Source organism: Zingiber officinale, chromosome 4B, assembly GCF_018446385.1.
Source record: "Zingiber officinale cultivar Zhangliang chromosome 4B, Zo_v1.1, whole genome shotgun sequence".
Classification (NCBI taxonomy): Eukaryota; Viridiplantae; Streptophyta; class Magnoliopsida; order Zingiberales; family Zingiberaceae; genus Zingiber; species Zingiber officinale.
The window spans coordinates 82,548,836-82,620,610 of NC_055993.1; the positions used below are offsets into that span (position 1 = coordinate 82,548,836).

The window sequence follows — 71,775 nt, forward strand, 5'->3', positions numbered from 1 at the left end:
TGCTACTCGAAATACCGTCCTAGTTCTCCTGTACAAAAATTTATACAAGCATAGAACTATCCTAGCTACCTATGTACTCTACTAAAGTTAAATTTGGATTGCAAACGATGCTTAACATTATTAATCCAAATTGTCCTTCAGAAGTTAAACTTGGATTGGAAACGATGCTTAACATTTTTACTCCAAGTCTAACCGATGTGATCTTCCTAAGTTAAACCATATTACAAAAGTTATCAAATATCTATTTCAAAGATCGGCTTCCAGGTTAAACATGGCGAGGCACTAGGCCTTCTTGGGTATGGGATCATCCACCACTTCCTAGACAAAGTCTTTCAAAGAAATCGGATATTTAACTTCTTACAGTAAATTAGGTTTAACTACAGAGACCTCAATAAAAACACATTATCGAAACATGAAATCGAAAAATAAAATCGATAACAAAAACGATAACTTAAAACCGATAACTTCTTGTGTTTGGTTTTTCAAGATCTATACAAAAGATGAACTAGTTATGATGTGGAAACTAATAATTAGTTATATCTTTTGTAGCTTATAAACCTCTTGATATTCTGTTGTATTCCTCTCCTTCTCTTGGACGTTGCGTGGGCGACGATCTTCCAAGATGAAATCCACCCAAGCTTCTTCCTTTGCTACCAAGATCCAGCCACCAACTAACCTCCAAGGGATGCTAGGCAAGAGAGCTTCCTTCTCTTTTTCTTCTCCTTCAATCAACCGGCCACCAAGAGATCACCAAACCTTGATGCCGCCGGCCTCCAAGGAAGAAAACAAAAGGAGAAGAGAGAAGGAATAGGGTCGGCCACCAAGGGATTGGAAGAGAGGAATAAAAGATGTGTTCTAATGAGGCACCCCTCTATCTCTTTTATAATCCTTGATCTTGACAAAAAAGGAAAGTTTTAAACATAATTAAAACTTCCTTATATTTCTTGCCAATTACTAAAAAGGAAAGTTTTAAAATAAAAAATTAAAACTTCCTTTAATGCTTGTCATGGCCGGCCACATACTTATGCTCCAAACAAGGAAAGTTTTAAACATAAAATTAAAACTTCCTTATTTATTTTCGGTAAGAAATTTTTTAAAAAAATTCTCTTTTAAAACCCTTGTTGGTTATAAAAGGAAAATTTTATAAATTAAAATCTCTCTTTTAAAACATGTGGATGGTTACAAAAAAGAAAAGTTTTATCAAAAATTAAAAATTTCCTTTTAACTACAAATAAGGAAAGATATCAAACCTCTCTCTTAATCCTTTGTAGAAAGCTATAAAATGAAATATTTTTAAAATTTAAAAACTCTCTTTTAAAACCATGGCTCCCACAAAAAAGGAAAGATTTTAAAATTTAAAATACCTTTTTATTTTAATGTGGCCGGCCACCTAGCTTAGGCTCCAAGCTTGGCCGGCCATAAACTTGGCTCCAATCTTTGGCTTGGTCGGCCCTAGCTTGGGCTCCAAGCTTGGCTTGGCCGACCACAACAAGATGGGTAAGAAGCTTGGCTTTAAGTGGATATAATGCTTTATAAATAAGAGGCTACAACAGGGACCGAGAGGAGGAGTTAGTTTTGGTCTCCCGATGAGCTTGAGCTTCCCGTGTTCGCCCTAAACACCCAACTCAAGTTCATTAATAATAACTCATACCACTATAGAGTTATTATTGCACTACTGCACCAATCTCATATTACAATATGGGCTCCTTCTTATCATGAGTGCGTTAGTCTCCCTGTATTTAAGATATCGAATGCCCACTAATTAAATGAGTTACTGACAACTCACTTAATTAATATCTAGCTCCAAGAGTAGTACCACTCAACCTTATTGTCATGTTGGACTAAGTCCACCTGCAGGGTTTTCATGACAATCCTTATGAGCTCCTCAAGGGGACATCATCAACCTAGATTACTAGGACACAGTTTCATTCTATAATCAACAACACACCATATAAATAATATCTTTTCCCAACTTATCGAGTCTATTGATTTAACGAACTATATCTCACCCTTTGATAAATTAAAGAAATAAATATTAAGTATACGTGCTTGTTATTATATCATGATTAAGAGTACGCACTTCCATAATAACAGAGGTTTTGTTATTTTATGTAGTCAGTATAAAAAGAAACTACCTCAAATGGTCCTGCTCAATACACTCATAGTGTACTAGTGTAATTTTATAGTCAAGATAAACTAATACCAAATTACACTACAACCACTCCAATGGTTTGTCTCATTCCATCTTGGTTGCGAGCTACTATTTATAATTTATAAGGAACTGATAATATGATCTTCTATGTGTCTCCTCACAGCATGTTATCTATAATATAAATTAAATGGGCAACTACACTTAGCATAAATATAGACATTTGACCAATATGATTCTTATTTCAAAATAAATATTAATACAAAAAGTTAGACTTTTAGTATACATCCTAACAATCTCCCACTTATACTAAAAGACTATGCTGCCATAAATGTTGTTATACATCTGATTCTCATCCCCTCAACATGTCAATCAAAAGCTTTCGCTGGAAGGGCCTTAGTAAAAGGATCTGCCAAGTTATTTGCTGATGCAATCTTGGCGACAACAACTTATCCTCGTTTTACGATGTCTCGTATCAGGTGGTACTTGCGCTCAATGTATTACTTGTCTTATGGGCTCGTGGTTCCTTCGAGTTTACTACTGCACAACTATTATCATAATAAATTGTGATGATTTGGGGCAAACCAGGAATCACATCTAAGTCCATCAAAAAGTTCCTGAGTCATATGGCTTCTTTGGCTGCCTCAGAGGTTGTCACATACTCAGCTTCCATGGTTGAGTCTGAAACGCATTTCTGCTTAACACTCCTTCATGCTATGGCTCCACCTCCTAAAGTAAACGCATAACCTGAGGTAGACTTACTATTGTCCCTATCTGATTGGAAGTCAGAATCCGTGTAACTCACAGGGAGTAAATCATCTGCTTGGTAAACCAGCATATAATCTATAGTCCTTCTCAGGTACTTTAATATATGCTTTATGGCAGTCCAATGTCCCTGTCCTGGATTACTTTGATATCTGCTAACCATGCCCACGGTAAAACAGATATCCATTCTCGTGCATAACATTGCATACATTAGACTTCTTACAGCTGAAGCATAAGGAACTGCCTTTATTTCCTCTATCTCTTTTGATGCCTTAGGAGACATCTCTTTAGATAAAGATACTCTATGCCGGAAAGGTAGAAAACCTTTCTTGGAGTCTTGCATGCTAAAACGAGCTAGGATAGTATCGATATATGAAGCTTGGAATAAGCACAACATTCTTTTCTTGCGATCCCTTATTACTTTGATCCCAAGAATATGCCCGCATTCTCCTAAGTCCTTCATATCGAATTACTTGGACAACCATACCCTTAGTTCTGACAACACTTTGATATTGTTGCCAACTAACAAAATGTCATCTACGTATAGTACAAGAAATATCACCACGTTTCCATCACACTTCTTGTATACATAAGACTCATCCGCACACTGAATAAATCCATAAGAATGAATTACTTCATTAAACCGGATGTTCCAAGATCTTGAAGATTGCTTTAGTCCATAAATAGACCGATTGAGCTTACATACGAGATGTTCTTTGCCCTTTGCAATAAACCCCTCTGGTTCCTTCATATGGATGTTTTCTTCAAGACTTCCGTTAAGGAAAGTTATCTTGACATTCATTTGCCAAACCTCATAATCCATATAAGCAACAATAGATAAGAATATCCGGATATACTTAAGTATAGTTATTGGCGAAAAAGTTTCCTTATAATCGATTCTCTCTTTCTGAGTATACCCCTTCGGAAAAAGCCTTGCTTTGAAGTGTTAGAGTGTATACTAAAAGCCTAGCTTTTGGTATAAACATTTATCTAGAAATAAGAATCACATTGGTCAAATGTCTACATTTATGATAAATGTAGTTGTTCAATTAATTTATATTGTAGATAACATGGTGTGTGGTGTCACACACAGAGGATCATGTTATCAGTACCTTATAAATTATAAACAGTAACTCACGACCATAATGGAAAGGAACAAACCATTGGAAGGTCGTAGTGTAATTAGGTATTAGTTTATCTTAACTATATAATTACACTAGTACACTTAGAGTGTATTGAGTAGGACCATTAGAGGTCGTTTCTTTTATACTGACTTTATAAAGAAACAAAGACCTCAGTTATTATGGAAGTGTGTGTTCTTAATCCTAATATAATAACAAGCACATATATTTGATATTTATTTCTTTAATTTATCAATGGGTGAGATTTAGTTCGATGAATCAATAAGCCCGATAAGTTGGGAAATGATATCACTTATAGTGTGTATTGTTGATTATAGAAGGAAGCGTGTCCTAGTGATCTAGGTTGAGAATGTCCTCAAGAGGAGCTCATAAGGATTGTCATGTTAAACCCTGCGGTGGACTTAGTCCGACATGACGATAAGGTTGAGTGGTACTACTCTTGGACTAAGATATTAATTAAATGAGTTGTCGATAACTCGCTTAATTAGTGGACATTTGACATCTTAAACACAGGAGACTAACACACTCATAATAAGAAGGAGCCCAAAATGTAATTTGGGATTGGTGCGATAGTTCAATAATAGTTCTTTAGTGGAATGAATTATTATTGATGGAATTAAGTTGTGTGTTCGGAACACGGGAAGCTTAATTTCATCGGGAGACCAAAACCAATTCCTCCTCTCGGTCCCTATCGTAGCCTCTTGTATATAGAGATTTATACCCACCACATACCCACCTTCTTACCCAACCAATAGGGGCCGGCCAAGCTAAGCTTGAAGCTCAAGCTTAGGGCCGGCCAAGCCTAAAGGTGGCCGGCCAATAGCTTGGAGCCCAAATTTAGGTGGCCGACCACATCATATTAAAAAGAATTTTTTATTAAAATTATTTCTTATGTGGATATCATAGTTTTAAAAGAGAGTTTAAAAATTAAATCTTTCCTTTTAAAGCTTTCTACAAAAGATTAAGAAAAAGATTTGAAATCTTTCCTTATTTGTAGATTGAAAGAAGATTTTATTTTTAAGAAAAACTTTCCTTTTTGACCATGATAATAATTTAAAAGAGAAGTTTAAAAATTAAATATTCTCTTTTATTAGTTTCTACAAAAGATTAAGAAAAGATTTGATATCTTTCCTTATTTGTAGATTGAAAAGAGATTTTAATTTTTAGAGATAACTTTCCTTTTGGAAATTATCCACATGTTTAGAAGAAGAATTTTAATTTATAAAATTTTCTTTTATTAACCAATCATGAAGGGATAAAAATTATTGGAGAAATTTTTATAAATTTCTAGAAACAAATTAGGAAGTTTTAATTCTTGTGTGAATTAAATTTTCCTTGTTTTGGGGAATTAGAAGTGGCCGGCCATTATTATTAAAAGAAGAAAATTGTTTTTTAATTAAAATAATTTTTCTTTTTTATGACAAAAGAATTAAGGAATTTTTTATTAAAATTTCCTTATTTGTCAAGACCAAGGATTATAAAAGAGGGGGTAGAGGTGCCTTCACGGGTGATCAACTCTATTATTCTTCTCCTCTCTTTTCCTCCTTGGTGGCCGGCCCTAGCTTCTTCCTCTTCTCTTCTTCTTATGGCCGGCGGCAACCTCTCTTGGAGCTCTTGATGGTGGCCGGTTCTAGCTAGGAGAAGAAGGAGAGAAAGGTGATTTTGTTTCTTGCATCTCTTGGAGCTTGGTGGTGGTGGTCGGACCTCTACTTCTCTTGGAGAATTGTGGTGGCCGAAACTTGCAAGGAAGAAGAAGGTGCTTGGTGGTTCTCATCTCGTAAGATCGTTGCCCACACAACGTCCGAGGTTAGAGGAGGAATACGGTAGAAGATCAAGAGGTCTTTTTAGAAGGTATAACTAGTAATTTTTCCTTTCCGCATCATGCTAGTTATTTATGGAAATAATACCAAATACAAGAGGCTTACGATTCTAGTATTTCGAATATGTTTTTCGAAGTTGTGTTCTTTTATTTTTCTTTTCCTTGTGATTTGATTGTTCTTTTTGGTTGACCTAAAGTTATTTTAGGAAATTAAATATTAGCTTTCCATAAAAGGTTTTGTCTAGTCGGTGGTGGTTGTTCCCATATCCAAGAAGGCCATGTGCCTCGCCACGTCAGTACTGGGAACCAATTATGGAAATTAATATTTAATGGAATTAATAACTTAGGTGATTTGGATCAAACGCGTTAAGTTCTGCAGGAGATCCAAGTCTAAACCTTAAAGAACAAATAGATTAAGTTTTGGATCAAACGTGTTAAGTTCCGCAGGCGATCCAAAATTTAATTTAAAAGAACACATGGTAGCTAGGAAAAGGTTCAGACCTTTGTACAAAATTTTTGTACAGTGGAACCTCTAGGTTTTCCGAGTAGCAACCAACAAGGCAGAACGACCAAGATTAATAACATGTATATTTTCTGAGCCATATATTGAAGGATGTTGAATCTCGCTACAATAGTCTTGAAAAACTAGCATACACCTTGATCCTAGCCGCTCGGAGACTTCGCCCATACTTCCTGGTGCACTCAATAATTGTGATGAGTAACAATGCTTTGGGAAGAGTCCTCAATCCGGAGGCGTCCAGACGGCTGATTAAGTGGATGACAGAGCTTAGTGAGTTCGACATTCAGTATCAACCCCGAACGGTGATCAAGGCTCAAGCCTTGGTAGATTTCATCATAGAAGTTCAGAGTGACGAGTCGACGACAACATGGAGGATATATATGAATGGCTCATCTACTCAGTAGGGTAGCGGAATCGGCATATTGCTTATCTCACCACGGGAGGACCGGATGCAGCTGTCCGTTCAATTGGACTATCGAGCCACTAATAACGAAGCAGAGTATGAGGCGCTAATAGTCGTCCTACAGGCAGCTCGGCACGTGGGAGCAGTTAAAGTCCTCATCCACTCAAATTCCCAGCTCGTCGCCCAGCAGCTATCCGGGACATTCGAGATAAGTAACGCATGCCTAAGACTCTATGCAGAGGCTTTCGAGAAGATGAAGACCAACTTTCATGAGGTTATTATACAGAAGATCCCCCGATTAGAGAATCAGGCGACAGATAAGTTAGCAAAATTGGCTAGTTCCCTAACGCCGATCGTCATTGGTCAGCCGATCGAACAAGTCTCACTTGTGGCGCATGTCAACTGAATGGAAGGAATAATCTTCCCGAACGACTGGAGGACAACGCTCACGGAGTTTCTACGTTCGATAGCTACACCTTTTGATCTGGAGGAAGCCCGTTTATTGAAGAAGAGGGTCAGGCGGTTCACCTTGATCGAGGATCAACTTTGCAAGAGAGTCTTCTCCATGCCCCTCTTCAAGTGCGTCGGAGCGGAAGATATCGAGTACATCCTAAAGGAGGTGCGCCAAGGCTCTTGCGGAGGTCATCCGGGCAGTCATGCATTAGCCAGAAAGATACTCCTGGCCAGATATTTTTGGATGACCCTCCAAGAAGACGCCGCTCGGATGGTGGCCACTTTCTTATCCTGTCAAAAGTATCACAACATGCCGCACCGACCGACCGAGGAAATGAAAATGTCCATAGTATCATGCCCGTTCAATCAATGGGGCATGGACATAGTCGGGTCTTTCCCCATGGCGGCCGATCAGTGGAAGTTTCTACTCGTGGCGGTTGTCTACTTCTTGAAGTGGGTAGAAGTCGAGCCGCTAGCAAGAATCACCAAGCAGATGGGCATCAAGTTCGTGTGGCAGAACATCATTTGTCGGTTCGACATCCCACACCGACTCGTATCAGACAACGGAAGGTAGTTCGCCAGTCAGAGACTCGGAGAATGGTATGAGGACTATGACATCCAACAAGCCTCCACCTCGGTAGCCTACCCTCAGGGGCAACGAGCAAGCCAAAGTTACCAATCGGGAGATCCTCAGAGTCTTACACGCTCGACTCGACCACATGGGAGGTTGCTGGTCGACGAGCTCCCCAGTGTACTGTGGGCTCTCCGCGTGACTCCGAATGAGGCGACCAGCGTAACCCCTTTCCAATTGGTGTACGGCAACGAAGCAGTTGTTCCCATGGAGGTCAGAGTAGAATCTGATCGGGTGCAGCTCTACGACGAAGGAAACGCCGAATGGAAGTTGATAGAGCTTGACTTAGTGGAAAAAACGTGGGCCAAAGCAGTAGTTCGACTAACGGCGTACCGACAACGAATAAAGCAGACTACAATCGGCGAGTGCTCCCGAGGTCCTTCCAAGTCGGCGACCTTGTCTGAAAGAAAGTGAAACCGGTCAGCAACATCGCCAAGCTCGAGGCACCGTGGGCAGGACAGTTCAAGGTCGTGCAGAAGCTCCGTTCAAGCGCCTACTATTTGGAGGACAAAGAGGGAAGACAGCTCAAGAGGCCATGGAGCGCGGACCATCTTCAACCTTACAAGGCTGGATGAGAGGTGCGCGAGTGAATACTATGTATTGTATTTCTTATATCTCTCGAGCGCAGGGCAAAATTCGAATAAAAAAGCAAAGGCCCCGTAAAGTGCATCTTCCTCAACAGTCGAGCGATGACCTTAAACCCAAGGTCACGTCAAACGGTCGAGCGGCGACGTTAAACGCGAGTCTTCGTCAAATCGTCGAGCGACGACGTTAAACTGTTGTCTCCACCAGCCGTCGAGCAGCGATGTTAAACGCGGGCTTACCATAAATCATCGAGCGACGACGTTAAACGTGGGTCTACCTCAAATCGTCGAGCAGCGACGTTAAACGCGGGTCTACTTCAAATCGTCGAGCGGTGACGTCAAATGTGGGTCTACCCCAAATCATCGAGTGACGACGTTAAACTCTTGTCTCCACTAGCGGTCGAGCGACGACTTTAAACCCTCGTCTCCATCAACCATCGAACAGCGACCTTAAACACGTGTTTACAATAGTTGAGGTCTACATCAAATCGTCGAGTGGCGATGTTAAATGCAGGTCTACATCAAATTGTCGAGCGGCGATGTTAAACTCTTATCTCCACCAACGGTCGAGAGGCGACCTTAAACTCGAGTCTTCGTATATTTTTCATCGACGGTCGAGCGGTGACCTAAAACCCGGGTCTTCATCAACAGTCGAGCGGTGACTATAAACCCTTGAGTCAAAGACCCCCGTGCCGATCGGCCGGGTTTGAATTGTATTTAAGTCACGGGCTCAATGCCAGAAACTCTCTTATCTACCCCATTTAGGGTCAAACGGTTTTCATTAGTCTCAGACCAACTTATCGAATTCCTTATCCCCCCCCCCCCGATCAGGATCGAGCAACCTTCAAAAGCTCAATGAGCGGGCAAGAGTCGATAAATAGCCGATCATGAACCTGGGCTACTCAAAAGCTCATGTTTTCATAATATGACGACCGTTCGGTGCTATTCTCTAAAATACTCACAGGCCGAGTGGAAGACCGCGTAAGCATGGACTCTGAATACAAGAGGGGTCGATTAGCTAATGGAATAATTATGAACGAGGCCACGAGCTTTTACAAATAATCGAAAGGAGTCGAAAAACATGTAAGGAGGTGAACCTCGTCCGAATGGATGAGTATGCATTTAAACTTCAAAAATTTTGAATTTTACAGGAACGTTCAACCTCACTCAGGAATGCTCGGCCTCACTCAAGATAGTCCAGGCCATCATCAAGCAGAGCGGCCGTGAGCTTGTCCCGGTTGATGACGTTGCTGGTCAGGACAGCTGATAAATGGCCTCCTTCTTGGAGCTAGCTGATCATCCCATCGATCGCCAGATCGAACGGTCGGAGTGCCCGGTTGACGACTTGGTCGCAGTATGCGTCCGAGCGAATGTAGGCTTGCTTCATGACATCAAACCTACTCACCTCAGCATCCTGGTATCCTCAAGGCCGCTCGGGAGCCCTCCAGCTCATCCTTGGCAGCGGCCAACGCAACATCCTTGGAGGTAATTTGGTCGCGAAGGGTCGTTTCTTCAGGTGAGCGGCTGTTCCACTCGGCAATCAAGAAGTCTTCGGCCTCCTTAAGCTTTTGGGTGAGGCCCCGGGCCTCTTTATTTTTCTCGTCGAGGTCGGCGATGGCTCGGTTCTTCCGTACATTCACCAACTCGATCTTATTGACAAAAGTGATGACTTGTTTGTTAAGCCGCTCCAACATCCTAGCTTGGCCGACACTTTTGGATCGTTCAGTCTCAAGCAATTTGTCACTCTTCTCCAGAGCGGCTCACAGCTTGGTCACCTCGGCATCTGTTTTCTCCTGAACGACGAAGGATTGGTCGCTCGACGCCTTCAGCTGCTTTACTTCCTCCTCCAAAAAGGTGAGCCTTTGGCACATAGTCAGACTCTCCACCCAGTATTGCGGACAACAAGCAAACACAAGCACCGATCAGGAGTGAATTATGCAAATATTAGGTGAAACTTATTCCAGTGGACATCTGAGTGTGTTGTCCGCGAGCTCCCCTGGGGGCATCATCGTCGCGCGGTCACAAACATCCTCCTAAATCTTTGCGAGCGTCCCTTGGATGTGAATTTAGTGCTCAGGGGCTCGAGACTTAGCGCTCGACTCGTGATACTCTTCGGTCGACAGATGGAGGATCGCCGTGATATGTCGGTACCCACTCGGGGCCGATTGCGCTAAGGCTGCCCGACCAGATGGACGAGACGCTGACGCTGGTTAGATGGTGGACTTTTTAACCTTCGAAGGCTTCGAAGGCGGCAGCATGAAGGCCACCGGAGGCGGGACAACGGTTCCCTGCGGAATCTCAACTAACGAGGGAGTCTGGTCGGATGATGTAGCGGTCGCAGTTTCTGGAATAGGGGTCGAAGTCTCGACCTGCTTGGCGGTCCTCACAGCTGAGGAAGCGGAACGCGACAAGGGCTCCGTGCGCACCTTTTTCGATGGATCAGCGGCTCTCTTGAGGAAGCTGAGCCGGACGCTCCCTCAGCTTGGGCGGACTTCAGCCGCTCGGGGGGTTGTTGAGAACCCTCAGCAACAGTAGGAGTCCGGCTGGTCATCCCTTTGTCCACCACAGCGAGCGTCCCCTTGCTCTCACCGAGCAGATCTTCATGGGAGCCGACCGACTGCAAGACGCGGCTCGCCAGTTCTTCAACGGCCACCGCATTGATCGCGGCATCCTCGAGCTTTGCCTTGCCGGTCATACATGCTCGCATCATGACTTCAGCTGCAAAAGAGGATGCGAAATTAGTTAGCATCAAAGGAAGAATTAAAGAAGCTTCATACCTAGGCTGGTCGACAGCCGGGTACGGATCGGACTCAGGCCGAAGATATATAGGACACCCTTCAGCAGCAGCTTATGGATGTCATATTTCTAGCCCGCCCACATTGAGGTGGCATTCAAGTAGTCCGATTGGCTCTTGTAGCTCTTCAGGGGGGGCTGAGGCGCCATTTTGAGTTGCCAGCTGGTCGGGAAGTTTGACCGCTCGAGAAGGGGCATGAAGAAAAAAATACTCTTTCCAGCGCTTATTGGAGGTCAGCATCTTGTTGAAGAAAACTAAGCCAACTCGAGACTGGAAGAGAAAAGTCCTCGGATCGAACAGTCTGGGATAGTAAAAATAGTGGAAGACCCGGGGGATAAGAGGAATGTCGTGCAAACGGAATAGGATAATGACTCCGCACAACAACTGAAAGGAGTTCGACACGAGTTGAGGAAGGAAAATACGAAAATATTTACAAACTGCGGAAATGAAGGGATGTATAGGGAATCATAGACCGGCGATAAACTGGTCTCCAAAGAAACAAAGGCAGCCGGTCGGCGGAGAATTAGGCCGATTGAAAGGAGAAGGCAGAATGATCTGATGATCAGGAGGAATTTCAAAAACATCTCTCAAGCTCTCAGCGTCGCCCCCATCAAACCTAGACTCCATGGATGTGTACCAGAATCTAGGGACAGGAGCAAGTGGCTGCGAACTTGCCATCGCGAAAACAAAAGACGAAAAGGAGGTTGAGGGAAAGAAATACGATCAAAAAGGAAGAAAAGCTACTGGAGTATCGCCGAAATACAAGGACAAAAAGCTTTAGGATGAAATACGATAGGGAGAAAGCTTACTAGGGAGAAGGTCGCCGGGGAGCGAAGGAGGCACCGAAATAGAGGATCACCGGAGAATGAAGGAAATGGGGAGAGATGGCTGTCGGAAACTCGAACGCGAAGAAGTGTGAGAAGGAAGCAACGCAGTGGGCTTATAAGGATCGGGCTCAACCGACCAAAGCCGTCCGATCTAGGTTGCGGAAACTCAGGCTAAGATCTCACATTTGAATTCAAACTGCTAAACGTTACATCACGCCTGTCACGTCAAGCGTGCAGCGACATTGAGTGTGACACATGGTGCCCCGCTACAAGTCGACAATTAATGGAGGCGTGGCCGCATGGGAGCGTGCTCAGCCTTAATGAGCGGGGATTTGCATGATTACCAAGAAATTTGTGTGATGTCAGCTTGGCTCGCGCTCGCCCGAGACAGCCCAAGAAAAATTTTTACAAGTACAAACTTTCGTCTTGCCAATCGGATCGAGGGAATATGCTTATGACCGAGAGACAAGCTTCAACAGGCCGATCGATGAGGATCGGTCTTCACGGCTTCATCACTTTTTGCCTCTTCCCTCTTCATCGATGCAGCACTGTGTCTTATAGAAAAGTGGAAATTATTTCAAGATGTCTTCCCTCGTTGGCATAGTCAATGGTAGATTATTACGAGTAGGAATTGAATTCTTGGGACGCTCCTCGGTAATCGTAATTTACTAATTCACTTCTCTTCTAAATACCTTGAGATAGAAGTAGAGTGGCATTTGGAGTGTGGATATCACCTTTTGCCACAAGGTGTCATCCTGCCCATGCAATAGATATTAATTGCCTACAACAAAGTTTCCTACGGTGAGGAGGTTGAGATCATAAGTACAAGAAAAATGATAGGTAAAGAACAAAATTTTAGGAAAATATTTAGGGATGAATATATAAAATAATGGGACTCATACAAGTAAAAATGATCAACCATTAATTTATATGTTTATCTTTAAAAATTTTCTAAGATTTTTTTCTTTATGTATCATTACTCTAAGGGTACGTTTGGTTCAAGTTATCATATATAACCTTGGTTATATGATTACCAGGTAATCACATAACCTAGGTTATGGAGAATAAAACATAACCAAATGTTGTTTGGTTCAATCTAGTTAATGCAACAAAAACTTGTTTGTTTGAAGGTTTTAATGAATACCTTAGTTTAATATTTTATCGTATTACCCTCAGTTACAAAATCAACTATACATAATATTATTATTATTATTTATTTATTATGTTTTTTTTACTTTTCTTTTTCTTGTATATTTTTTTTTACTTTTTATGTGTTTTTTTAATTTTTTTAATGTTTTTATATTTTTTATATTTATATTTTTTATTTTTTTACATTTGTTTAAATTTTAATTTTTATTTATTTATTTTATTTTTTTTAATTTTTAAATTTTTATAAATTTTTTATTTTTAAAATTTTTAAAAATTTTTAAATTTTTTAAAAATTTTTTATTTTTATTTTTAAAATTTATATTTTTAAAAAAAATTTATTTTTAAAAATTTTAAATTTTTAAAATTTTTTAAACATTTTTTTATTTTTTATTTTTTTTAATATTTTTTTTACATTTTTTCTCTTTTTTCTATATTTTTTCTTATCGGAGGGTATTTTTGGTAAAAAAAATTCATTAACCCCGGAATCAAGAAAAATCTTAGTTTTCTGAGATTTTCCGATTCCAGGCTGCATGACCCTTTTGCTGACGTGTCGGGCATGAAACATTACTCGGGAATCATCGAATACCTAAACCAAACAAGATTTTTTTGATAACCTTGGATGAATAATCAAGATTATCAAAAATAACCCCGAACCAAACGCACCCTAAATACAATTACCAAGAACGATTCTTTCACAATCGGATCAATCATACAAGGTTTTCTTACTCGAGTTCGAGGATCACAATACTAGTACCCTTTTTACGTCGATTTCATGCATGCTCTTGATTGCGATCTTTTTGTCAGTAGCTTCAGCATCAACTATTAAGTCCGCCAGGTTGATTCATAAAATGATAAATCATATATTTTATAAATCAACACATTTCTAACAATATAATACAATAGTTGTTCATCCAAATTTTCACAGTATGGATATCTAAAGTACATCAATCATTTTATATATATATACTTTTGGATACGATGGTCAATTATAAATTGATTATAAATTGATTTCATGATTTATTTTTTTTTACATAATTTAAGAACAGATTGTGAACGTAATCATTTTGTTTTTTTTATTACAAAAGATTTAACAAACTCTCAAATGCCTACTATTCAAATAGTAAGATTATAAGATATTTTCTTTGGGTGGATGAAAAGTTACAGAAGTTGAGCGAACCATTCTGAAAGTCGTTTGAGTTCAATAAATAAATAAACAAATTCGAATAGAATTAATCTCAATTTATAAACAATTTTAAAATATTATTATAATATAAATAATTGTCTTCCTTTTTCCACCAAAGACAGTTTGGCCGAGTGGTCTAAGGCGCCGGATTTAGGCTCTGGTCCGAAAGGGCGTGGGTTCAAATCCCACAGCTGTCAATTAAAATTTTATTCATTTTAAACCTTTTCTTGGACTCGGCCCAAGAAAAGCCCATCTATATAAAGAAGAGCAGGAATCCTCTGATTCAATAGTCCGCTATCGTAGGGATTTAATGGTCCCACTTAATAGATGAGGACCATTAAATATCTACTATCAGGGGCAGACTGATATATATGAACTCATCTGCGAGCTAATCTTGTAGAAGAACTATAAATAGGGCGAATCGATTAGGTTTTATTCATCCACCAGTCGAAGCTCGATCCGCCTCTCGTCGTCGCCGTCTTCGTCTTCGTTGCTACTGCTCCCTCGTCTCACTACCACAATGGTGAGCTATTCGTCAGCTTGCATAGAATATGGTGTTGCGACCTCGAATAATTTCCCTTTTAGTCGAAATCTGTTAACTGCGGATTCACGAGGTTGCAGATTTGCGCCTGCATGAACTTACTTGATATGTTCTTCTCCTATGTAACTTCAGATTTAGTGTGTAGTCAATTTTTTTTTCCTTCTCTTTTTGCTTATTGCCTGTTGGTTTTGTAGTCGGGAAGAAAGAAGACTAGGGAGCCCAAGGAGGAGAATGTGACGCTTGGGCCAACTGTACGGGAGGGGGAGCAAGTGTTCGGTGTTGCCCACATCTTTGCTTCTTTTAATGATACTTTCATTGTGAGTCAAATAAGTCCACTTTCTGATCTATTGGTTTAGAAAAGAAATTAAAGCTTTGATTTTTCTCACCTGTTTTGGACTTGCAGCATGTTACAGATTTGTCTGGGAGGGAAACACTTGTTCGTATTACAGGTATTAACTTAATCTATATTTCTTTTTTCTCACTTTGCATATGATTGTGAATTCTTAGCTTCAGTTGACACTAGCAAGCTATCTAAGCAGCATGAACTTGTTTGATGGTCATAAAATGGGCTTTTTAGTAGTTGTGCTTAATGCTATTAGACATGATTTTGGTTGGAACAAGTTGCCTCTTTATGTATTATATTGTTATTACTCTATTTGTGCATGGTTGAGCTCAACAATTTGGTCAATGATTATTGCTCTTGTTCTCCAGTTTCTGAAGCACGGCCCTTAAGATCGCCTTCCTTGTACAGTTGTACCTTGTGGAAGTGTTTCGAGTCATAGCCATGCAATATGAATATTTTGGTTTCAGAGAGTTTTCCTTTGAGAGCTTTCCTTGTTTCATCGAATCTTAGGCCCTTCTGATGTGGCATTGGATTATCCATAAATATGTGCATTATAGATGTGCTACATCTTTTATGTTGTTCATCTATTTTTTGTTCAATGGATACCTCTTGCCAACTTTCTTGTGAAGGTGTTTAGTTTATGGATGAGGAGCACATTCATATTCATTCCTTTTTTATACTATTGAAACTAAAACCTAAACTCATATGAAAAAGTTTTGTTGATTTATCTTCAAAATTATCAATCTGATGGTGCTTGGAATTTGATGTTCATTTTCTCAAGTGGTTCATTTTATGAAATCCAACTGTCCAAGAATATTTATGCACATCTTTTTTGAGTTTTCTATGAAGCTTGAGGAGTACTTAAAAGCTAAGCCTACTCCCTTAGGTAAGTTTTTAGTATACTTTTGATAACCACTCTCTTCTAGAAGAATTACTGAATCATGAAATAACAAGGTTGAGATAGATTCCTCTCTTTTTTGTTTCCAGAACAGAGTAGAAGCAATTAATTTGAAGGACTATTAATGCAACATTTTTCTGAGTATTGAATAATTGTGGTGCATGCTTGAATGAATAAATCATCATCTCATGCAATCTTGGGAGCTTCATTTTATCTACATGAGATGTAAAATTTGTCCTTTATTTGGTCTCTTTTCTTACTTTTGTTTTCATTCACACAAGCTTACTTTTGACTCGTGTCTGTTCTATTATCTTATTTGATAAATGAGTTTGGACTTAAAAAGTTTTTGCTGTTTTAGGTGGTATGAAAGTCAAGGCTGACAGGGATGAATCATCTCCATACGCAGCTATTGCTTGCAGCCCAAGATGTTGGACAGCGATGCAAAGTCTGTCCTTCAACTTGTTTTTTTTTCCTCGATATCTGTGCTTTGTTTTAAACTGATTCTCATAACTTTCTTCTCCTGCATTTCTCTGTAGGAACTTGGTATTACTGCTTTGCATATTAAGCTAAGAGCCACTGGCGGGAATAAAACAAAAACACCTGGTCCTGGTGCTCAATCTGCTCTAGGGCACTTGCTCGAGCTGGCATGAAAATTGGGCGTATCGGCAAGTTCTTTTCCTATGATTATTCAAACTTTTCCCCCTTGTCTTGTGCATAACTGCTAGTGTTCTTGTTTGGTCAAAATCACTCCTTGATTCACTTCATGTCGGCATCTTCAAAATCAATTCAGTAAAATCTATTTATTCACTTTACATCATGCTCGGGATTTTAAAAACTTAAAAAAGTTATTTGTTTTTGTGGCACGAAATATAGCCTCTTTTAATTCTGTTTTTCCTGGTACTACAGAGGATGTAACTCCCATACCCACAGACAGCACTCGCAGAAAGAAAGGGTGGAAGGAGAGGAAGGAGGCTCTAATTCTTCAAGTTCTCTTCAATTTCTTTTTCTCAGTATCGAAATGTTTCAACCCAACTGTGTTACTTGTAAATTTTGAACAGTCGAGTGACTTTTCACTCGTTCGATTCGATTATCTATAAGGTGCTATGGCCTGGTTGTGATACGATGATGGATGTTACATCAAATTCCTTTGGTTCAGTATAATTGTTACTGCTGTGATAGTTTATCCTTAGAATTTATTATGCATTTTGCAAACCATGAATCTATTGAGTATCCTTTGCAATTGCGAAGTCGGTGTGAAGGGCCTCCACACTCTTTAATCTTTATGCTTTGCGAATAAGTGTGTAAGCGAGTCGAACTATCAATGTTCATATTCGTGAAATTTATAGTATTTTTTAATCCTTAATATATTATAAATAGTTTAAAATCCTAAAGTGTATAAATTACTATACTTTTCATATATTTAAATAAAAATTAATAAAATAAATTTATAATTTATTTTTTTATAAAATTATAATAGATTTATTTATAAATTATTTGTGAATGTAAAACTAAATTATTTATGTAGTATGATTATCTATAAATATTATAAGACTCCTTAATTTAAGAAGAGTTTAAAACTACAATTTATAAGAAGGAACTAAAAACAAATTTATTACCGTTATGGAATTAAGACTGAAATTGCCCATTTCCGATCGCTTCTATAAATAGCGCCGTCACCCGCACTCGCTCTACATTCTCGCTTTTCCTCCGTCCGAAACGGCGAGGGTTCAAGAAGAGCTTTTGCTTCGCAAATTCCGTTTCTGTTTCGCCATGGCCGGTAGACTCCTCCGATGCACGCTGCCAGCTGCCTCCTGGGGGATAAAGCGCCGGCGAACGAAGGGCCGTCGCCCTTCCCCTCCGCCCTCGGTTTTCGTCAGTCAAGATGAGGAGGACTGCATCCTCGGGCTCCTCATGCTGTCGGGTGCCCTGCTCGATCTTCGCCGCGGGGTTCCGCCGCTGCAAGCCCCAAAGCAGCTGCTGTTTCTTCCTCCCCGATCGCCGACGCCTCCGCCGGCGGAGGCGCAGGAGCAAGAATCGCCGCACCTGATCTCATTCCCTGGGCTAATGCCGCTTCTGCCTCCGCCGGAGAAAAAGCAGCCTCTGCTTCCGTCCACAGCGCTGAAACAACAACGGCAGCAGAAGAATGAGAGGCTTTCCCCTGCGACGCCTTCGACGGCCGATCTGCGTCGCTACGAGTGCTCGGAATGCGGAAAAGCATTCTCTTCGTACCAGGCCCTCGGCGGCCACAAAAGCATTCACCGGAAGCGTCGGGCGGCCAACGACCGGACAGAAGAGCAGAGGATACATGTCAAGGCGAGAAGAGCAATGGCGATGTCATCGGCCTCACTGACGGAGTGCTCGCCAAAGAAGGGACTGAGCATCGACCTCAACCAGCCGGCGATAGGAATGGATTAGGGTTATGGAAGAGGAGGCGGCGGTGGGAGTTGGCCGCCGATCAATTTCCTCCTCTCCTCGCTGCTTTGTAGTTTCTGTTAATATTTCTGTACTTAATCATTTAAAATGTTATAAAAGTGATTAAACTACAAAATTATCTTTTTGTTTTGTTTTTTTGACTGTTTGTCCACAATTTCATTGCAATTCAACTGCAATTGTCAAGAAACATTGACTGATTGATATTTCTATCTGCAATTATCTACAAATGTGTTGGTTTTGATTTCTTATAATAAGAGATGATTTATAAGGTATAATTTCGTTTTTTTTGGCCTTTTGGGAAATAAAACACTTCGCATATCAAATTTTAGACTTATTAACAAAATAAATAAATATTCATTCTTAATTTTTAATTAAAGTCTTATTTACAATTTAAATAGATTATTCCATTAATATATATAATATTATTCATTTTTTCATCTATTAGTGTCATTAATATTATTATTAAAAGATATTTTAATCAAATTTATTCTTCATTAGTTAATTTAATTATCTATCAAATACTAAATTAAATTTTAAATATTGTTTTATAGCATCCTACCGTTTTTTATCTATAATATATTATGAATAGTCTAAATTATAAAAGTTTATAAATTACTATACTTTTTATAAATTTAAATAAAAATAAATAGATTTATAATTACTTTTTAAAATATATTTATTTATAAATTATTTATGAATGTGAAACTAAATTATTTATGCAGTATAATTATTTATGAATGTAAACTAAATCTATTCGTGTCATTCGTAGGGTTAGTAAAATATCAATCAAAGTGTATTAATCGAACGAAATGTACGATTAATTTAGAAATTTGATTCGACTATTCATCAGTCAATAAAAAATTAATTATTTTATTTTTTTGATGGAATTAATTAATTTTTAATGGATTTGATTTATTCCGTTTTAGTATGAAAGTTTGATCTGTTTAATATTATTACTTTTTATTTATTTGATTTCTATTTTTTTAATTAATATTAAGTACGATTAATTTTTAAACTTATTAATTTTATATACCATCAAAATAAATTTGAAAGTACTAATCAATCCAACTTTCTTAATCAATCTATGTTAAAAATCATCGGTTATTTTTTTTTATTTATTTAGCCACCATTACCCGGACACGTTTGGTTTCTATTTTGTTCTCTACTGTAAAAGAACATTTTATTATTCATTTTGAAAGAGAAAAATACATTATTATTATTATTTATGATTACTATATTTTATTACGAAGAAGTCTCACTCAACAAGTGAGATTACTGCCGGGGTCAACCCCCAACTGCCTGCAGTAGTCCGTGTAGTAGCCCACCCGAGCGTTGACCGTCGCCGGGTTGTTGCCGTCGCATTCGAGTGCGCCATTGATAGCGCGGATGGTGGCGCCGAATCCTTGCCCGGAGACGATGAGGGAGTGACAGTGGTTCATCCAGTACCACAGGCCGGTCCTGAAGGAGATGACGACGTCGTTGGCCACCGTCTCCGGCGCACCCAGGCCGTCGAAGCCGATGTCCCGCCCGGCGGGGCCGTAGTTGAAGTTCCACGACAGTTGGATGGGGCCACGGCCGTAGTAGTTCCTCCCGGCGACGCACGGCCACTCGGTGTTGGTCTCGTCGCAGTAGTCATTCGATGCACCGTTGATCTCCTCGATGTAGCAGAAATCTGCAAAGAATTTAGGAAATTAATTAAAGACGTCGATCGAGATTTTAATTAGACTTCCGAACGGCCGGTGAAGAAAGCAAAGCGATTCAAACTCACGTCCGGTCTCGTGCGTGACGTGGGCGAAGAAGGCGGCCATCTCGCGGCGGGAGTCGTCGGCGGAGCCGGTGCGGCCGAAGTTGGGGTAGTAGCCGGCGGCAGCCAGGAAAGCGTCGCGCGTGTAGAATCCCCTGCCGACGCAGCCGCTGTTTGCCTGGCTGATGATACCGTCGAAGAAGCTCTGCGTCACCACGTCGGCCACCGAGACATCGTTGGTCGGAGAGGAGTAACAGGGGCCCTCCCGGCACCCGACGCCGCAGTAGGCGTCACCGGTGCCACAGTAGCCGTAGCGGCTGCAGCAGAGGTCGGCGGAACAGCCGCAGTTCTGGGCAACCACGGCTGTGATTCCGACGAGAAGGAGGGCCACCAAAAGTGCCATGGGGTTAGATCGGGGGAGAGCCATGAATTCACTTCCGGTGAGAGGTGGAAGAAGAGACGATGGAAATGAGTGGAGAAGAGTGGAATTTATAGAGCAGAGAGGAGGGTGGTGGATTGTGAGCCGTGTTGCCGTTGATTATTAAAAACGTTTGACTTGGAAAGGTTGCGTATAAGCGCGCAGGTTTTCTAGAATTTGGATGGAAAAGTCAAAGAATGAATGAGTTACAAAGATGTCAAAGGTTTTTTTTTGTCAAAAAAAAAAAATAATAATAAATTTATGATATGTTAATTCAATCTATATTTTGAAAATTAGACTGAAAAGAACTAAAGATAAGTTGTTTATCTCGTCAATTTTTTATCAACATACAACACGTCTTGAATGACTATTAGGTTGAAGATTATAGATAGAGCTCAATATGGCGACCTGAATCTTGGTCTGTTTTTACTCTTGACATACCCTTTTATTGATTGAGGAACCCTTTTGAATCATAGCCGTACTCCTTTTCAATATTATCGTCATCGATCGATTGTTAAATTATGTTTTTGGACTTTGACACCTCCTTTCCGATAAATTTGTCTCTTCAGATCAAGAAACTAAGAGAGAACTATAAGTCACAACTTTCCCGAGACTGCGAGAGAACGAATGAGAACGCAGCAGCGTGAATGCAATCTAAATGTCAAAGGAGAACCAACGTTCTAGATGTGAAACATATTAAATTCCCTCAAATTTGAGAGAAAAAACACACAAATTCTGTTCATAATAGATGTTTTCCCCTCCGTGAAGTGTGTTAATTTTCTTCTGAAATTAATTAAATGTTCAAATTGATAAGACCATCGAGAATCCTTGATTAGTCAACAACTACTAGCAATAAGCCATGTTGGTGGCCATCTTTTTGGAAAAATCAAACCATAAATGAAGAAGAGAGCATGGATGATTTCCTCCTGCTATTTGACATTGGAATTGGTCAAATGGCTCCTTAATTGGTTGACATTACTCAAGAGGCATCACCATTGTTCATATATGTTTCTCAGAATTTTTAGAAAAAACTACTTGATGCAATAATTGTTAGCTATTCAACAGAAGATGAGAGAATCACTAAATTTTTGTGAATTATGAGAAATGATTTTGAAGAAGAAAAGAAAAGTTTGGATTGGTGTATGTTGGGAATTTTCTCGTTCTGAGACTGATAGAATATTGTTCTAGTAAATCCCTACTAAATAATTTATTAAGATGAACTCTTAAAACAGGTATGAACAACTATTCATCTGACTTTCCAAGTGCCATGTCCCATAGCAACCTTTCCAGATTGTAGTTGAATTATGATCCAAAAACTTATCAAGTGGAGGAAAATTAATGGATGTGGGAATTTTTCCTCATTGCATTAGTCCGACCCTACCTAGTGGGATAAGGTTGTTGTTGTTACTGCATTAATCAAACATCCTTTGGAAACATCACATGCCGTTTCGAATATATGGAAGACAAAGAAGACAGAGACAGTCACAATATCTACCATTCTTTGGTAGGAAAATTTCTACCATTCTTGAGAGCTTTGAATTCAATGAGCAATTCTTTGATTTGAGTGACCAAAATATATTATATGGTTAAGATAAGTACTTAATTCACTTCCAAAAGTTCATTTACTTGAGCTGCAATTTTCTGCCATCAGAATTCAATATCTCATTCAAATAATAAAATTCATAGGAAAAAGGATTTTTCTTTTTCTTCACGTGATAGAGAAAACAAGTATCGACACAAAATGAGTTAACATTATCTTGAAAAGTGTAGATTTCATCCTGCATGAATAGCTACATAGAATGACAGAGAAAGGGAAAATCTATGGAGCTGGAGACCGTACCGAGATGAATGAAGAAGTAACATGAACTGATGAATGATGAAAATCACTTTAATCAGAACCCACATCCACCCCTCTTCGTCCCAAGAACTCCTTGGCTTCTACAATATCCTGGATTGAAAGAATAAACATTCAGTTTCTGGCATCCAAATACAATGCTACAAGTGATGCAAACAAAAGTCCCAATATTAACCATAAACTAAAAGCACCTACAAGTAAACATAGAATTGTGTTTGCAAAGAAACAATGCAAATTATTTTCTACTGAATTACAAGCACTAAATATGATGTTATAAAGATATTGATTCTTCAATGGATTAGTCGAGCTAGTGGATGAAGAGGAATCAATGCCACAGACCAAGAAGCCTTGTGTTGATCACACTGTTACAATTTCATCCTCAAACATTTTGACATTTGCCTCTGAGTTTTTCTAGATCAACTATGCAGGTTTAGCATCTAATGGTAAAACATCAGAAAAAAGGAACCGAGCAAGAATTGAACCTATAATAGCATTCACCAAAATTTTAGACAATGCCAAAGCCTCTTGCAGATCAGAGCATAGCAATTTCGTTCTCAAACACTTTAACAACTTCTAGAACAATTTGTGGAGTATTAGCATCTAAAAATACAGTTAAAGTAATTGGCGGTTGAAGTTGGTAAAATATCAGACAAGAAACCTTATGCAAAAGTACATATTGGAAACAGAAGACTGGGTGGAAATTAATAAAAAGAACATGAATATTGGGAGGGAAATTAATAAGAAACAGAAGATATGGCCTTAAACAACCTTCTGCAAAAGTACAGCTTCCTGGGGACATGTTGGAAACAGCATCAAACCAACTCCTACCATAAGAAGGCCATAACAGCCTAATGAGACGACTAGATAAACTGGAAGCTGGAAAGGAGAAAACAAAATTGTTAATACTTAGTAAAAAACTAGACCATTTTAAAGAGGAAGTACATATAACAAAAACCTGACCAGCCAAGTGTAGTGATGAGGAACTACTGATGTTTCAAGTAAGGTGATCCAAGTGGCAGCAACAACAACCAGTAAAGCCAAGATCTTTAGAATGTGCTTCATATTCAACTCAAAACAATGTAAGGAAAGAAAAGTATTGCAAACATTTTAGTCATGTCAATTTGTACCCCTTTTATTTAATTGGCTTGATAGTGTACACACTTTGACACATTTGTTTCCTAGCATTCTAGAATTTGATATGAATGTGCCATTCAATAATGTAATGGAACAGAAGTAAACTAAATATTCTATTCCATATCAATAACAGTCAGACAAAGGTATTTGGTTTCCATTTTATTTTCCCTATGTTGGAAAGCGAGAAATAGGCAGGACTTAGCTTACAGATCAATTTGCTTAACCAGATACACTATCGGCATACAATCATCATCATAGATCAAGGTAGGTAAATTGGAACGAAGCTTCTATTGCTGCTACTGCACAGAGAAAATCTTATACTTGCTTAGGAAGAAAATAAACCTCTCCAGAAGCTTCTCCAGCGCCAACCAAATCTATGGCTAAATAAGTTCCAGAAAAGAATGTAACAGCCACCTGATATAGTGCTGTTAAAAAAATCATGCCAATCGCGATTCAACCAACAATTTGAAACTAGGTTTAACGCGGTTTTCATTTCAGTTTAAATCAATATAACCATCAAATCTAACACTTGTAGCCTAATCTTCACTCCTACCAATTCATCCTCTCCTCTATCTCCTCTTAACTCTCGCATCTATTTCAATCTTTTCATCTTTCCTATTGAATGGGCACTACATACAAGCAGAAATAGTTCGGTCATTTCTAGTAGATTGTTATGCCACATCCTGAGAGGAATAAGAAGCATCACCAGCAATTCAACTTTCCCATGTCAGGAAATAAAAAGAGAAATTGGCTTCCATCTAGCTCAGTAGGGGAGACAAGGGATCGGAATAAGCAGCACAAAGGAGAAAGATTCACCAACAAGGAAGGAAGAGAAGAAGAGAACCTTAGAATCCGCATGATCAGGCGCTAGGAGAAGATCGTGAAGAGGAGGCGATCGCCGTCGATGATCTTCTGTCCGGGGAGAGAAGAGGGGGGAGTTGAGCGGAGGTTAGAGAGAGAAATTCTGAACGTAGCGGGCTAGGTTTTGACTACACTGATGGGTCGGGTTCGGACCGATACGACCCATTTGGTGCTTAGTGGCCCGACAACGACGTCGGCCCATTTGGTTTACTCTCGATAACAGCTGATTGAGTCTTGACGACTTCGTCACTTTTCCTAGCTTCCTTCTTCCTTCACACACACAAACTCTCTCTCTCTCTCTCTCCCTCTCTCTCTCTCTCTGATATACTTTTCTTCCTTTCTGTCCGTGCTAAACCCTGAGACCATCATGTCATAGTTGGGCCCGTATTCACCGTGATTTACTCCCTCTCCTACTTGTAGGGCCAGGTTGAGGGGGCCGCTGGGTTGACGGTTCCAACCTTTTGCAGCATGATCTACTTTTCTTCCATTTCCTTCTCTATCTCACATTCGATTCTGCTATGATTTACTCTGTGTGAGACTATTTCAAGGGGTTGCGCCTTTTTCGTTCACAAAGTTAGCGCAGAGTGGTTAACTGTTCGGGTCGGTTGGATGGAGGGCAACAGTGGCAGGCCGGATCAGAGGAAGCCATCAGCCGTGCCAGATGGGAGCTCCGCTGATTGGAGGATCCAGCTCCAGCCCGATGCGCGGCGGAGAATCGCCAATAAGATGTGAGTGGGATGCCCAAATTCCACCATTAGCCCCTAAATTTCGACCCTTTTGGTAATTGGATCATCGGCATGGATAATCGCTTTGATTTGATCGTTGAATTATTTGATATTTGACATGGAAATTTTATTCAGGGTCGGATTAGAGTGTGTGCATAGGGTTTTCCGTCAATTTCAGAACTTTTGTCGACAACTATTATCATTTCTGTATCAACTATTTTTTTTATCCAATCTGTATTTTTCTTATTGTTCTTCTACTTATAAGAATCAATTTGTCATTTTGTTCGGAAAGAATAAAGCCTGGTTCTAAAAAAATACTAGTCTCCTGCTTCCCTCTAAACTTTATCTTCATGCTTCTCTCGCTATCAAGATGCTGATCAGATAAACTTGTCTCAAGGGTTTCTTTCTCAAGGGAGAGTGATGACTTAAGTTATGATTCTAGGAGAGTTTTTGATTGATGGCATGATCCGTTTGTTCTCTGCATAAACAGGCCTTTCTTTTGCAGTGATACTTTCTTTGACATTGGATTTACTGAAAATATTCAAAAAATAAGGCAAAATGGAATTTCAATAGGATGATGGTTTTGAAAAACTGCACATATGTCTGGTGTCTTATTACTTAATTACTTATTAGACCACATAAGAAGGAAAGGCATTAGATGGTCGAGAGCAACAGGGCTAGGGAAAGCCATGCTTTTGCTTTTCTTTAGCACAAGGTCATGAACTAGAGACGTAAGTCCATAAGGTCCCATCCACAACCCGCTGCATCTTGTATCATACAGTGGAATATTGCTTCTCTTGAAGATATGGAGAGCATTCCTTAGAATAATCATCTAGAAGATGCCTTTTAAACCTATAATCCATTAAGATTGAATACAACATTTGTTATTGAGCTCAAACCTCATCCATTGGATCTTAAAGCTTGTAGAAAATTAAGATTGTATCCATATATTTCTCTAATTAAATTCAAATTGAAATTTCAATTAGCCTTTTAATTAATTTTTCCATTTGATCTATCTGTCCAATTGTGCGAATTAATCTTTAATTTTGGCAATGGTACTTTTTAGTATAATTTGGACAAATAAATATTTAAACTGCCCCAATTAAATCTCCATTAATAAACATAATTAAGATATTAATTATCTAATTAATTAATTGAAAATATTAATGGTTAATTATCCTGAGACCTCCCTCAAGGTTGCATGAGTCATATGTCGAGCTCTTGAGCCTTGTGTCTGATTTTATAGGCTCCCAAACACTATGATGTCGCATGAAGATCTTCTTCATCGACCCAGGTACACCTTGTAGCACAGTTCTGTGCTATGCTGTCCTTTTAACAACTCATGTCACAATATACCCCAAGCACTTGTCAACCTATTTCAGACATAAGTAAATTTGATCCAAGTAATCACCAATTCGTATATTCTCCATTTATCATAAGTGACAATTCTTTTGTTGATTACTCCATCAAAATAAGACTAGGAACATAGACAACCAAAAGTGTATTGCACCTTTCAAGGGAGTAAACTTGTTAAAGTATATAGATTCTTTTATGAGAAGAATATTAATTTCAAGTCTAAGGATCAGTTGCACCTACCTGCCTGAGATCCTGTAAACACTGGATAAACTACTAATGAGTTCTCATTACGAGTCATGGTCAATAGATCGTTCTCCTATACCTCTGGTGTAGACTCTCTATAGATTGTATTGCTGAATTTGATCATTATGTATATACATCAAACCTGGGAGTTGGGATTGATAATTTGTGAAATTGTGCTATCTAAAATAAATGAATCAGAAAAAAGATATACACTATATTAACCTCATTTGCCTATTCTTGTAACTATATCCATTCTACTTGAGCTCAGATGTTGACATTGTAATAAGAGGAATGCACTTTCATCCTGTTGCTTTGACCTAGTAGATGCATCCTTAATGCTTCTTGTTCTCATATTTACATATATTATATGCCTCTTTTTACCCTTTTTCCTGCTCAAACTAATGCATTTATATGCCTCTTAAGTGATGTAACTGTCTTCATTAATTTTTAGTGCAATTGTATTTTATTAACTAAAAATCAAACTGCTCCTGTCTTTCAATAAATTAAACCTACTCTGCAGTAGTGTTTTTTTTTATAATTTTTTTTCCTTCTCCAATCATTTTATCTTTTAACTTTCAATTTATAAACATGTTTTGTTCATTGTCTGTGCAGATTTGGACTATATCTTTGCTCTTATGTAATGCTCATATGATCATCATCAATCATTTTTCAATTATCTACTATTCTATTTGATCTCAAATCTTTGTGCTCATAATTTTTGTAGTGTAATACTCGAATAATTTATATTTTAGAATGGATGTTTTAAAGAGGCATCTGCCAATCCATTCGCCCGAAGGCCTAATTGAACTTCAGAAAATTGCTATTCGGTTTGAGGAGAAGATATATGCTGAAGCTGCCAATCAGGTAGATCCTCTTATCTTGTTCATATACTTTATGTATCTTGGTCTGGTGGAAACAATGCTTTTACTTGCTTAGATATATATGTGCATTTTAAACTGTTGTTTTGATGTTCTTTCACGACTGATAAAAACAAACACTTTTATAGTCTTTTGAAAATTCTTCTGTGTCAATATATGAAACATAACAGCATAGCTTTCTCTAGGGTCCGCCATTATGGTAGCAATAATAGAATATATATTTTTTTCTTTCATCTGTGCCCTCAAATTACTAAATATGCTCCTTGGTAGAAATTTATCCTTCATAAAGAACTCCATGGCGCTCACAAGCTGTAGGTCGGATGATCAAACTGCACTCATGTTAATTTACTGCTGATCCATTACCTAAGCTTTTTTTGGGTGATGACATAGACTCCTGATCAATGAACTATTAATTATCTTTAAATATGCAATTTAAGAGCCCAAAGGGAGATTCTTTTCTTTATGCTTTCTTTTTCTTGCCTTTTTTGTTTTTTGTATTCCCTGATGTATTCCTCTAACACTACAATATTCCAGTCTGATTATTTGAGAAAAATTTCTATAAAAATGCTGTCAATGGAGCGTAAGCCTCAACATCAGCATCTCGGAGGACCTGGACAAATGATTCCATCTAGGTCCAACAATCTGTATGGTAACCATCCTGTAGACCCAGGTATGTAACAAGAAATTTTCACTTTCATCTAAGTTAATTAGGGATTCTTAATACAGATGTGAATAGCTTTTGTTGGAAATCATAAATTGTATATCTTTCTACTTTTACTGCAAAGGTACATCAAAACCAAAAACCAGAAGAAAATTCTTGATTTTGCATTATTCGCTAGACATCTTGATGGTTAAATTCATTGCTTCTAAACTGACTTTTTCTTTTCGATACTTAAAGAGATGGCTTCTGATTCTGACAACGAGCACGATGAGTTCTCCGAGGAGCACGACTCAAGCGATGATACATCACATGATAGTCTGCAAAGCGAATCCTGGAATTCTGGTTTGACTGGGGACATGATTGCTAGAAAGCGCGATGCGTCTGAATTTGCATCAGGGTCCAGTCACAGGAAGAAAGATAAAAAGATCGCTCATTTGTCATCCTCCGTGCAGCTACTTGCAGAAACAATCTCTCTCAGGACTTCAGCAAAGCAAGAGCTGCAGGATGCCCAAAAACATTCTCAGGAGAATGCTCAAAATGAGGCGGACGCGTATTCGATTGCCTCATGCATGGACATTCTTAATATCATACCGGACGTTTCTATCGAAGCCTACATAGCTGCGTGTGATCGGTTCCGAGATCCAGCATGGAGAAACATGTTTGTCAAGATGCCGGATCATAGGAGACTGCAGTGGCTGGAGTGGTTGGCTCACCATCAGACCCCATAGCTCATGTTGGACCTGTAATGAAGAACTATGTTTCATTTCATGTTGGACCTGTAATGAAGAACTATGTTTCATTTTGCAGTTTGTCATAGACTCGAGTTAACTAAATAATATGTTTACTTTATAAATAGTTTTCTCAAATTATGGATGAGTATAAATTTAGGTTTTGGGTCAAGGAATTTATTACACAATTCGAATTATATTAGTAAAGAATGAAATGGTAAAAATTTAAGGGTAAAAGGTTGCAAGTTTTAAATTAGGGATTTGTGGAAAATAATAAAATAAACATAAAATGGGTATAAAATCTTTTAAAGAATGAAGAAATTTTGCTGACTTGGCAATATATTGAGATGTTTTAGCATTTTTCTTATATATATAAATTAATGTAGATTTATAATAAAAAAAATTTGATTAACATATGTATATATAATTTTTAAAAATTGTATTTCTTGTAGTTATTGTGAATTATGCATTAAAATGCTCAAAAATTATATTTTAATTCAAAAATAATAAATATTTTCACACCACTAAATATGTTTTATTTTTTTTTTTTTACACTGATCCGAGCTATGTGTTTATGTTATTTTTACTTTAGGATATGAATGAAGTAAAAAATTTTAAAAATAAAACCAGATGATTTTATTATTACTAAATGGTGTTCCTTATGGTCGGCCTCCTAATAAAATGAAGGAAGGTAAATCAAAATACGGGATATATATGAAGTTGATAAAAAGTGACTGTACTCGCCTCTAATACCCTGTCAATCTATCTACGAGTAGCTACTAACCCTTAAAATAATAACTAGCGCATTACCTCGCTTAACTCCAAATCTCAAGTTAACAGTACATCATCCTTAACCAGTAGACCTTTCCGAGTGAATCACATATCAAAAAAAAAAAAAAAAATGATAATCCCAATTAACCTCATTGATTATCTCTGAAGTAATCGGCTCAACCTCACACAAGTTTCTCAAGATTACACACCAGGTGATTTTGATGGATGTATTCAATTTGATTCTCCAACTCGATCTAATTTTCGATGAATTGGTGAATATCCATGAAGTCGAAGAATATTACTCCCTTACCTTTACAAGACGAACAAAAACTCATTTCCACTCTATATATTTTTCGTATGTTGTTTCTTATATTCACTCAAATATAGCTCGATCTTTAGATCTTAAAGTTAGTTAAGTTCGAGTCGAAAAAATATTCCAAAAGAGAGGACCACTCCATGTATGTAGGTGACCACCATGCTACTGCCTAGAAAGTTTGAACTGGTCCTTTTACTTGATTGAATGAATAATGGAGGTACATGATGAATTGCTTTGGATAAAAAGATATTTCCAGGCACCAAAACTCCTATCAATATGGGATTCCAAAAAAGAATTGAATCACATTGAATCTATTATACGCAGTTTTATCCTGCATAAGTTAAAAGTATTTTCACCGCATTTTCTACTTCTGTCGTGTAGAGATGCACTAGCAATGAAACCGCAAGATACGCCATGGCACAATGCTCACTAGGAGCTCCAACGAAAAGCGAAAGGAGGAAAGACGAAAGAAAGAGGCATGAGCGAGTGAATTGCAAGGGCGAAGAAGTCCGACGAGGGAAGAAGCCGATGATGATCGATGACATTCATGCCTTATCCTATCCTCCAAATGAGTGATTCCAATCACACAATAAAACACACAAAATTTGAAGCTTCAGAGAATAAAATCTGAAGCTTTATCATCTTTGTCCCCTTTGAGCACAGACCACTTCATGTACATCACCAACTAGTTGGCTGCAAGATAAGAAACAGACAAAATTACGAGGACTAGTTGCATTTATCAGCGAAAAGACAATTCAGTGCACGAAACGAAACTTGTTATCCTGTATAATTATACTAATTGATATTAATTTAACTCAAAATTCCTTTCTCTACTAGAATTCAAAGTGGTGTGAATTATATGATCTTCTTGGGTTGGCACATCATATCATGTGAGAGGACATATACCTTCAAAATCCCTGTGGTCTCAAATGCCTGATAATGCCTTCAAGTTTGGACAGAGATAGCAGCAGTGAGTAAATTGGAAGACCAGCCAAAACAGGTGGAAGTAATAAATTCCTCCTGGGCCTCACTCTTCCTCTCATTAATGCAGGAGGAAATGGCTGAAAAGGCAGCACTTGAACATACACTTGATTTCCTAAACAAAATCAGCTTGGTTTTCTCTTGTTGGTGCCAAATCTATGCAAAACCTGACTCGGAATTAATGTATTTATTAGTTCAAGTGATAAACTGAATGTTTGTGAATAAATTTGATATTTAGTTTGATAAAAATTTATTTATATTCATTTAGTATATATATAAGATCAGTTAAATAAATAAGTTTGATGTTCAACTAGTTCAATATTAATAAATAACGTTCGTGAACAATATTTCATCGTAAAATTCTTATCAATATAATAAATAAAAAAATTTTAAAATAAATATATAAATTTGAATTATCAAGATCAATAATTAATTATTTATTTGTATAATCAAACAGAATTGAAAATTTGATAATATTAAAATGTCAAGTTAGGTATGAACCAAACTCGTAAAAAATAATCTAACTTGGTTGTGAGGATCAAAGCATGTGCATTGAAAGTTACTGTTCATCACCTCAAACAGAGGCCTCCTCATCAACCTCCATAAATGGGATGAGAGCTTGAGCTCCCACCTCAGACTCAGGCACAAGAGAGAGAGAGAGAGAGAGAGATGGGGAAGAAGAAGCATGTCTTGAGTTCGCTCTTCTTCAAGCTCAGGGATTCCTCGCCGGAGAGTTTTCCTCCCTCTCCTCCTCCTCCTTCTTCTTCCTGGTCCTGGCATTTTTGCAAACACCCCAAGGCCGACTCGTTCCGGTTCTACCTCAACGACGACTCCGGTATCACCTGCTCCTCCTCCTCCGACACCGCGGAGGAGGAGGAGGACCCCGCGGTGGTGCGGCGGCGGCGCTCGGACCGGCTCTTCTTCGACCCGGGCGGCGACACGAGCTCGATCATGGAGGAGGTGAAGGACTCGGCGGCGGCGGTGGTGGTCGAACAAGAAAAGGAGTCGCCTTTCGAGGACAGCGTGGCAGTAGCGGTGGAGTCGCGGAACCCGTACGGCGACTTCCGGCGGTCGATGGAGGAAGTGGTGGCGGCGCAGGGGCTCGGCGCCGGTGACTGGGAGAGGCTGGAGGAGCTGCTGGCCTGGTACCTGAGCGTGAACGGCAGGAAGACGCACGGCTTCATAGTCGGCGCCTTCCTGGATTTGCTCGCGGCCATGGCTTCTTCCGCTTCCTCTGCTTCTGCTTCTTCTCCATTCTCTTCTTCTTCCTCCTCCTCCTCCGCTTCCAATTCCTTCAAGATCGAAGAACTAAGAGAGGAGGAAGCCAGTGATCAGCTGCCACGAGAACTACCAACACCCTCCAAATCTCTGAGCAGCTAATCGCTGCATCTGTGAATATTGCTAGATTTTATTGTATTTTATTGTATTTTATTTCATTTATTTCGATCGCACTGAGATTTCAGACGTCCTTGGCTTGCAGTTTCTCTCTTCTAGTTATTATTATTATTATTATATATATATAAATCTTAATTTTGCAAACTAATCGAATCCAAAATGATAATTTTATCGGGTCTATAGATTCTCCGTAATTGTTTAAGTTTGGATAAGGACAAATTGGACAATATCTAAAGTTTAGTAGATTCTTTGTCTGCGGTTTCAAAATGAGAAGCTTCCACTTGACAATTAAATCATGTGTCCTTCCATTTAATATCAATTTGTTTGAATTGAGTTTTCAATGTTTAATGCCTTTGCCTCCTCCTCCGTTTCCATTAATTGTGTAGGTTGTACCCTCAAGGATTTTTCTTTAGATGAAAAATACTAGTATATATATATATATATACTAGTCAAAAAATTTTGAATCATTTAGAAACTTAAAAGAAGAATAATAAATCAACTTAAAAGAAGAATAATATATCATGTACTTTAGTTTTAAAATTATTAAAATCATGTACCTAATTCTATTTTGGTTGGTTTTTTTTCCAATGATCTATTTATATTAAAAAAATGATTACTTTTAATATAGTAGATAAATTAATATTTTAGAGTATAAATATAATCATGAGAACTAAATAAATATATAAAAATTAATTTCATGTCATTCTGAACTCTCTAGGTTCATCAGTTAGTTTTGGTTGAAACCAGTTGATAGATTCAAATTTGACCCACTATATTGAGTGCAGTGATTTTTTGAACATGATATGTCCAAAAAAATCTAATTCATGTTAAAAAAAATCAATACATTTAATATATTAGGTCAAATTGATATTTGAAAGTATTAATATAATTATAAAAACTAAACAAATTCATAGGACCTGATTTCAGGTCATTATAAGCTCTCTGAGTCCATCAACTTATTTTGGCCGGATGAATTTAAAGAGTTTTTACTGAAACTGACTAATGGATCTAGAGAGCTCAGAATAACATGAAATAAGTTTCTATGTGTTTGTCTAGTTCACCTACTAATCATGTCCGAAATTTGAGGAGGTGGATGCTGGGGACGTGGCGCTCCTGCTGACCTCCGAGGGACTTCGCGTCTGCCTGCAACACAAGCAGCGTCAGTGCCGAACCAGGGAAGGGGTCCCTAGCAATGGCCCTCCGACGCTCAAGTCAGTCTCTGGCGAAGCAAGAAGCAGGGGGAACTATAGCGCAACTGTAGAGATCGCGAGAAAAGCATACCTCCGTCGATGCCTAGACCCCCTTTATATAAGGCTCATGTAGCGTGTATGCACGCTTCTCAAAGCGGGCAAGTTGTCCCAAACCTTCCGTGAAGAGACATGTCAGTAATGTGTCCTTGATACAGTACCTTAACAAGCCGAGCATATCTCTGAAGTGACAATGGAAGCTTTCGCCGTACGATCTTCTGTTTAACCATGCCGTCAGTCGGCGGCACTAACTCCAAAATGGATGTCGAAGGATATCCCACGGTATTTGTTGCTCAACCGAACGGGATGGCCTCTTGGTTGAGAGTTCCTTATGCCAGTGTCATCCATTGCTGGGCCGAGCAGGATAGTCGCTCGGCTGGAGTCTCCGTTGCCTGGATGATGAATTTACTACTTGGCCGAGCGGGGTAGCCGCTCGGTCGATACTTCCACTGTCCGGTTGCTGTACGCGCACCATGATCGAACGGGATAGTCGCTCGGCTGTATTAGCGCTGTTCATGTGTGGTCTGCCCGGCTATGACTCTACTATGCTGATCTGAGTATTGATGTAAGGCCAAGCGGGGTAGCCGCTCGGCCTGCTTCTACAAACACTTGATGTTTATTCCTGTCTTGAGCGTCCTAGCTCAACTGGTGGTCGAGCTAGTGATGATGTCGGATCGGACCTTTCATATCTCGGTCGGACGAACCACTCGCCCACCCCGCCATTGATAGTAAGGCATTGACTGCCTTGACTTTGACCTCCCTTGTGGCGAAGACCTTTCCCAAGGTGGGCTCCTCCTTCCCACTGCATCACATGCCTCCCCTTCAAGTCTAGTTGAAGGAGGTCGTGGTCTGACTGACTGGACTATTGCGTGAGCATATGCCATCCCGATCGACCTTCCTCACTGTACGGAATGATCAGGCTAGGCCTGACCCTTGCCGATCGGCCTTTTGAAGGTGGTCGCTTGGTTATAAACATGCTCCCTTGATCTGATCGGACAAACAAAGGTTTACACTTGTAGACTTTTTCCTCCATCTATCCTCGACGAAAGCGGGCTGGCCTGACGTCACCCCGATTTCTCGGGAAGTGTACAAATCCCTCTCATTAAGGCAGAACAGGTTCTCATGACCGCCTTAATTGTCGTCCCGTGGTAGCCTGCCACGTGTCGCTCCCACCGTCGTCGCACGCCTGACGTAACAGGCATTGATGGCGACGTTTGGTGGTTTAAATTCGACGGTCAAATCTGAGCCTAGGTTTCCGCGACTTAGATCGGACGGCTCCGGTCGACCGAGCCTGGGATATATATGAGCCCGCTGCTTCGTCGCCTTCTCCACACTTTTGCTGCCGCGTTTCTGACCTTCGTGCTCTTGCGCCTTGTGTTCTCCGGCGGTCCTGTGCGTGTTCTCCTCCTAAAATCCTTCGTTCTCTTCCTCCGGTGACCTCCCCTCCCTTCCAGTAAGCTCTCTCCCGTCACTTTTCTCCTTTGGGCCTTCTGCTGTCCATTGTTCCGACATCCTTCCAGTGAACCTTTCTACCTCTTTTTCAATCGTCATTCATTTGCGTCGTTACGTTTGGCGGTTTAAATTCGACGGTCGGATCTGAGCCTAGGTTTTCGCGACCTAGATCGGACGGCTTCGGTCGGCCGAGCCTGGGATATATATGAGCCCGCTGCTTCGCCGCCTTCTCCACACTTTTGCTGCCACGTTTCTGACCTTCGTGCTCTTGCGCCTTGTGTTCTCCAGTGGTCCTGTGCGTGTTCTCCTCCTGAAATCCTTCGTTCTCTTCCTCCGGTGACCTCCCCTCCCTTCCAGTAAGCTCTCTCCCGTCACTTTTCTCCTTTGGGCCTTCTGCTGTCCACTGTTCCGACATCCTTCCGGTGAACCTTTCTACCTCTTTTTCGATCGTCATTCTTTTGCGTCATTTTTAGCGATGGCCAGCTCCTCCATGTCGTCGGCCTCCGTCCCTAGACCTTGGTATACAACCATGGAATCTAGGTTTGATGAGGGTGACGTGGAGGGCCTTAGAAATGCCTTCGAAATCCCATCTCACCACGAAATTATTCTACCCTCCTCGTCCGATCGGCCAAATACCCCGTGGTGTCGACCTTTTTGCATGTCACGAGGTGTATCAAATTAATAAAAATTGGAAACTCAATAAAATTAAGACACATGTCGTAGTAAGGAGTCTCAAGTCGTATTTTTCCAAGGGTAACTAATAAGTGTATGTGAATTATAGAATTGGTTCCAATCAAATTCTAATTTCAACTAGATCAAGAATAAGATCCAAGATAGTACATTCTCATCTAATCACACTACCTTCTAACCAAATGGGCTTCTATGAAATTCAAATTTTTATTCATCTCTGAATCAAATAATGCAATTCCCACATCTTCAATCAACAATCACTGTAACCAAAGATTCTAGAACTAGAACAAGAGTTTCCTACATTAAAGACTTGAAATTAAGCTCATCTTACATGAACTGAAATAGCTTACATTCATAATCTCACTCAGATTCAACACTTAGCTCAATCACTAGTCTTCAATTCTCACTAACAATCAACACATATTAGGGAAGTAAACAATTAAAAGCTCAAGTAGGCATTCCACATTTAAATTCCATCTCAATAACCACATATCCAATTCAAAGAATAAAGATTAGCTAGCTAAACAACCAAAACTAAACAAACTAGTATTTAACAGAATTGAAAATTTCATAATGAACAAAATTTGCAATCAATTAAATTCCTGCAACAGGATTCGGATTGTTGTAATTCAAACACAAACTAAATTGCAAAAGAAGAAATCAGATCTGAAGATCTGAGTAGGAACATCACCAAATCTAAGACCAAGATAATGAAAACCTAATCTATAACATTCCACAAACCAAAATCTTGCCGCAAACCTTCTTCACCCTGCTGTCACTATAGAACCACCGCAGAGAACGCCCTTCTGGTAATCGACTTTGAATCCTGAGCTTCCAACTAATCCAGACGATTCTTCACAGCCTCTGGGAACACCCTCGAGCTCACAATCGACTGGAGTTTACAATGCACAAGGAAACAACGCTGAGTTCTAGAAATTGCAACACCAATCGATTGATCAGATCGATTCCGGAGTTGCTGATGGAATGAGGAAACGGGAGTGTCGTCGGAGCCGCAGAGAACGCCCTTCTAGCTCCGGTGATGATTGAAATCGCGGATCAGAGAACACCCCTAAATCCGAATTGTGAAATGGAAAGAACTCAACTGCACGGACTGGAGAACGCCCCTGCCGCTTCTGTGACCTCGGATGATGATCGCCAGAGCTCAGGAATCACCGGCGGTGAAGAATGCTAACATCTGGATCTGGAATTGAGGAATGGGAACTCGACGCTGCGACGGAGAAGACGAAGCTACTGTAGAAGGAAATCACGACCGAGCCGAACGAAGACACTATAGCTTCTTAGGTTTTAAACATCTCTCTCTCTGATCGGACGGTCCACATGCTTCTGGGCTCAATCAACGACTGGATGAACTCAGATCTGGATCAAAGTCTCTGGATCTTCATCAATGGCTCAGATCTACTCCTCATTAGGTCGGATGGACCAGATCCTTGACGGATGGCCCAGATCTCTCTGATCTTCAATGGACGGTCCAAAATACTCCAAGGCTTGATCGACTTGATTAGCCCTTGATGTGAGCTCAAGTGTGGTCTAATTTGATCGGATCCATGACCCTTTTGATGCCTACAAAATAATAAATAAATATTAGCATCAAATACCATGAAAATAAGCTAATTTGTAATTAAGTCCAAGATCACATGCAATTATGAAATATGATGTAAAATGTGAGATTAAGCTATGAATAGACCATCAAAAATATGCATTATGAATCAAAATAATATAGCTAAATCATGGTTATCAAATCCCCCACACTTAGTCTTGGACGTCCCGTTCAAGTTAAGAAAACTAAAAATCATCTCCACACAAATTCCACTAGCAATACCTAAAAGATAGTAAAAAGAATTTAACTAAGATTATCTAAAGATCACAAATAATCATGAATACAATCCAAACAATAATTAGTAGGTGTGATGGTTTCAGTCCAATTGAAAAATTAAACAAATTGCAATCTCACAAGGGATTCACCTATTCTAACCCTCACACAAAAAAATGCATATTAGTGGAGCTCACTCAATGTCACTCACAACATTTCACTACCATAAGCTTGCTTTTTTTCTAATCTCCACCACTATAAACATAACATACATGAATCAAAAGGATTTTATCAACAAGAATTGAAATGGAATCAACAAGAACAATGAAAGTGAATGAAATAGCAAAAGAAAAGAATTCAATGAAGAAAATGAGAGATAAGAGTATTAGAGGAATATACTTGATGAGTCGACCATTTTGATGTGAAAAGAGATGAATACCATTTGTTTTAACCAATTCAAAGTATCAAGCTAACCTCCCCTTCAATTTGATGACCAACAAAGAATCTTGATACTCTATCTCCACCTTTGATACATCTTGATTTATCAATTTTTCCTTTCTTGTTCACTGTTTTTGCACTTCAATTCCACTTCATTTAGAAACTTAAAACAATCTTGAATTACCTTATGGAGAAGAGATCCCTCCCCCACACTTAAAATGTTGTTCGTCTCGGACAATGAAACATATCATGCCATCTAATTGCAATAACACTATGCTCATAGTTCTCTTTCTGTAGGATTTTTTTTCTACTTCTGTTTCTGTGGTGTATTGCAGGTACAAGTTACTAATTATTTCAGAAGTGCAGTATCAAATGCAGTTCAGCAGAGTATTGAATTCTGCTTTCAGATTACAGATTATTTTTTTCACAATTGCAGCAGAAAAGTTCTTGATTTCAGAAGTTAAGCAGCATAGAGAAATAAACAACTTGATGCATATGTGTTCAGTATTTAGAACATTCCCTGCCAAATAATGTATCTTAGAAAAACCATTTCATAGTATCAATTTCCTAGATTTCAATTTCAGAAATCAGCCTCACACTTACATGCCCTTATACAAGTTCAAACATTCTGCTTTAAATTGAAATCAGCCTTACATAGCTTGTAGACATTTCCAAATTGGCACATATGAATCAAGAGCACTTGTTTCAATTGATTTTCAGAAATTCTGAATTTAATACCAAGCACTGCTTGACAAATTCTGCTAGCCCAGTTCAGTGTTGGTTCAATCAGCCTTATTGACAGAATTTCCAGTTTGCAGCCTTGTATCAGAATTTCAGGACAATTTCAGAATTCAGTGGCTAATGATACTTTTTGCTTAAGTCATACAATTCAGCCTTTTCATGAAAATGCAATAGCAACAGAGCTCAGTTCTGCATCTCACAGAATATTAAATTCTGAATTTCAGGTTGGTACACTTTTGATACACAATTAAAGCTGCATTCTGTTTTGTTTATTGCTGCCCTTACTGCATTTTACAGTTTTCTTGCTTCAATTTCAGCAAAATTTTCTAGCTAATAAGCCTTGGAAGATAGCTGGCAGTAAGACTAACATCTTCTCTTGCAATAGCACAAAAATTCAGCTCGAATTTAACTTCCACCTGCTGCAATACCAGTCCAAGACCCCAAGCTACAGATTCTTCAATTTCAGTTTTCAACTTTGTTTCCTTGTTTAGTATCAAATTTCTTGTCTAAAAAATCTTGTAGCTCTTGAAAAGCAAGATAATCCTTTGTTAATACCGGATTGGCAATTGAGTTTCAAAATATTTAATGAACCAAATGCCTTGATTCCATTCTGCACAGCCACTGCTGATCCATTTCTGCACATTCTGGTCTTTGTACCATTTGTCACTGTGTAGCCACAAGAAAGTTCAATACTTCTTCATCTTGTCTCTTAAGGCCCTTTACAATGCATAACTGAGAAGTTTACAGGTTTCAGCAACTCTACATGCTACAATCCCTTTCCCAATTTGGCACAAAATTGCCACATTTTTCTTCAAAATCTGCACTGCTTGAATTCTGCACTGCTTGAATTCTGCACTATATTCATTTCTATCATTCCAGCACCCTTTCCTTTTAATTTTCATTTGTTCTTCTTTGAATTGAGTTCCACTTCCCAACTCGAAAGCTATCACTGACTTCTTTTACTCTTCTCATTCACCAAAATTCAGTCTTTCAAGCACTATCAAATGTCATTGCTATATAATACTTTTCAGTGACTAAAATGAATCTTGGTAGACTATTGATGCCAACATTCCATTTGTTACTTCACATTACAAAACTTCTTGTAAGCTTCTCCCTTACTTGATTTCATTTCTGAATTCTTGATACTCCCACAGCTCTCAACTTTTCATAATTTCCCAGTACTGCAATTTGTCTCACAGAATTCTGAATTCCTTACTGCAAGAGTCTGTCTCTGTTCTGTTGCTTTCCTGCTCAGAATTCCAGCAACAGATTAAATAATTCTATCCATGCAATTAGTAGAAAACATAGAAAGACCAGAACACCATTTGTTACTAAAAGTACAAGAGCTCCACTTGAGTTTTTCAATGACTTAGTGCTGCTCCAAAATTTTGGTACTCATTTGATACACAAATTGTTTCAGCTTCCTAGCAGTGATCAGGTTCCATGTTTCTCCATGGCATTCCATAGTTTCTTAATAACATGCATCTTCAATGCCTCAAATGCTCAAATAGCTTCTGAATTTACTGCACAGCCCATTCATTTCATATCAGAGACATTAAGGACAATATAGCACAAAGATCATACAGAAAAATATTTGTTTGTATTGGTTTTGGAAATCCTAATATCAACTTCAGATTCAAGTTATAATCTTTCTGCAACATCAGCTTACTAAAAGGTCTTATTTAGTACTAAATACACAAGAGCTCAAGCTCAAATTAATTGAATTTGCTACTGATACTTCAGGTCCAGAACAAACAATGCTTAGCAAACCAACTTCAGATTTCAAATCTGAAATGCTTCTATGCATTAATGCCAGAATGTGCAGGGTTCTGAAATCATTTACATGCATTAGCATTCCATATCCTTCTTCAACTTAGTATCACCATAGTATCAAACTTCAAAATTCAAAGCTATTGGAACTTGCTCTTAACATGATAAAACTTAAGAAATGGATGCATTTAACATAAAATCTTAAGAGCACTTCATTCGTGGCAAAATTTTTAGCATTTTCTTTTCTAGAACAGTAGCATCCCAACTTTAAAAACCTTAAGCATTTAACTCCATTACATCTTCCCAAAACTTCATCTTTGGCTTGAATTTGAATCCCTTCCATTAACAAATGAATCCAAACATTCAAAAACACTATACATTTCCCCCACACTTAATCCTTTGTCCATCTAGTCAATACAACTCATCAAGAATTCAACCAATACTCCCAATGAAATAATGACAAGCAAGGATACTCAAGAATTCGAATTCTAGATGAGAATGTATAAAGAAACTTGTGAGGAAAGGAATTAGAAAGTATGAAGGGGAACAAAATTGAAAAAATCCTCAATTTCCATGCATACCAATGTTATTATGACTTTGAAAAGAAACTAAGTAAGTTTTAGGATTTCAATTGCTATGAGTGCATGTCACACAAGAGAAAATAATGAGATATAGGCTTAAAGTGGACCTCACTAGGTAATATTCATGCAAACAAGCTCAATTAATCAACTTAGAATCCATCACCATATTAATCAATATCATGTAAGAAAAGCATCCAATTATGTCATATGACCTAAAATCGATGATCAAATTTAAGAAGCTTTTACCATCTTAAAAATATTACTAGAAAATTTCATGGAGAATTTATTCAAATTGAAATGTTATGTACTAAACAAAATGCAAAGTATGAAAGTAAAATGAAAAATGCAAAGTATAAAACTAAAGAAATGCATAAAAAGAATTTATTAACAAAGCATGAATTAAAATGCAAAAGAAAACAAAATTGGAACCAACTCCCCTTTTATTCCGGGGGTCGAAGAAGATTTAGCAATAAAATCCACACCGGTAGAGGTGTAATTGTGGTTCCACTAAAATTCTTTTTATTATTCATTTTTCCTTTCAAAGCTTTTTCTGGAGGACGGAGGTAGTTCAGTTCAAGCATCCACTCCGGAAGCTTGTATTCTCCTACACAATCAATAAAGGAAAACACCTCCCACACACATGTGGGATAAGAAAATAGGATAATATTAGTTTTGATAGAAGATATGTCCAGAAATGAATCACAACTAACCAAATCAACAAATGATACCTCTATTGAATTTTCTGATAAATTACAAGAAATACTCACCTTATCAAGTTGAAAGGTACCTGGAGTGGTGATTGTTACCTCCTCTTCATCATGTAAATGCTCAAGCTCTGGTTCTGGTGAATGTTCATCCTCATGTAGTGATTCTTGGGTGCTTGGCTCCATAGCACAAGTCCCTACACTTATATCTTCAATTCTTGGTGATTCTTGAGATAATGCTTCCAGTAAGCATTCCCCTACATTTAAATTATCTTCAAAAACAAATCCTGCATCATTTCCAACATCTAGAGCAACATCATTAGTAGAATCAAAATTATATTCAACTACATCATCACAACAATAAAAAGTATTTAAATAATCTAGTGAAGAAGTAGATGCAGTGTCAGGCCTGACAAGATCTCCACAATCCAACTCCTCACTGCGTTTTTTGTTTGTAACTGATGAATGGATGATGCAATTTGGTCCAACTGATTATGTATATTCTGTATCCTTGAGAATTGTTGCTCTTGATGCTCACTCATTTGTTGCATAATCTCCTTTAATTTCCATGTTGACTCATCCATCTGAAATTCATTTTGTTGAAAAGGTTGTGGGATAAAATTTGTTGAAACTTCCTGAAACTCATATGAACTCTGGTAGGCTGGATATAGCTCAATAAATGGTCCTTGTGCACTTTCATACCTGAAACATGAATTATCCACCCAATTAGCATTAAAACTATTTGAAAATAACTCATACCTATTTTGTTGATTCATGTATGGGTAATGTTGATACTCAAGCTGAAAATACTGATTCTCCATTCCACATTTAAAATTCTGGAAATATGGATCCATGCTACTGAAATCTCCTGTTCTTCACTACAACACTAAAAATCAATGTTAGAAGATTCAAGAGCATAAAGTTTCAAACACATGATAACATGAACAGTAAAAGTACTTAAAAATTCAAGAATAAACCAACATGAAAATACAAAAAGAATAGGCAATCAAATCAATCAACATGCTAACAAAGTAAATCAATCAATGCTCAATCTAAAATAAACACACACAACTAGTTAGTTCCCCGGCAACGGCGCCAAAATTTGGTGTCGACCTTTTTGCATGTCACGAGGCGCATCAAATTAATAAAGATTGGAAACTCAATAAAATTAAGACACGTGTCGTAGTAAGGAGTCTCAAGTCGTATTTTTCTAAGGGTAACTAATAAGTGTGTGTGAATTATAGAATTGGTTCCAATCAAATTCTAATTTCAACTAGATCAAGAATAAGATCCAAGACAGTACATTCTCATCTAATCACACTACCTTCTAACCAAATGGGCTTCCATGAAATTCAAATTCTTATTCGTCTCTGAATCAAATAATGCAATTCCCACATCTTCAATCAACAATCACTGTAACCAAAGATTCTAGAACTAGAACAAGAGTTTCCTACATTAAATACTTGAAATTAAGCTCATCTTGCATGAACTGAAATAGCTTACATTCATAATCTCACTCAGATTCAACACTTAGCTCAATCACTATTCTTCAATTCTCACTAACAATCAACACATATTAGGGAAGTAAACAATTAAAAGCTCAAGTAGGCATTCCACATTTAAATTCCATCTTAATAACCACATATCCAATTCAAAGAATAAAGATTAGCTAACTAAACAACCAAAACTAAACAAACTAGTATTTAACAGAATTGAAATTTTCATAATGAACAAAATTTACAATCAATTAAATTCCTGCAACAAGATTCGGATTGTTGTAATTCAAACACAAACTAAATTACAAAAGAAGAAATCAGATCTGAAGATCTGAGCAGGAACATCACCAAATCTAAGACCAAGATAATGAAAACCTAATCTATAACATTCCACAAACCAAAATCTTGCCGCAAACCTTCTTCACCCTGCTGTCACTATAGAACCACCGCAGAGAACGCCCTTCTGGTAATCGGCTTTGAATCCTGAGCTTCCAACTAATCCAGACGATTCTTCACAGCCTCTGGGAACACCCTCGAGCTCACAATCGGCTGGAGTTTACAATGCACAAGGAAACAACGCTGAGTTCTAGAAATTGCAACACCAATCGATTGATCAGATCGATTCCGGAGTTGCTGATGGAATGAGGAAACGGGAGTGTCGTCGGAGCCGCAGAGAACGCCCTTCTAGCTCCGGTGATGATTGAAATCGCGGATCGGAGAACGCCCCTAAATCCGGATTGTGAAATGGACAGAACTCAACTACACGGACTGGAGAACGCCCCTGCCGCTTCTGTGACCTCAGACGATGATCGCCAGAGCTCAGGAATCGCCGCTGGTGAAGAATGCTAATATCTAGATCTGGAATTGAGGAATGGGAACTCGGCGCTGCGACGGAGAAGACGAAGCTACTGTAGAAGGAAATTGCGATCGAGCCCAGCGAAGACACTGTAGCTTCTCAGGTTTTAAACATCTCCCTCTCTGATCGCATGGTCCACATGCTTCTGGGCTCAATAAATGGCTGGATGAACTTAGATATGGATCAAAGTCTCTAGATCTTCATCAATGGCTCAGATCTACTCCTCATTAGGTTGGATGGACCAGATCCTTGACGGATGGCCCAGATCTCTCTGATCTTCAATGGACGATCCAAAATACTCCAAGGCTTGATCCACTTGATTAGCCCTTGATTCGAGCTCAAGTGTGGTCTGATTTGATCAAGTTCATGACCCTTTTGATGCCTACAAAATAATAAACAAATATTAGCATCAAATACCATGAAAATAAGCTAATTTGCAATTAAGTCCAAGATCACATGTAATTATGAAATATGATGTAAAATATGAGATTAAATTATGAATAGACCATCAAAAATATACATTATGAATCAAAATAATATAGCTAAATCATGGTTATCACCCCGCGGACCGGATGCATCTGTCTATTCAGGGATCATTTCTTCGCTGATCTGCGGTTCCCTTCATTATCGTAGTCTGCAAATACTTCTGCATCTCCCTCCCTCAACTCGTGCCGAACTCCTTCCGCCTTCTGTGCGGCGTAGTCGTCTTATTCCAACTGCACGACATCCCTCTTGTCCCTCGAATCTTTCACTATTTTTACTACCCAAAGTTGTCCAAGCCGGGGACCTTCCTTTTTCAGTTTAGGGTTGGCCTAGTGTTTTTTGATAAAATGTCAACCTCCAATAAACATTGGAGGAAATACTTCTTTTTCTTACGTCTTCTCGAGCGGCCGAAATTCTCAACCCGTTGGTAGCTCGAAGTGGCGCCTCAACCCAAACTGAAAAGCTACAAGAGCTAATCGGATTATTTGGACGCTGCGGCCATGCTGGCTGGTCAGAAGTACAACATTCACAAGTTGCTGCTTGAGGATGTCCTCTACATCTTTGGCTTAAGTCTGATCCGCACCCGGCTGCCGACCAGCTTAGGTAAGATACTTAGCTGCATACTCCTTTTATGCTAACTGATTTTTTCTTTTATCTTGCAGCTGAAATCATGATGCGTGCACGGATGACCGACAAGGCGAAGCTCTCGGATAGCGTGATCGAGACGACTGTTACAGAGGAACTGGCGAGCCGCGATCTACCACCGGTCGGCACCCATGAAGATCCACTTGGGGTGAGCGAGGAGACGCCCGCGGAAGTGGGTGAAGGCACGGCCAGCCATGCGCCTAGCGGTGGGGCCACCCCAGCTCACAGCCTCGGATGGAGCGGTGCCCCATCACTCCCGTCGAGGAACCCTCGGGATCGGCCTCCTCCGACGTGCCCTTGACCAGGCGCAAGAGGTGTCGAGCGGATTCATCTTCGTGCTCCACTACTTCGGGTGCGCAACTGGTCGAGAGGGTCGGAACTTCGACTCCGACTCCACTCCTAGAAATTGTGGAGGCCTCATCATCTGATCGGACGTCCTCCTTAGCCGAGCTATCGCAAGGGCCCGTAGCTGCAGCGCCCATGGCCTTCAAGCCGCCACTAAAGCCGGTAGCAGTCCAACGGTCCGGTATCTCACCGGCATCCAGTCAAGTGACCTCCTCCCACTCAGCCCCGAGCGGTCGATACTTCCACTGTCCGGTTGATGTACGTGTGCCTTGACCGAACGGGATAGCCGCTCGGTTATATTAGCGTTGTTCATGTGTGGTCTACTCGGCTATGACTCTACTCTCCTGATCTGAGTATTGATGTAAGGCCGAGCGGGATAGCCGCTCAACCTGCTTCTGCAGACACTTGGCGTTCATTCATGTCTTGAGCATCCTAGCTCAACTAATGGCCGAGCTAGTGATGATGTCGGATCAGACTTTTCATATCTCGATCGGGCGAACCACTCGCCCACCCGATCATTGATAGTGGGGTGTTGATTGTCTTAACTTTGACCTCTCATGTGGTGAAGACCTTTCCTAAAATAAATCCCTTCTTTCCATCGCATCACCTACCAATATCAATTTGACTCATTGATAGTGATAATTTTTTAACACGATCAATTTTTTTTATAAAAAATAATTGATTTGACTAATATAATGACAGTCGATTGAGAATAATAACAATGATAAAAATGAAATTGGATACGTTATTATCATTTTAAATCCAACTACATGATTTAGATATTCCTCACGTTGCTGTTTTGAAAAAGAAAGAAAAAACTATTAGTTATCGCGGTCGGGGAAACGTACTGTCAGGTTTCGGTGTAGACATTTAGTTTGCATTAAATTCTCACCCTTTCCGTTTAGTGAATTATGGACTCAAATATTTATTCATTTGGTGTGGTAGGGCTACCAATTAATGCCGACTTGGATTCTCAAATATCAAAAAAAAATTTTATATATATTTTCTTTCATTTCAGATAATATAAGTGACAAATTCATTATTTTTTATAGCAATCCTACTTTAAAACCCAAATACAATCCTCGCTGATCAATTATCATTTAAAATTAAAATAAAAAAAAATAACGAACTGAGTAACTAAAGCAAGTTTATTCTAAATCATAAATCTTAAAACTCGCCCCATGGATAGACACAAATAATTCATGTAAGAATATTATTATCAATAGGTCAGATATTAATTTTTAATGAGTAAAAAAATGTTTCACTAGTATTGGAGTAATCTAAGTGCTATAGATTTTGATATTTGAGTAAATATTTAAATTAGATTTATTGTTATATTTGATATGTATTATGAGTGTGCAGGATATAGGTACAACAAGAAAAGTCTAAGTGTAATCTTGACAAAGAAGGAAAGTTCAAGGATGAGTCTTGGTGATATAAGTTCAAGCATGTAGTCTTGACAATATAAGTCCAAGTGTGACTTGGCAATGGATGAAGTCCCAGAGGTGAGGAAGACCCAACAACAAGGACAAGGCTGAAAGAAGTACCAGAAGGCAAGACGTGAAGGATGGGGAGACATCCGAGGGACGTGATGCTGATAGAGGAGGCTAGAAGGCTAGATTTAGGTTGGTCAGGCGAAGACGAGTATTGAGTGAATGTACTCGAGGGTCGAATCCTAGGGTTAAGGTTTGACCAGTTGACTTGGGCAAAGCACAAAGTGTTTTTATGCCCTACGGCTGCGAAAATAATAGTTGGGTACTGTAGCAGTCAACCAGCATTGTAGCAGTCAAATGGGCGTTGTGGTAGTCAACCAGTACTATAACAATTACTATAGCAATCGACTGGTGCACTGTAGCAGTCGACTGGTGCACTGTAACAATCGACTAGTAGTCAATTGTTGGCTTGTAACAGTCGAATTTCACTTAAGACCAGTCGACTGGTGGTGGGAAAATACTTGGTGTTTTCCTCCCGAGCTCTATTTAATAGAGCTCAGGGTGCTTGAGCAAAGTTGACAAAAATAGAGGTGGTTAACTCCTATTAGAGTCTCCAAAGTGCTCTTGTGTGTCTAGCATGCTTGTGCGAGTTTGTGGCGAGGTTTCTCCACCCACAAAGGAGCTACGTGAGCTAGCCAGAGGTTTTCCATGGAGTTATCCACAGATGGATCGAGATCATCCACCTTACGGACAGCAGTGGAGTAGGAACTTTATCTCCTAACCACGTTAAATCAACGTGTTAGGTTTTCTCTCTCTTGTTAGTATTTGTTCTTGTATTTTCGCTGTGCATACTAACTATTGTAGGAAGCAAATGTTGGGTGAGCCGCTATTCACCCCCTTTAGTGGACGTCAAGGTCCCAACATTTGGTATTTGAGCGGGTCGCTCTTCTATGGACTAATCGTCGAGGGAGCGAATCGCTAGAGGAAGATGGAGTCCGAAGGACCTCTAGGATGGGATATTCGAATCTCACCTCCATACGATCGAGATGATTTTGAGTATTAGAGGAAGCGGTTGGAGACTTGGTTCCAAATGGATTGGAACCAATAGATTGTGTTGGAGGAACCATTTGAAGCTTCAACGGACAAGAAGGGAAAGCGCCTCCGGCCTCGGCATTAGACCGAGGAGCAAAGGGAGCAATCGGAGGTGGATAAGGAGGTAACTAGAATTTTGATTAATTTATTACCTCTTAATTTGGTATTGAATTTAGGTGAATACAAGAATGTAAGCAACCTTTGGAAAAAGGTAATTGCGCTTCATGAAGATCCTACAAAACTCCAAGTAGTGGAGGAGCCCAAGGAGAAAGGCTCATTGGTTCAAAAAGAGAAGGACCAATCGGTTGTTGACACGTGCTCAACATTCGAGGAGGAGAAGGAAGATGAGGAAGTGCCATCCACATCTTAAAGAGAAGAGGAAGTGGAACTGTCTATATCTTTGAGTGAAGAGGAAGAGGAGTCATCTAATGAAGAAGAGATCTTGGAAGCTCAATCCTCCACCTCATCCACCAAGAAGAGCGGGAAGAGCCACATAAAATGCTTTGAGTGTGGTAAGATAGGGCACTACAAGAGTAGGTGTCTATCACTCCAAAAGGTAAGGGAGGTAAACCTTAAACTCACTAAGGTTGATTTAACGAATGAGAGTTGTAGGAAGAAGAAGGAGAAGATGCATATTAGCTGCTTCACATGTGGTAAGTATGGTCACTACCATATTAAGTGTCCAAGGAGAGGAGAGCTAAAAAAATTGGCGCACTTGAAGAAATGGGAAAAGAAAAGGAGCACAAGTCAAAGGGGAGCTTCAAAGGTAAAAGGGAAGGTAATCTCTATTTTGAAGTTTAATCAAAGCTCTAATTCTTATATGCTTGTTAGAAATAATGTAGATTATTTACCTAAGCATAATCATGGATTTAGGTATAATGATAGGAATAAGTTTAAAATGGTAGATAACCTTAGGAAATCATACACTAAGGTTAGACCTAATAAGACCCAAACCACTTTACCTAAGAGAAGGAAAGTGAGTGAAAATCTAAGTATTAATCCCAATAAAGGGAGACATATGCCTAGGAAGGTTGGTAGGTCAAGGGATGTCCAAAGTGGACATGTTGACTCTAGGGTTAGAACCCTAGAATTGGAAAATCAAGCCTTGAAGACAAAGCTTGAGGAAATGGAGAAAGTCCTAGAGAGGTTTATTATTGAACCTAAAAGATTTGACATGTATTTGTTGGTGCGGTTAGCACTAACGGTCTAACTCAGGTTTTGATGAATGACAAATCAGGTTAAGTTAGGTTTGTCGTTGTCTAACACTCTGATCGAGTGTGCAGGTGAAGTCCAGATAGGTCGACGGGTTTACCGGATGTCTGGCACGAAGTCCAAATGGGTCGACGGGCTGACCGAATATTTAGCACGAAGTCCAAGCGGGTCGACGGGCTGACCGGACGCTTGACACGAAGTCCAACTAGGTCGACGGGCTGACCGGATAGCTAGCGAGAAGTCCAGACGGGTCGAAGGGCTGACCGGACGTCTAGCAGGTGAGTAAAGGTAAGTCACTGGAAGGGAGTGACTGTGAGGACGCGTTCCTGGGAAGGGAACTTAGGCGCCGATCCGACTTAGAACCATTTCAGAACTCTAAGTCGAGATCTTGACTAGATTCCGGTCTCGGAGAGACTGAATCTAAGTCATACTCTTTATGTTAAAACTATAAACTGTGCTAATACTTTGTTTTGCAGGATATACATTATATTTGCCTCGAACTAACCTTGTCTTGTAGGAGAAGGAGTTTTTTGGAGAAAGCTGGTTCGGGCGCTCGGAGGGGATCCGGGTGCCCTGAGGTCCGGGCGCTCTGAAGGGATCCGAGCGCCCGGAGGCAAGTTCTATCCTGATCGCGGCGTCGACACGTGGAGCTCGCTGGCTGGGACTGCTACGTCACACTAGGGCACCCGGAAGGGATCCAGGTGCCCCGAGCATCCTATAAAAGGAGGGTCAAAGGTGGAGCTCAACACACACAACTCAGAACTCTCAGACTGCTCTACTGTGCTCCTGCGACGCCACGAGGCTACTCCGACAAAACGTTGTCTTCAGTTTATTTCTTTTCAGTTTGTCGGTATTCATTTTCTTATTAGCATTCCTATAATTCGTTATTGTAACATTCTTCGAATTGCTAGTGAATTGTCCAACGAAAGCACCCTTGTGTGCGAGCCTTGGAGTAGGAGTCGCCAAAGGCTCCGAACCAAGTAAAATTGGTTCTTGTGTTAGCATTGCTTTGATTTCGTCTTTTCCGCTGCGCTTACTCTTTTCGAAATATTTTTGAATCAATATTCACCCCCCTCTATCGAACGTTCATGATCCAACAAATAGTATCAAAGCAGGTACCGCTCTGATTTGGTGCAACCACCAATCAGGCAAAGGGGATGTTTTTTAAAGAAAAATTAGATATCGTTCGTCTTTAAAATAAAACCTTACGCCTTTCATTTTTTCCCTCCAAAACTATTTTTGAAAAATACATCGTCATCCTTTCACCATTATTTAGTATTGACAAAATATTACGTTTTCAAAATTTTGAAATAATATTTTTTTATTAATATTTTATTAATATTTTAATAATATTTTTTCAAAAATTGTGAAATATTATTTTTTTTTCCAGCACTGCTAATCCAAGACCAAGTCTTGGGATTTTTTTTTTGTTTCTCTATGTGCAAGAATAATGTCTCTTCAAGAAGGATGGAATCCACACGAACCACTACCATACGATCAAGAAGATTTCAACTACTGGAGGAGAAGAATGGAATGTTTCTTAGGAAGCTTAGATTTCGACAATGTGCTAATTTTGAGAAAACCTTCTCATGAATCAGAATTGAACGAAAAGGTAAGTAAACTTATTTGTAGTGTTTTACCTAACAATATTTTATGTAGACTAGGAAAGTACAAGAATGCATATGAGCTTTGGACCCAGTTAATCAAAATTCACAAGGAGTCGTTGGAGTTAGAGGATCAAGTTGAAATCGAATCCAAACTTGAGTCAGATCCAAGGTTTATTGTAACCCCAAGGTTGTTTTGGTGTGATCAACAAGTTAAGTTAGGTCCTGTGTGTTTTTAACCTTGTGTCTAAGTGTGCAGGAGCTTAGGAGCACAGGTACTCGAGCGGAAGACGCAGCTAGTGAGAAGGACGACACGCGGTGTGTCCAAGGGATGAGGTGCTGCGGAAGAGTACCCCGGTGGACGAGAAGGAAGCATGCAGTGGTTCCGAGGGACGAAAGCCGGAGCGGAAGATTGCTCGGGGAGCAAGAGACGCAGCTAGCGAGAAGGTCGGCACGGGGTGCGACCGTGGGACGAACACTGCGGATGAGTATGCTGGTGGACGAGAAGGAAACACGCGGCGATTCTGAAGGACGAGAAATCGGAGCGGAAGGCTGCTCGAGAAGACCGGAAGTTGGGTTCGGGTGAGCTCTTTTTCGGATGGCAGAGATCACCCAAGCGAGCAGATCCGGAGCGGAAGACCCGGACCAAAGGCGAGCTAAACCGGAGCAGAGAGCCCGAACCAAAAGTCAACCAGAAGTTGACTTTGGGTTTAGGCGCCCGGACCCAAAGTCAACTTCTGGTTGACTTTTGGTCTGGGTTCTATGCTCTGGTTAATATCTATTAATAGTTTGTCGAGATACTTTAATCGACAGGGGTTCCGGGCGCCCTGGGGGGATAAAATTTTATCCCCCAACAATCAGATCGCGTTTGACGCTATCCTAGTCAAAATTCGGGTCCGGGCGCCTGAAATGGTTGAAAATCAATAAATACCTTGATAAAGTATTTGATAATCAAGATAAAATCAGTCTAAAAAATGCTATCCAAAACCAAGATAATTTAATTAATAAAAAAATTAAATTTTAAAGATAAAACTAATCTAATAAATTCAATTAATCATATCAATTTAAAAGGCAAAGAAAATATAAGGATAAAATCAAATACCTTGATAAAATCAAAACGGAATTTAACAAACTTAAAATTAAATGTTAAAGATAACATATTAAACAAAAATAATCTAGAAAATTCAAAATTAACAGTTAATAAAAAGCTAAAAGATAAACATGTAAAGAAATATAATTCAAATAATTTAATTAATTCAAATTTAAAAATAAATAAAAACTTAAATTTTAAAAATAAGCTATTAAAGAAAGATAATTCAATTAATCCAATAAAATTTAAATTGAAAGAAAATTTAAATATTAAATATATTTTTTTAAAGAAAGATAATTTGACAAATTTAATTAATTCGAAATTAAAAACTTAAATTTAAATTATAAATTAAACATTAAAACATAACTAAAACCAACACTAATTATACAAAAATCTTAAAAGGAAAGCCAATAATTCAGGGGAGACTCCAGAATAGTTGGCACCTCCAAAAATAATTTACCCGGCAGGCTAACCGAAACTAACCTACCCGGCAGGGTAATTAGGACTAGAATAAAAATGGACAGAAGTTTAACTTGACCTACGGTACTGGTGAAGTTTTGGATGATAGTATGTTAGGGAAACTTAGTCTATGCATGTCTAGGAAGATATGGCTTCGACCTTGTGCATTTGGTTAAGTGAAACTAGCCGAAGCTACCCCTTACGGATCCTAACCAGTTAGACCAAGATTTTGTATTAAGTTCAGTGGATAGGACAATTTAGAAAACCTTGAAGGCATGGTTACTCTAATGATATCCAGGTGACTCACCATAGCCCAGAAGTTTATCCAAAGAATGCCTATTTGTTCAGCCCAAAGCTAAACTTGAATCTAACACAAAGTTAAATCAAACCCTATAATTTAATCAAATTCATCTCACAAAAATATAGGATTCCCTGATTGAAAATTTAGATCGGGTGACATAACTAAGGATTAAAATTTAAATTTAAATTAAATTAAAATTAAAAGTAAATCTCGAAATTTAAAAATTTATTTTAATCTTAAAAATTTATTTTAATCTTAAAAATTTATTTCCATTTTAACTTAAAACAAATTATTTTAATCTTAAAATTTTATTTTAAAATTAACTTTAAAAAAAACATTTTAACTTAAAAATTACTGTAACATTAAAATCATTTTAAAAAAAACTTAAAAAAAATCTTTTAAAAACCATAAAAACCATCTTAAAAAACTTTAATATTTTTTCATTAAACTTTTTTTTAACAAAATAACCTTTAAAAAAAAATTTATTCAAAAAACCAATTTAAAAAATATTTTAAAAATTCTTTTCAAAATTCTTTTAAAAATTCATTTTAAAAATCATTTGAAAAAATATTTTTAAAATCATTTTAAAAACTTTTAAAAATTCATTTAAAAAATTATTTAAAAATAGATTTTAAAAATCTTTTAAAAATTATTTTAAAAAATCATTTTACAAATCTTTTAAAAATTATTTAAAAAATAATTTTCAAAATCTTTTAAAATTGTATTAAAAAATTCATTTTAAAAATCTTTTAAAATTTCTTTTAAAAATTATTTAAAAATTCTTTTAAAAATTATTTTAAAAACTTTTAAAACTCTTTTAAAAATTCTTTTAAAAACTATTAAAACTCATTTTAAAAATTCCTTTAAAAATTATTTTAAAATCTTTTAAAACTCATTTTAAAAATTCTTTTAAAAATTATTTTGAAAAGTATTAAAAATTCTTTTAAAAATTATTTTAAAAACTTTTGAAAATCATTTTAAAAAATTCTTATAAAAATTCTTTTAAAAAATTTTAAAGCTAAAATTATTTTTAAAACTTTTAAAAATCATTTAAAAAATTATTTTAAAAATTTTTAAAACTCATTTTAAAAATTCTTTTAAAAATTATTTTAAAAACTTTTAAAAATCATTTTAAAAATTACTTTAAAATTTATTTTAAAAACTATTAAAACTCATTTTAAAAATTCTTTCAAAAATTATTTTAAGAACAAATAAAACTCATTTTAAAAATTCCTTTAAAAATTATTTTAAAAACTTTTAAAACCCATTCTAAAAATTCTTTATAATTTTATAAACTTTTAAAAATCATTTTAAAAATGCTTTTAAAAACTTTTAAAAGTCATTTTAAAAAATCTTTTAAAAATTATTTTAAAAACTTTTAAAAATCATTTTAAAAATTCTTTTAAAAAATTTTAATTAGGGGTGAGCAAAAATTCGGTAAAATCGAATTAACCGAATCGAACCTATCGAATTTAGGAATTCGGTTTTCGTTTTTTTTTTAAAAAATTAGTTCATTTTTCGGTTTCTGTTTTAAGTTTTGTAATTCGGTTAAAACGAATAAACCAATTAAACTGAATAAAAATATTTATTAATTTATTTTTATTTTAAAATATAATAAATAAAATAAAATCTCTTATTTTTTTAATTAAAATCAAATAAATTTTTAAAATTTGGTTAATTCATTCAAAAACCGAATTAGCAGATCTTTTATCGGTTCGGTTTTTATAGAGAATTTGGTTGGTTTGGTTGGTTGAAAAAAAAATTGGTTTTTTCGGTTTTTGATTTATTTGGTTCGGTCAGTTCGATTTTGACCGAATGCTCAACCCTACTTTTAATACGCATTTAAAATATTTCTTTAAGAACTTTTAAAAATCATTTTAAAAATTCTTTTAAAAATTATTTTAATAAACTTTTAAAACTAATTATAAAATTATTTTAAAAAATTTTTAAAATCATTTTAAATATTCTTTTAAAATTTATTTTAAAAATATTTAAAAATCATTTTAAAAATTCTTCTAAAAATTATTTTAAAAAAACTTTTAAAAATCATTTAAAAAATTCCTTTAGAAATTATTTTAAAAACTTTAAAACTCATTTTAAAAATTCTTTTTAAAAACTTTTAAAAATCATTCTAAAAATTCTTTTAAAAATTATTTTTTTAAAAAACTTTTAAAAATTCCTTTAAAAATTATTTTAAAAACTTTAAAACTCATTTTAAAAATTGTTTTAAAAATTATTTTAAAAACTTTTAAAAAACACTTAAAAAATTCTTTTAAAAATATTTTAAAAATTCTTTTAAAAATTATTTTGAAAAATCATTTTAAAAATCTTTTAAAAATTATTTTTAAAAATCATTTTAAAAACTTTTAAAAATTCACTTTAAATCTTTTAAAATTTGTATTTAAAATTATTTAAAAATTCACTTTAAAAATCTTTTAAAAATTCTTTTAAAAATTATTTAAAAATTCATTTGAAAAATCGTTTAAAAATTCTTTTAAAAATTATTTTGAAAAATCATTTTAAAAATCTTTTAAAAATTATTTAAAAAATCATTTGAAAAATCTTTTTAAAAAATTATTTAAAAATCATCTTAAAAATATTTTAAGAAATTATTTAAAAATTATTTAATAATCATTTTAAAAATCTTTGACAAATTATTTATAAAAATCATTTTATATATAAATTTTTTAAAAAACTATTTGAAAAATCCTTTTAAAAACCATTTAAAAAAATCTCTTTTTTTTTAAAAAAAAAAGGTCTTTAAAAATCTCTTCCAAAATTCATTTAAAAAAACATTTAAAAATCATTTTCAGACTCTTTTTAAAAATCATTAAAAAAAAAGTTTTAAAAATTCTTTTAAACCATCTAAAATAACTTTAATTTTTTTTTTTAACTTTTTAAAGAAAATAACCTTTTTAAAAAAAAACATTAAGTTTAATTTTAATTCAAATTACAGTAAAATATGTTAAACTTAATCTAAACCTTAATGACATTATTAAAAAATAATTAAAATTTGATTAACTTAAAGTTATGAACTTAATTAAATACCTAATAAGTAAATAATTGAAAAACTTCAAAAATTAACTCTATTCTAAATTAGATTTGACCTTACATTAAATAGTTAATTAATAATTAACCTTAATTTAACTTAATCTTAATTTTAAACGTTAATCAAAATCTTAATTTCACTATAATTAAATCATTATTAATGATCGAACCAAATTGAACTTTAGCATTGTTTAATAACTTTAATAAATTATAAACTTAGCTAACTCTAATAAATTCAGAGGTAGTATCAAATTTAGGTGGAGAAATAAATTAAGGGAGAGTAATAAATAAAAATAATATCAAATTCAGGGGGAGGTTCACATCGTTTATATTTACTTAAAAAAATAATATTTCCCTTAGTTTTTTTAATTTCTTAATTTTTTTAAAATTTCTTTAGAAAATCCTACCTAAATTTTAAAAAAAAATTATTCCTACTTTGAATATTTTTAGCAAATATTTTCAAACTTTTATATCAGGTTTAGGGGGAGGATTAAATCAACTTATTTTCATACTTAGTACAAAAATTATTTTCTCCACTTTAAAAGTAATATCTTTTCTTAAAAATTCATTTTAAGTCTGATCTTTGGAAATCTATTTTTGAAAACTAACTTTTAAAAACTAAGCTTTTAAATTGGATTTTATAAACTAAGATTTTGAAAATTGAATCTTTTGCAACCTTAGTTTTAATTAGTTTTGAAAAGTAAATTTTTCAAACTCAGTTTTGAAAACTCATGTTTGTAAAGTGTTTCAAAGTTGAAACTTATTTTGAAAATTTAAAAACTTTGATCTTGAAACTTGGAACTTAAACACTTATGTTTGAAAATTAGACTATCTAAACTTAACTTTCCTAAACTTATATTTAAAAATTAGCTTTAAAATTCTCTTTGAGTTTGCAAATTCATTTAATTTTGCAAAAATTATCTTTAAAAATTACTCAAAATGTACTAAATACTAAGTTATGTTGCTAAATTAGCTATTTTTCAAAATTTAGTTATTTTAGAAAAGTTAAAAAATAAAAGCTAAATTACTATGTATTAAAATTTAAACTCCCCCAAATTAACTTGACATCATTTCTTGTAATTTTTTCTTTTTCTCGATTCTATAATATTGTTTACTTGACAAATGTTCTTATTTGATGAATGCCAAAGGGGGAGGGATAGGTGGTTAAATTAGAACAACAAAATGTCAAATTTAAAACTAACTTAAAAACCTTGCTTGTTAAACTTGCACTTGTTTTTTCACTAACTTAACCAGGTTGTCATTCCATTAAAAATGGGGAGATTGTTGGTGCGGTTAGCACTAACGGTCTAACTCAGGTTTTGATGAATGACAAATCAGGTTAAATTAGGTTTGTTGTTGTCTAACACTCTGATCGAGTGTGCAGGCGAAGTCCAGACAGGTCGATGGGCTGACCGGATGTCTGGCACGAAGTCCAAATGGGTCGACGGGCTGACCGGACATTTGGCACGAAGTCCAAGCGGGTCGACGGGCTGACCGGACGCTTGGCACGAAGTCCAGCTAGGTCGATGGGCTGACCGGATAGCTGATGAGAAGTCCAGACGGGTCGAAGGGCTGACCGAACGTCTGGCAGGTGAATAAAGTTAAGTCACTGGAAGGGAGTGACTGTGAGGACGCGTTCCCGGGAAGGGAACTTAGGCGCCGATCTGACTTAGAACCATTTCGGAACTCTAAGTCGAGATCTTGACTAGATTCCGGTCTCGGAGACACGGAATCTAAGTCATACTCTTTATGTTAAAACTATAAACTGTGCTAATACTTTGTTTTGCAGGATATACATTATATTTGCCTCGGATTAACCTTGTCTTGCAGGAGAAGGAGTTTTCTGGAGAAAGGTGGTTCGGGCGCCCGGAGGCAAGTTCTATCCTGATCGCGGCGTTGACACGTGGAGCTCGCTGGTTGGGACTGCTACGTCACACCAGGGCGCCCGGAAGGGATCCAGGCGCCCCGAGCATCCTATAAAAGGAGGGTCAAAGGTGGAGCTCAACACACATAACTCAAAACTCTCAGACTTCTCTACTGTGCTCCTGCGACGCCACGAGGCTACTCCGACAAAGCGTTGTCTTTAGTTTATTTCTTTTCAGTTTGTCGGTATTCATTTTCTTATTAGCATTCCTGTAATTCGTTATTATAACATTCTTCGAATTGCTAGTGAATTTCCTAACGAAAGCACCCTTGTGTGCGGGCCTTGGAGTAGGAGTCGCCAAATGCTTCGAACCAAGTAAAATTGGTTCTTGTGTTAGCATTGCTTTGATTTCGTCTTTTCCGTTGCACTTACTCTTTTCGAAATATTTTTGAATCAATATTCACCCCCCCTCTATCGAACGTTCACGATCCAACAGTATTTGGGTGGTCAAAGTCCCAAAAATATCAAATTGGGTCCCTCCAAGATCAAAAGGAGGTCAAGTGTTAAAATGACACATAACATTGGTAAGGGAGGTGTGACAAAGGACAAGGGAGAGTCATTCAAGGCCAATAAGAAGGAATATGATAGGGTGACATATAATTATGCTAAGGATGAGGTGCCCAAGGTTAAGAACAAGAAGAAATTAACCAAAGACAAGATATCTAAGGTTAAGAAGGTGAGTTTTGTAGGCCAAATGTCACCCGAGGTACACCGAAGTGGCTTAGTCATAGTAGATGAGTCACCTAGGGAGGTGGCTAAGATTAAGAGCTCTAGGGGAAGCTCAAAGAGTCTTTGGAACATATGGTAAATGAATCTCAAGTGAACCAATGTGCAAAAGTGATTTAGAGACGGACTTGAGTCTCAAATTCAAGAAATTGATACAATTGGATTGAGTTTCATGCAAGGAAATATGAAATTTAGCGCATATTGCATGAAAATTGGTTTTAGATGTATATATGTCATATAAACTAATGCTAGGGATGTATTTTGATTTAGTATAGGCAAATACATCAAGAGGAAGTCAAAACTAGGACTTTAGGTCAATGTTCAATTGAACCATTTAGATAGTTTTAGATTTTGTTTCAATCTTGGAATCTGTGATAAATATATTTATATATATATTTTTCCCAAGTAGACAAGTGTAAAATAGACCTCTCCTCAAAATTTGAGAATTTTTGGAGATCTGTGAAATTTCTGGTGTATTTCTGAAGTTGGGTCAGCAAGACTGATTTTTGCAGAAATAGAGTATCAGTCAACTGGTGTAGATACCAGCCGACTGGTAATAATGTTTTGAGCACAGAAAGTCTCTGTAAGCTCATTTTGATGAGAGCAGTCGACTGAGGCCTATAGTAGTCGACTGTTAACAGTATTTTTGAGCATAGAATATCTCTATATGCTCTTTTTGGTGTGGGCAGCCGACTGGGGTCTATGACAGTCGACTGGTAACAGTGTTTATGAGAACAGAAGATCTCTGTAAGCTCATTTTGATGAGGTCAGTCGACTGTGGTCAATGTCAGTCGACTGATACTGGCTAGAAGTATTTTTAGCAATAGGAAATTACCAAAATGATAGTGAACATGTATGTTAGAGCTCTTTTTGATACTTATGGTCATTAGAGGTCAAAGAGTTCAATAACTGGGATATTGTTGGAGCTCTTTTTGATGTATGGTAAAGGGGAAGAAGTTTAGGTTTAAGTGGGAAACCTACACACCTTTACAAAAAATCCTAGCTAAGGGGAGCTTAGGTAAAGGGGTAGCGACTGTTCAGGCAAAGGGGGAGAAGTTTACCTTTGTGGGAAATCCTAGCTCAAGAGGGAGCTTAGGTGAAGGGGAGCCTAGGGTTAGGTTCCATGACTTATGCATGTGTAGATTTTATGTTTATTCGTATTATTATTGCATTTATATTTCCCTAACTTTAACAGGTTGTCAAACATAAAAAAGGGAGAGATTGTTGGAGCAATCTAGGTGTCTTAGATTTTGATGTTTGGACAAATATTTAAGTTATGTTTATTGTTGTATTTGATATTCATTGTGAGTGTGCAGGATATAGGTACAACAAGAAAAGTTCAAGTGTAATCTTGACAAAGGAGGAAAGTCCAAGGATGAGTCTTGGCGTTGTAAGTCCAAGCATGTAGTCATGGCAACATAAGTCCAAGTGCGACTTGGCAATGGATGAAGTCCCGGAGGTGAGGAGCCTCTTGGCAAAGGAAGACCCAACAATAAGGATAAGGCCGAAGGAAGCTCCAAAAAATAAGACGTGAAGGATGGTGAGACATCTGAGGGACGCGAGGCTGATGGAGGAGGCTAGAGGCTAGATCTAGGTTGGTCGGACGAGGACGAGTGCTGAGTGAATGTACTCGGGGGGAGGGGGGGTCAAATCCTAGGATTAAGGTTTGACCAATTGACTGGGGCAAGGCATAGAGTGTTTCTGTGCCTGACAGTTGCGAAAGTAGTCGTTGGGTACTGTAGCAGTCAACCAGCACTATAGCAATCAAACGGGCATTGTAGTAGTCAACTGGTACTGTAGCAGCCAACTGGTATTATAGCAGTCGATTGGTGCAATGTAGCAGTCAACTGGTGCACTTTTTAATTGACTGGTAGTCGACCGTTGGCTCGTAATTTATGTCCTCCGTGTTGATCTTGGATTTTTACCACCATGAATGAGATAACAAAAAGGGGAACAAAAAAAAGGCAAAATGAGGACTCTCAATATAGTGTATATATATATATATATTTCATTGTTTTTTAGACCGTTCGGTGCATAAAATTTTCATTATACGAGATCTCATAAAAGAATCCATTATACACAATTTTATTATTATTTTTTTAAAAGACTATTTTCAAATATATATACATATATTAAAAATATTTTTATTTCAATATTATTACATCAGTGACAGTTACTATGAGTAAAAATAAATTAATTTAATTCAATCAAAATTATATACATAGAAGAATTTTTATTAATTTTTTTACTAAGATAAAATTACATTTTCAACCTGACAATGGTAACCGACCATTTTTAATTTTAGTACTCTTATTTTAGTACTGAGTCAATTTACGTTCTTAATTTAACTTGTAATAGTTTTGCAAATTTATTTTTTTTTTCTCTAAAATTAAAATTTTTCATCGAACAATATCTGATTGGCAGTCGAAATGCTGAGTTGTAAAGTCACAGGTCATAAAATCAAAATCCCCAAATTCAATTTACATCTCAACATTCCGATCACTAACTAGGTATTTTCAGAAGAAAAATTTTAATTTTAGAGAGAAAAAGAGTGAAATTGAAATATATTACAAATTAATGAACTAAAATTGTAAATTGACTCGACTAAAATAAAAAAAAAAAAGCATAAGTTAAGGATTGAAAACATAACTTTTTATTTTACTAATTTAATAAAAATTATTTAAACTTAATCTACTTTAATACTATCAAAATAACGAGCACGGATCCTCTAGTCTGTAATTTACGGACCAGAGAATGGTCCATCTTTTTAGACTCTTAATTTGGATGAACCCCATCTACTTAAAGGTAGAGTTCATCCAAATTAAAAACCCTCATGCAGTGGACCATCCTCTAATCCACAAATTGCGGACTAGAGAATCCCTACTGCAAAATAATTACTACATATATTAGAATGTGGTAACAATAATTTTAAAGAAAAGATTATATTAAAATAATTTTAATTAAATTGATAAAAAAAATTTAATATAAAAGTAACAGAGCACTATTTTAAAATAAATAAAAAAAAACTTTAGCTCAATAAAGTGATATCAAGTAACACAAAAATTATACGTGTAATAGGTGAAATCGTCATCCTAACTACCTCTCTAAGGCGGTCCCACACTTCTTAGAACAAGATAAATCATGGACAGCTTCGTCCAATAACACTAATAGAGGTGAGGCAACAGGAGTACAAGATTATCAAATCTATATTCCTTATTGATGGCCTTGCTGATATTGTGGCAAATAAAGTTATAAACATCAATAACCTTGGCAACTAACTTCAACAAGACATGCATACAAACACATCTCAGGCATCAGAATTCAATGCGAAGAGCGATATGAAACACCTGATAAACATGTTAAAACCAGGAGTCTTTTCTCACATATTGTTGCGATAGTTTTCAGTGGCAAATGTAAATCAAACCCTCCATAAACATTGAATAACCGACATTCAAAATAACCAATAAACTATTGTTTGTTTGATAAGATAAACAGTTCGGAAAAACAAGAAGCAGTTTTGATTCAGAACAACAGTCTGCAATATCGATTTGGCAACAACTATTGAGAGCGGTAAGTGAGGGGAGCTTACTAAATGTATAACCAAGTTACCTGCTTTTTCTCTGTTCTTTTTTTCTTCTTCTTCCTTGTATGTTTGTTTATTTTGCGATTTGATTCCTGATCAGGGATGCTACATGGTGACCAACCCAGGAGGAGCCGGCTTGGGTGCAGCAGAAAGTATGCATGTGGCCCTCTCTTTCGACGGCTAATGCAAGACCTGGTACCTGCCTTGAGACCTGGAAAGAATTTTACTTCCATCTTAAATTTTCTAGGAACACAAAAGCAAGTGTAAATTTATCAGAGAACCTAATAGAAAAATGAGGAACACATGATCATTGTCATAATAATACATATGAAAGTCTGTGCTTATAGACGATTCGAGGACTAAGAGAGTCACACAACCAATAATGAGTGGAGACTAGGGGACTGAGTTAACCACACAAAGGAGTACTGCCCGTCAGTGTAATACATAATTATGAAGCCCTTCAATAATTGCAAATCATTTTTGCTTTCCTCTTTACGCATCAACTGATACACTTGGGATAACTAGCAGTGACTCTCAGGGAAAAAGAATTTTATCGGCCTTGTTATACAGTGATAGTGGTGATCAATGCTAGAAATAATCATTCACAATGCAAGTTAGTGAATGAATACACTTGTAAAAAGTTCTTTTTTGATGCAATCTGATGGGAATTTTAAGTAGGCTATTGTTTATCATTTTTCTTAGACGGTTGAAAAAAGCAGAATCATCAACAACGCAACGTGCAGATTGTCAAGTTCAAACCAAAACATACAAAATTTAGCTTCTCAAGGAACATCTCTATAATCGGGAAACAATGAATGCTTTACCTCTTCAAAATGTGATAGTGGAGCCCAATGGTCATCGATGCCAAAAAGAAATGATATTTGATTATGCTTTCTTTTCATAAACATCCAGTCTGGTTCTTCTGACAACTGAAAATTGAAGCAAACAATGATGGAAACAGATTCCAGGATGTCAATGAAACATAACCTATGAATTTTGATGAAGAAAATGTCATAATAGACAGGTTTAACATAGGTTCTTGCCTTGTCAAAAAATCGTTACTCTTTTAGCAAGAAGGGATGGTAGAAGTGCCTAGCACACAAGCTTCCATATCATGTAAATCAGGATGAACTAATTGATATAACCATAGTCTTGCAACCCAAGAGGCTATTCCATGGCTCAATAGCGAGCCACTCAATTTGTGAAGGAGCAATTTTCCATCCAAAGGAGATTTATAATGTAAAAAAAATATCAGGGATCAAATGAAATGAAACATAAGCACTCTTTCTTCTATTGTCTTGTCTTCATTTAAGTTTGTCAAACGGAGTAGAATTGATGTCGTTAAACTGTAAAATACCAGAAAATAGAGAAATATTAATAAGGGAATTTTCCGGAATTTTTGGAAATTTTTCGGGAATTTTTCGGAGCTCGTACGAACGAGTTAACGGGGATGGAAACGGGGCCGGGAAAAGCCTGTTTTGGGCTACCCATTTAAGTGAGGAATTGTTTATATTTATAATTCCTTTTTTCCGTTTCTTTTTCTTTTTATTTCTTTATTTCTTCTCTTCCTCGCCGAAAACCTGCGAGCCCGAGCCCTTTTCTCCCCGACGCCGCCCGCGCCCTCTCCGAGCCCTAACCGCCGGCTGTGGCGGTTTCTCTCTTCATCTCCTCCTCTTCTCGGTGAAGCCGAAACCCTATTCACCCCTCGGTGCTTAGCCGAGCTCACCGACGCCGCTGCCTCCCTCTTCCCTCTCTGGATCACGGCCAACAGGGGCTCGGCGGAAGTCTGATCTCTGCCCACTGACGCCGGCCATCTTCCTCTTCATCATTTCTTTCGAGCCGCACACCGCCGGCCGCTTATCCTCAGCAAAACAGCATCGCCACACCTTTGCCAGTGCCGAGCCGTCCAATTCTGTGCCTATTTTGGGTTCACAGTCGGCCCGATCACTGCCGACCTCGCGCATCACAGCAGAACAATCCCTCACTGGTCTCTTTTGATCTGCCCTCTTCTGTGCTTAGTTTGGATCCACCTGGTCGCCGGTGCCGATCACCAGCAGAGCCGGCACAAGGAATTGGGTAAGACATTTTGATTTTTTTTATAGGTTTGTTGAGGTTTGGATGCAAAGTGTGTACATTAAGTGAGGATTGACTCAATTACAGGATTGGGGCTGTTTAATCTGTGCAGCTTGAGTAGTGAATGATTAGTTGTTTGTTTCAGGTGATGGATCATGATTTGAGTTTTATGCTCAAGGGTTAATGTGTTGATTTTGATCCAGAGTGCAGATTTGGGAAATCAACAACTTCACCTTGTCAGTTTGCAACGACCGGCATCACACTCTTCGGCTGTGAGTCATTAGAAGTGGCTGTGAATTGAGGACCTTGACGCGAGACGAGTATCTCGATGTCGGATTTGGACTGATTGGACTTTTCCTATTGGAGGCGGGTACTTTTGACTTTTTGTCTTTGATATGCTTAGTAATGAAATTAACATATTGCATCAATTGTGTTTCTTATCTGTTTCGGTTAATCACTACCCAAATCTTGGTACGTGCTTGATTGATTGTTTGATTTGCATCTCATGTATATTTTACCTGTTTATACATGCTTATAGGGGGTAGTGATATACCATGCTTCACCATGTTCAGGACATAGGTTTTTATACCTTCTGTGTACCTTTGATTCGATATGATTCGTTGACCTAGGGTGCACTTTTCTATATATATGGATTAGGTCGGGATGTTTATATGGTTATTGCCACGCATCATTTGCATGATCGCATGTTGTGCGATAGTCCGTTCCATTATTGTTGAGCACATCGCCATTACATGGATCGCACACACCACCACTCGGGTTAGTGGTCGATCTGAGGAGTGTGTCGGCTAGGACTCTGTTAGCACCGTTGGTCCGCTCATGGGTAGTGTGACACAACGAGTTATCCGCAGGATTCCTCCCGTCGCCGTGTCGGAGTTGAGAGCATCAGCCCCCATCTGATTTGGGGTAGGAGGATAGGTGTACTCCGACAGCATCCCGTCCACTCGGTCACTCATCGGGAGTAGTGACAGAGTGCACGGTTGTCACAACCCTACCCACTCGGCCTCACTTTGTATGAGATGATCGGCGTCGGGGTGACCGGACGATCATCGCATCATACGCACGTGATCGTTTATTGCTGTGTTTGTGGTTGCTACATTTATACGCCGCATATTGTTTGGATACCTATGTTTGACGCATACGGATCCCTATACCACTCGCTTGACCTTATACTCGGACTGGTTAGACAAGATTCTCCTGCTTATTTCGATGCATTCTTATCATTTTATCGAGACCGTACGCATGATTAGTCAGTGTTGTTTCTTTACTTGATATCAACTGCTTCACGAGTGTTGACTCACCCGCCTCCATTGTTGATATTTTCAGTTGATCTGTCAGAGGGAGTTCCATCCGCTAGTCCTCATTGCACGTAGTGCTGGTCCTGCAACCTCCGTGATATGTTTGGTTTTCTTTGGTTTTTTTTTCTGTTCTAGACTCGTTATATTCGGATTTATTTGCTTATGGACATGATATAGATTTTATTATATCGATGGATTTGGATTTGGTTTTATTCTACTACACGCCTGCCTGGATGGAAGAGGTGAGTTCGCGGTTTGAGCTTTACGAGTGTAGTTGAGTAGGGTGGTTTTGAGTCGAGTATTATTACTACGTGGTTGTGTCAGCCAGAGGTTAATATATAAACCGCGTGGTGATTGATTTTATTATTGTTATGATTCCAGCGGCTGAGTATTTAGTGTTTGTAGAAAATTTTGATTGTCCGCCGTACAGGGGAGTTTTTCGGACAGTGACTCTTCCGGGGCGTGACAATTTAGTGGTATCGGAGCAGTTTTACGATCTTTTGTTTCGTATTTTGGATTTTTGAGATTTATCGATACCAATTTATTTGGTATCGAGCGGTTATACACCGCTGTGTTCGAGATTTATCGGATCTGGGTTGTTGGTATTCGGATATTTGGGTTAGCCAGTGCTCATGAGGCAACCGGGCATTTTCGGATTTTCGATATGGTTATGTTTCGGATTTCCGTTTCGGATTTATTTGGATTTCCGGCGATGTTTCTCGTTCGGAGTTTGAGGTCAAAGGTTGGGGACAGGACAGCGACGGAACATCTCCAGACAGCAAATAGGTATGATGTTTATTTTATGATAGTTATGACATGTTTTAGCACTTTATCTTTAGTACCTGTCTGGTTGTTGTAGCCATATTACATGTGATGGGTTAGCCACTGATCTGGGTCGACCCTCATAGAGATCAAGGATTATAGTCTCTGGTGATTTTTCATATCATACCATCAGTACTTTTAGCTTCTGTTACTACTACTAGGAGATGGAGGCACATATCAACCTCTGCTATTGTTAGCTGGGTAATGGATGATACCTATATATTCCTGTGGACTTAGCCAGTAGAATTTTTTTTTTTTATACTCGTATCTTTTGGATAATAGGGTATCCGATACGATGAAAATTGGGCATTGGAGAGTTATTATGTTTGATCATTGTTGAGAATGATTTGAGGTAGAGGGATATTGGGAGATCAGATATTGTGATATGTTGATTTCTAATGATTTATGAGAGTAAATGTTATGTGGTTGTTTGATGATCAATTACTAGATATTTGTTTTGATGATCTATTAGTGGATAACTATTTTGATGATTTATATTTGGGTTGTCATTGATGGTGACATAGTGAGTGTCATTTATGATATTCACAGGTTTGATGATTATGGTTGGTGATCAGATTATAAATTGGGTGCTGGAGAGTTTTATGGTTGAGTGTGCCCATGAGATTTTAATATATCTGGTTAGTTGTGGTTAATTAACAGGATGATAAAATTGATATTTGCTTCCTCTGATATGGGACTATATGGATAAATAATGATTGATGTTTTGAATGCTAACTTGCCCTCATGGGGAGTAGAGATTTATTCATCTGATATAGTGTGGGCTGATGTTTTTGAGGATGAAGATGAGAGTGTCTTGATGATCTTGAATTCTGACTTTATCTTTTGGGTCGTACACATTTATGCATATGGTATTATGTGGTTGGATATACCTTAGTTGATTGTGGAGGATTAAGGTATTTTTGATTAGTTAGTAGATGAATGATTAGTTTTTGTTGGTTGATCAGTAAAGGATTGCCATACTCTATTTTTAGAGGTTCAAACCTTTAGGTTATTTGTGCTTAGTTATGTATTTAGAGCACATTTGAGTACATGTTTTGTACTGACGTGGAAAGGACTGATTTAGCCATATATCATTATTGGCTTGGATGGGTTTAGAGGATCGATGTATCCTAGTCCGTGAAGACTTTGACCGTGGACTGTATATACCTGGTGGGATAACTTAGAGGGTGCATTGGGATATGTGACCCCACTGATGCAAGGAAGTGTAGAGCAAATTGCTTAACACTTATCGGATATAATCGTTACTAGTGTATTCTGGGAGAGTACATTTGGATTTATGATGATAAAATTTTCCCCATTAGATATAGTTTTGGTAGTTTATGACATTGACTGGCAATGTTATACCACGGTGTGTATATTTTTCTTGTCCGATACCAGTTCCTTTGAACCTAGAGCAGGGTTGTTACTGGATGATTAGGCTGCTTTATTTTGGGTTGCTTTTGATTGATGTATTCATGCTTGATACATATGCATGAATTTTGTTTAGATATACCGGTAACCCATGAGTGTTGGTAGCATAAGGTTGGTCTCTTTGATTGAGCTGGTGTGCTGATTTTGCATGTCTATGTTACATGTATATTATGATTGTTATGTGTTGTAGGAGTCATGTGGTAAACTGCCCATTTGCAAGTAGTATATGTATCCATGTTCTGATATGGTTTGAAGTTTCCTTGTGGATCATAGCTATGTAGTTCGGTGTATGTATCTGGATGTATTATTGAAGATATCTTGTTGATTAAATCCGAGATGCAGTATAAGTACATCGGTGGTGTTTTGATGGAGGCATTTTGTCGATTTAATCTGAGTTGTGATATGTACATATGTGTTTGGTGTGGTATCTGAGGTATCTTTTTTTTATTATGTTTGATATGTGAATGCACCTGGGTTTAGTATGCTTATTTGGAAGTATATGTTGGTTATACTCTTGGTATAGGTGTATATATGCCCTGTGAGGTTGTTTGAGGTGTATTGTCAATTATACCTATGTTGATATATGCACACGGGTTCGGTATGCATTGTTGGAGGTAGCACGATGATTTATGCCTATGTTGTGAGTATGTTTGATGTGTACTAATTGGAGAATTATGTCGATCATACATATGTTGTGTGTGCATGTGTGCCAGGTGTATGGTGGGTAGCATCATGATGATTCTACCTATGTTGAATGTAGAATGCTGAGTGTTTACATTATGTTATTGGTTGTATAACCCTGTCAACTAATTCTCCTATTAGTGGGTGACCAACCCACTAGGATGATGATAGAGTTGACTATGAATTTGATTTGTTTACTAGGTTGTTTATACCTTTGGCTGCCTACAGTGATATGTGGTCGAGTGATCTCGTGCAGCCTTTAGTTGGATAGTTAGGTGCCTTGGACACTTATGGATCGTTTGTGGTGGAGCGGAGTTCCCACATATACATATTTCGGATTGCTTGTAGCGGAGCATTGCTCCCATATCTATTGCAGATACATGTTATGAATTATTTGTAGTGGAGTGTTACTCCTACATATTGAGGATTTCTTGTGGTAGAGCGTTGCTCCCACATATGTGGTATTTCCTGTGATGGAGCGTTGCTCTCACCCTGGAGGATTTATTCTTTGGTGATTTATGTTATTGATGATCAGATTTTTTTCGATTTATTATTGGAGATTTTATGGATAGGAATGTCTGTGATACGGACATTATGTGTATTGGTTTTTGCCATATAGGATGTTTTCAGGGACTCGATGATCCTGGTATGTCGAGGATGTTTGGATAGGTTTCCATTATCTTTGTGGACGATGTTGTAATCTATTTGGAATCCGCGGTGAGTCACGCACATCATCTTTGCATAGTCTAGAGATGTTACGATGGGAACATCTATATGCAAAGTTCAGTAGTGTGTTTTGGGTTTGTCTTCTGTGAGATGTTTGAGACATACGGACCCAGTAGGAGTATACCGTAGTTCCACAGGAGATCGAGGTTATTACCGTTGAGAGTAGACGGAGTCTATAGAAGAGGCTCGCAACTTCCTTTGTTTGGCTCGATATTTCCGGAGATACGCTGAGGGTTTCTCTCGGATAGCTATGTCACTGACACGTCTGACCTGGAAAGGCGTGAAGTTCACTTGGACTAAGGATGACAAGACCAGCTTCTAGGAGTTGAAGCGGAGACTAGTGTCGGCTCCGATTTTGGTGTTACCTTCTGGAGAGGACGGATATGTCCTCTATACCGACGCGTCTCTACAGGGTATGAGTGTTGTTCTGGTGCAGCACGGTAGAGTATTCTTATATGCTTCTCGATAGTTGAGGGAGCCTGAGAAGAAAATACTCACGATCCGGAGTCACGTTATTTTTACCTCAAGATTTGGCAAGACCTATATGATATTACATTGAGATTCTCACCGACCATTGAGTCTCAAATATCTGTTCACTCGGAAGGAACTTAATCTTCGACCGAGATAGATGGAGTTCCTGAAATATTATGATTGTACCATTAGCTATCACCGAAAAGCTAATGTGGTTACCAATGCACTTAGCTAGAGGTCCGGAGGGACTTTAGCTTGCCACCGAGTAGTGGTCATGATTTGATTCAGATTTCTCCGAGTTAGACATTGAGGAGCAGAGACAGAAGGGTATTCTTGTTACCATAGTTGCTCATTCGGACGAGAATCCGAGAGACCCAGTTGTTGGGACCTCATAGGGCTCAACGTGAGGCGGAGTTGGTCCGTATTATCAGACGGAGGATGTCAAAAGCATAAGACTGCCAAAAGAGTTATGCTGACCCGAGTCGGAGACACCTTGAGTTCTCTATTTGCGGCTATATATTTCTGCGAGTTTCGCCCACGAAAGGGGTGAAGAGATTTGGCCTCAGAGGTAAGCCAGCTCCGCGGTACATTGGATCTTTCCAGATCTCGGAAAGGATTGGAGCAGTAGCTTACTGGTTGGCACTATCGCCGTCCTTGGTAGGCGTGCACAATGTATTCCACATATCTATGCTGAGTAGATACGTACCTGACCCGACACATGTGCTGACAGATGTCTTAGTTCCAGTTCAGCCTGACGCCACTTATGAGGAGATTCCGGTACGGATTTTGGACCGGAAAGAGCGTCAGTTGAGGAACAAGACTGTCCGGCTGGTTAAAATCGGATGGCAGCATCATTCGGACGAGGAGGCTACTTGGGAGCTCGAGGATACCATCCGAGCTCGATACCCCCATCTTTTCACTTGAGGATGTGAATTGTTTACCGTTCAGCATTTATACTTTATATCTGTTGTTAGTACTTGCTGATGGTAGATAACGAAATTTGGGGACCAAATTTTTATTAGTGGGGAAGAATGTAAAATACCAGAAAATAGAGAAATATTAATAAGGGAATTTTTCGGAATTTTTGGAAATTTTTCGGGAATTTTTCGGAGCTCGTACGAACGAGTTAACGGGGATGGAAACGGGGCCGGGAAAAGCCTGTTTTGGGCTACCCATTTAAGTGAGGAATTGTTTATATTTATAATTCCTTTTTTCCGTTTCTTTTTCTTTTTATTTCTTTATTTCTTCTCTTCCTCGCCGAAAACCTGCGAGCCCGAGCCCTTTTCTCCCCGACGCCGCCCGCGCCCTCTCCGAGCCCTAACCGCCGGCTGTGGCGGTTTCTCTCTTCATCTCCTCCTCTTCTCGGTGAAGCCGAAACCCTAATCACCCCTCGGTGCCCTAGCCGAGCTCACCGACGCCGCTGCCTCCCTCTTCCCTCTCTGGATCACGGCCAACAGGGGCTCGCCGGAAGTCTGATCTCTGCCCATTGACGCCGGCCATCTTCCTCTTCATCATTTCTTCCGAGCCGCACACCACCGGCCGCTTATCCTCAGCAAAACAGCATCGCCACACCTTTGCCAGTGCCGAGCCGTCCAATTCTGTGCCTATTTTGGGTTCACAGTCAGCCCGATCACTGCCGACCTCGCGCATCACAGCAGAACAATCCCTCACTGGTCTCTTTTGATCTGCCCTCTTCTGTGCTTAGTTTGGATCCACTTGGTCGCCGGTGCCGATCACCAGCAGAGCCGGCACAAGGAATTGGGTAAGACATTTTGATTTTTTTTATAGGTTTGTTGAGGTTTGG

General features: G+C 38.1%; 6 protein-coding genes, 1 non-coding gene and 1 pseudogene across 7 annotated transcripts in view; 5 read left to right on the forward strand and 3 right to left on the reverse strand.

Moving 5' to 3' along the window:
• The first annotated feature begins 14,536 nt into the window (after positions 1-14,536).
• Positions 14,537-14,616, forward strand: TRNAL-UAG. The gene has a single exon. It is a non-coding gene; the product is annotated as a tRNA-Leu (tRNA).
• Positions 14,617-14,764: 148 nt separating this feature from the next.
• Positions 14,765-17,321, forward strand: LOC121975294 (annotated as a pseudogene).
• A 650-nt stretch (positions 17,322-17,971) lies between these two features.
• On the forward strand, positions 17,972-18,616 carry LOC121978339 (zinc finger protein ZAT9-like). The gene has a single exon (XM_042530697.1). It carries the CDS (start codon positions 17,972-17,974, stop codon positions 18,614-18,616), a length of 645 nt encoding a protein of 214 aa, XP_042386631.1.
• A 1,163-nt stretch (positions 18,617-19,779) lies between these two features.
• On the reverse strand, positions 19,780-20,870 carry LOC121975296 (chitinase 6-like). Its single transcript, XM_042526867.1, has 2 exons — positions 20,403-20,870; positions 19,780-20,306 (listed from the first exon to the last, which is right to left on the reverse strand). Exons 1-2 carry the CDS (start codon positions 20,803-20,805, stop codon positions 19,894-19,896), a joined length of 816 nt encoding a protein of 271 aa, XP_042382801.1. The 5' UTR covers positions 20,806-20,870; the 3' UTR covers positions 19,780-19,893.
• Positions 20,871-22,529: 1,659 nt separating this feature from the next.
• LOC121975297 (dolichol-phosphate mannose synthase subunit 3-like) lies at positions 22,530-24,623 on the reverse strand. The gene is made up of 3 exons (XM_042526868.1): positions 23,612-24,623; positions 23,420-23,527; positions 22,530-22,744 (listed from the first exon to the last, which is right to left on the reverse strand). Exons 1-3 carry the CDS (start codon positions 23,711-23,713, stop codon positions 22,685-22,687), a joined length of 270 nt encoding a protein of 89 aa, XP_042382802.1. The 5' UTR covers positions 23,714-24,623; the 3' UTR covers positions 22,530-22,684.
• Positions 24,624-24,899: 276 nt separating this feature from the next.
• LOC121975295 lies at positions 24,900-29,362 on the forward strand. Its single transcript, XM_042526866.1, has 4 exons — positions 24,900-25,374; positions 27,723-27,834; positions 28,383-28,518; positions 28,747-29,362. The coding sequence occupies exons 1-4, from the start codon at positions 25,256-25,258 to the stop codon at positions 29,235-29,237; spliced, it is 858 nt and encodes a 285-aa protein (XP_042382800.1). The 5' UTR covers positions 24,900-25,255; the 3' UTR covers positions 29,238-29,362.
• A 2,564-nt stretch (positions 29,363-31,926) lies between these two features.
• LOC121977653 (transcription repressor OFP13-like) lies at positions 31,927-32,762 on the forward strand. Its single transcript, XM_042530111.1, has one exon. It carries the CDS (start codon positions 31,975-31,977, stop codon positions 32,683-32,685), a length of 711 nt encoding a protein of 236 aa, XP_042386045.1. The 5' UTR covers positions 31,927-31,974; the 3' UTR covers positions 32,686-32,762.
• Positions 32,763-62,304: 29,542 nt separating this feature from the next.
• The window catches only part of LOC121975298 (lipid droplet-associated hydrolase-like), a 15,900-nt gene continuing 6,429 nt past the window's right edge, over positions 62,305-71,775 (reverse strand). The window contains exons 12-13 of the mRNA XM_042526869.1: positions 63,276-63,380; positions 62,305-62,662 (exon numbers count right to left, since the gene is read on the reverse strand). Coding sequence (XP_042382803.1) covers positions 62,525-62,662; positions 63,276-63,380 — 243 coding nt within the window. The 3' untranslated portion in view covers positions 62,305-62,524. The remainder of the gene's footprint in view (positions 62,663-63,275; positions 63,381-71,775) is intronic.

Coding starts and splice junctions, on each gene's coding strand:
- LOC121975296 (XM_042526867.1), bottom strand. CDS start 20,805: ATGGCTCTCCCCCGATCTAACCCCATGGCACTTTTGGTGGCCCTCCTT. Junction 20,307..20,402: donor CGTCACGCACGAGACCGGAC/GTGAGTTTGAAT, acceptor AATTCTTTGCAG/ATTTCTGCTACATCGAGGAG.
- LOC121977653 (XM_042530111.1), top strand. CDS start 31,975: ATGGGGAAGAAGAAGCATGTCTTGAGTTCGCTCTTCTTCAAGCTCAGG.
- LOC121975297 (XM_042526868.1), bottom strand. CDS start 23,713: ATGAAGCACATTCTAAAGATCTTGGCTTTACTGGTTGTTGTTGCTGCC. Junction 23,528..23,611: donor CTCATCACTACACTTGGCTG/GTCAGGTTTTTG, acceptor TCTCCTTTCCAG/CTTCCAGTTTATCTAGTCGT. Junction 22,745..23,419: donor AAGCTGTACTTTTGCAGAAG/GTTGTTTAAGGC, acceptor CTTTCAATCCAG/GATATTGTAGAAGCCAAGGA.
- LOC121975295 (XM_042526866.1), top strand. CDS start 25,256: ATGGAGGGCAACAGTGGCAGGCCGGATCAGAGGAAGCCATCAGCCGTG. Junction 25,375..27,722: donor CGGAGAATCGCCAATAAGAT/GTGAGTGGGATG, acceptor TTTATATTTTAG/AATGGATGTTTTAAAGAGGC. Junction 28,519..28,746: donor TAACCATCCTGTAGACCCAG/GTATGTAACAAG, acceptor CGATACTTAAAG/AGATGGCTTCTGATTCTGAC.
- LOC121978339 (XM_042530697.1), top strand. CDS start 17,972: ATGGCCGGTAGACTCCTCCGATGCACGCTGCCAGCTGCCTCCTGGGGG.